This window comes from Mobula birostris, chromosome 26, assembly GCF_030028105.1.
Source record: "Mobula birostris isolate sMobBir1 chromosome 26, sMobBir1.hap1, whole genome shotgun sequence".
Lineage (NCBI taxonomy): Eukaryota > Metazoa > Chordata > Chondrichthyes > Myliobatiformes > Myliobatidae > Mobula > Mobula birostris.
Window position 1 is genome coordinate 33,628,007 of NC_092395.1, and position 57,255 is coordinate 33,685,261.

Sequence of the window (57,255 nt, forward strand, 5' to 3'; positions counted from 1 at the left end):
TTCGTATCCACAGCAGAATTTGCTTTTCCACACAAATTAGTGCAATCAGCAAACTGAGATTACCAGTGCTCTCTTCCAAATTGCTAAGTATATTGTGAAGAGCTGCAGGCTGAACACTGACCCTGTGGCACTCTGCTCATCACTGACTGCCAGCCAAAGAAACATCCATTTAGCCCAACAATAATAGCTCCTCTCAGTTAACCAATCCTCTATTAATGGAAGTACATTGCTCTCAACTCCTGAATCCGTATCTTAAGGATAAGTCTTTTATTCAGCACCTTATTAAATGCCTTCTGGAAACCCAGCATCCACTTGTACCCTTCCTTCCGCTGTGCTCATTATGTCCTCAAAGAACTCCAGTCAAAATTGGTTGTCCAGCAGGGCTTACCCTTCATGCTGTGTCTGAATGAGAACCACTTCGATCCAGATGTCTCACTATTTCTTCCTTAATGATAGCTTCAAGCATTGTCCCGACAACAGATGTTAAGCTAATTGTCCTATGGTTACCTACATCCTTTTTTAAACAGTGGCACAATATTCACCATCTTCCAACCCACCCATGCCTGCCCTGTGTCCAAAGAACTTTGCTAAATTGTCACAAACGCGCCATTTCTTTCAGTACTCTGGGACGCATCCCATCAGGACCAGGACACTTGTCTACCTTCAGGCCCACTAACCTGCTGCTGCTGATCACTGCTTCTTTTCAATGATTGTATCAAGATAATAACATCTCCTGAAAGAGAGGCGTTAATGTTTCAGGTTGAAGATCCTTGATCAGAACTCAGAGAAAGAGAAGCAGTTAGTTAGCAGAGGAGGCAAAGGGGAATGAATGGATCTCACAGGTGCCAGATGGGCAACTTTATGTTGCAGTTCTCTGTTAGCCAGGAAGATGCAGGAAATATGCACCTTCTGAAAGAAGCAGGTCTAGTTGTGACTGAGGTACAATTGCAATTCTAAAGAATTGTCTCACAATTTTACCTTCCTAACAAGTGATGAATTACTCGGCAGTTTTCATCACACTCAGCCCTGTGTGAACAGGCAGTGATGCAAGTCATTGGTAGCAATGCAAATTATGATGCAGCCTGTCCGTTCAGATTAAATAATCATAACCACAAGGTGGTGCTATAACCAAAGATTGTGTGTGCCTTGAATCCCCTAAAACTAAATTGTGTCAGTGATTACATAGCCTGTTATTGGAAACAACTTTAAAACAAAAACTTCTTTACACGATATATTGATTGCTGTCCATCTTAGTTATCAGCTGTGTCTCTGTGGATAAGATTATTGTCTGTCAGCCAATGGTTTGTAAATTTATGATACTCAGTGATCTTCAGACTCACAGATTAAGCACAAAATCCAGACTCTGTGACTGCTGCACTGACAGAGCTACGGTCTGCAAGATAAAATGTTAAACTAGACTTAGTTTTTCTCTCTTTGGGGTACACATGGCCTTGTATGAAAAGAGAATGACTTGACTTCAGAAGAGGAATCCTGAACAATAATGTAGGAATTTCATTAAAATTCCTACAAATGTATCATTAAATGACTTAGACCATTGCTGTTTCTAACACATCATCATGCACAAATTAGCTGAAGACTTTCTACAATTACAGCAGTAGCATTACTTCAGAATTACTGAGTTGGTTACAAAGCACAGAGATTGCAAAAGATGCTGTACAATGCTATTTTCCTTTCTTTATCTGTGCAATTACAGTGGCGCGGCTAATGTAGTTGAACTGACACACTGATGAGGGAGAGGGAGAAGTGGAGAGTCCGTCGTCGTGCCCAACACCGGCCCCCTAGGCCTGAGTTGACGTAGTGGTCGTAGTAGTAGTAGTATCTGTGCAATTCGTCGATGTGAATTATCCAAGACAACATGCATCTGATGGTAATGGGGGCCTCCTTTTGGAGGTTCCAATCCTGGTATAGCTCTAACATGATCTAAATGGGATTGAGTGGCACTGAGCAACTTTCAATGTGCTGCTAAATTGAAGTCATTATAGGATGCACATAGAATAATCTCCTTTTCACTTAGATCACCACCAACTTCGACAAAAGAGACAACATAACCTTGGAGCTCTGTAGTGTGGTGTGTGCCAAGTCACCACGGTGATTTGCCACATTTGGTGCAGGCCTAGTGTTGTCTTTTATTTTACAACCAAATAACTTTACTTGTATAGAAGTGTCAATGAAGTTAAACTTCTGAAGGGCTATGAGAAATGCAATTAAAACAAATAGACACATCAAAGGAGATACCAAAATAACACATAATATGAAACTAGTTCATAAACATGGGTCTAGGGTACACCTTAAAGGAGGAGAAAGAGGGAGGAAGCTATAAAATGTTAGAGTTGAGATAGATGAAGACATAGATGTGAAATGGGGTAAGTAGCTATACAAATGGAAGCTATTTTATTCTGTTCCTAAACCTAGAAGCTCCTGTCTCCCACAATGACCCTAAGCTTGAGAGCCTTTGTCTCCCACACTGCAACAGAACATCCATAACTAAAGAGGACAATATGGCTTTCTGGGGAGACTGAAAATGGCAGCCTCCACTTCGGGTGAGCTGGAACCAAGTGCTTTTGATGCATCACTCTTCATGCACATGAGTAATGGAGCCTGGGAGTAAAATGGAAAACGAACTTTGTGGAACCAACTGAGCTGGAACTGAAGATCAGTCTGGGAAGATCACAGCTTTCCTCTGTGGATTCAGCTGCTCCCTATTTCACTGCCCAGTTTTGGAGAAACTTTAACTGTGCCCAAATGTTACATCTACCTCACCTTTACATTAAAATTGTCTACTCAAATGTCTTTTCAAATTACAGTGTCTGTTGTGTGGCTGTTTCTATTTCTAGGAGAGAGAAAGTACATAATACCATTCGAATATTGTTGGTTAAAACTTCCCACTCAGGCCACATGGTGCCAGATTGCAACAATATCCTTCAAGTTTAAGTTCTCCCCTCCTCCCCACCTGGAGTCCAGTGATTTAGGCAACAACTTCAGGTGCATGAGTGAAGGAGCCTGTTGAATAGACTGGAGTTTTCCATGCCCTGCTCTTTAATAAGCTAATGCTTGATTGCACTCTCCTCACAAACTAACCAGGCCATCTCCAACCTCGTGACAATTTTCCAAGCCCTTGCATGTGTTGCTTTTTCCCAAATGCACGCTTGTCTTTTCCGGAACGCCTTTCAATCCCTTCACTTAGACTGCCACTCACATCATAGCACAGATCGCTTTAACCGAAAGTATTAATACAAGAATGTCATGTTTACCTGCTCTGGCCCATATTTGACAGCAGACCCATAAAACTGTAGTTGGCTCATATAGCTGGCTTACCAATCAGTTTGTTTGTATAATAATCTCTGCATCACAGAAAGGGAAATAATTAGTTGGACAATTCACCATAGACTTGATGTGTTGCAGCTCCTTCTACATTGTTTTGAAATATGAGATAGATTCAGGAACCCAGTGAATCCAAAACATCCACATCTGTCCACAGTGTTGTCAGTCAGCAGCCTGACATATTCATAACGTATACTGTACTTTGTAGACCACACATCAGACTTGATTATCATAAACATTAGGTGCATCCTTCCCAATTGTGGAAGGGTAGGCAGGTCACTGGTATCCAAGTGAATGAGAGTAGCCTTGGGAGTGTGGAGCATAGATTCTGGACCTGCCAGCATCATATCAAACACTAACAAGGAAGCCTCCTGATCATCACCTACTGCCTTTTCTCAGCTGAAGAATCAGTGTTCTTCCATGTTGAATAATATCAAGACTACATCACGTATTCTAGATAGGAGACCTTTAATATCCACCACCCGGCTTGGCCTGGTGACACCACCACCGACTGAGCAGTTTAAATATTGTGACAGTGTGTTGGTAGGTTCAAGTTGGAATATCCTGCTTCTCTAATCTTGAGATTTCACCTTGTGTGGGATCGACTAATGAACTGATAATTTTCCTTCCTATTATTGAGACATTTGTGGTATGTTCCCTACAGAATAATGTATAATACACAATAATGTATTATATCCATGAAGCTAAGCAATCAAGTCTGCCCCTGCTACATCTAATATTTAGGGTAGAACAACAAGATACCATGTCAATTCAGGAATTTGGAAAGACCATTAAGGAACACAAATAAGGAAGTCAGTTCTTTTTTTGGTAAAGAAGAAATGCTGAAGTGGCAAAACTGTTATCTTTATAACTCTGAAGGCAAGGAACAAAAGAGATTCGATCAAATTGTTCATCATGGTAACACACACAAAATGCAGGGGAATTCAACAGGTTGGACTGTTTATTCCTCTCCATAGATGCTGCCTGACCTGTTGAATTTCCCCAGCACCTTTTGTGTGTGTTGTTCTGGATTTCCAGCATCCACAGAATCTCTTGTCTTCACCATGGTGATAGTTTCGCATCAGGAAAACACAAGTCAAAAATGAGGAAATTGAATGTGCTCATCCATGCAGTTATGAAGGAACTATCAGTGGAAATTACCCTGTTGAGAGAGTCAAAAATGTACAAAATGAACTGAAGGTACCAGAGAGGCCAAAGCTGATGATGTGGTCTGCGCTGTTATCGGATTCTGTTACTTCTGTGAATCAGTTCACATTCTGTTGTGTCCTCTGTCTTGAGTCACTTCATTATTGGAGAGGTTTGAGGCAGAGCTGAACACTAAAAGCATTAGCAAATAATGCATTGTGTTTGTGTGGGACTCCTGTAGCAATATAGGGCTGAGATCCCTGGCCAACTTCATTTATGCTTCTGCCACTTCAGCTAAGTTCTCCTCGACTCCTCTAAGTTTTCCTTTGGCCGCTCCTGATTTTAATTGGAGTGGCTGAGGCTGTCAGAAGGCCATCATGTCCCGCTCACATCACTGCTGTCTGTCAGGGAAGGGCTGGCAATGTGTAGCTTCATCAGTGATGTGCCCTCTGTCACAAAGTCAAACCTGAGGATGTTCAGATTGTCCAGTGTTCAGTTCCAATTGGAGCTCCTCAAATACTGAAGCAGAATATGGCTGTGTATCCTGGACAACATAAAGGCATGAACTGACATGGGGCGAGTTACTGAGTCCCAGACAATAACCATCTCCAACCTTCTTTTAGCATAAACTGGCATTAGCACGAGTGATTTTCTCTTTCAACCCTGAGAGTCTCTTTGATTAGAGACCTAACTGAAGTTCTCATGTAAATACTGTGCTCTGAGGGTTGGTCAGATAATGAAGCCGGATGTCCTGTGACATGCAGCCCATCTGACTCCCCAAAGCCTTTCCACCATTCAGAAGACAGAAGTTTAAGGACATACTGTACCTGAGAACTATAGTATAGCCAGTTTGAGCTTGGTTTGTTTTTTTTCTCGAAGCAATAATTAAGAAAATAAGAATAGACACCTGGGAAATTTGAGCTGATAAAGGAAGGCTACGAAAGACTTGTTAAAGGTAAACCATGTTTGACCACCATGGACTATGGACTCGTCCCTCTGATTGTGTTTCTTCTTGCACAACTGTCTTGTTTGGCACAGTCTTTTTTCTCTCTCTCTCTTTACAATCACGCACAGTTCATGTTTAGTGTGTTGTCTGAACCTGCATGCCTGTGATATTGCTGCAAGCAAGTTTTTTCATTGTACCTGCACCACACCTTAATTATACACATGACAACTAAACTCAACTTGACTTGATTTTTATAACATAAAATTGTAGAAAGTGTGAACACAAGAACATAAAAAATAGGAGCAGGAGTCGGCCATCTGGCCTGTCGAACCTGCTCCACCATTCAATAAGATCATGGCAGATCTGGCCACGGACTCATCTCCACCTACCTGCCTTTTACCCATAACCCTTAATTCCCCTACTATGCAAAAATCTATCCAAGGCGGGGAATGTGCTGGATAGTATCTTCATGGGTTTTCAGAAGGTATTTGGTCAAATTGAGACCCATGAAGATAAAGGTCGCTGGCAGCATGAATAGGAAATTTGTTTGAAGATATTTTGTAGATTGGTGGTAACTGAATGCTTTTCAGTGTAGAGGATGGTGAAAGTTATGTTTCCCAGGGTTTATTGATAGTATTAACACAATTTTAACATTTATTTGGGCATGGATCTATAGGGTAAAATTTCCATATCTGAGTATGACATAAAACTTGAAAATGTTGTTAACAGTGACAGGGGATACAACAGACCACATGAAGGCAGGAACCGACAGATTTAATGCACTGACAACAGCAGGTGAAAACTTGCACGCTGAAATGTGAAGTGACAGAAAGAGCAGAGACAAAGTAGGCTAAAGATGAAAGATTTTTGCACCAGTGTTTAGCACAGTCTTTTCCTTCTCTCTTTGCTCTCCTGTATAATTTATGTTTTGTATGTTGTCTGAACTTGCATGCCTGTGATTTTTAAATTTATTTTATTGAGATACAGCACAGAACAGGCCCTTCCGGCCCTTTGAGCTGCACCACCAACAATGTGGTTGCAAGCAAGTTTTCCATTGTACTTCACCCTTGTGCACATGACAATCTACCTCATTAGGGCCTTTCACCTTATCATCTACCTGCTTTGGACTTTCTCTGTAACCGTAACCATAACAATATATCTGTGTTCTGTTACTGCACTGCTCTTGTACCACTTTTAAGTATTTATGTTTTGAAATGATCTGGGTGGATGGCTTGAAAGTTTATCACTGCATCTTGATACTTGTGACAATAACAAGCCAATATATATTTTATATATATTTAATAAATGGCAATTGTAAGGCTGTGTTGACACACCTGCATATGCTTATCAATCCCTGAACGGGGAAGCCTTTGTTCAAATAATGTAAATGGGATTTTGGGATTCATGAGCTGAAACGGCACATAGAAGAAGAAAATAAAATCAGAAAATGCAGGAAGCACTCAACAAGTCGGGCAGCCTCTGTGGAAGGAGAAACAGGATTGATGTTTCAGGTCTTTGCCCTTTCATCAGCAGTAGGAAAGAGAGGAAACAAGTTAGTTTTAATTTGAACTGTAGATGGGCATTTAGGTTAAAGGGAATATCTCTGATAGGAAAGGTGGTGAAGAAAAAACGTTTTTTGATTCAAATTATGAGTGAGCTGGTGCTGCTGTAGGGGGTAGTTTTTGTCACTTCTGAACTGAAATTCAGATTCTTGGTCAGATTAGCTTTGTCTGCTTTCTGAACTGGACCAACACGCTCAGCTAGAGGGACTGAAATGGCTCCCTACAAGCTGCAGTCAGCCTGGCTGCCTTTCAGTTTCGGAGATCTTACCCTGTATCTTCATATCCAAAATCATTAATACATATAAAAAGTGCGGTGAGGCCAGCATGGGCCCATGGAGAGCATTAATTTTGACATCACAGTCCACTTACAGTGTCCCCTGTAAAATGACCTGATATTAGCTCCAGATTGTCACTGCTTAACCCAAGGCACTAAGCCAATATTGCACTCACTAGCCACTTAAATTATAATCTTGCGTTCTTACCAATGTAACAAAGTCTGGAAATAACATTAAGTGAAGGTTGCTGTCATGAATCAGACTTTCTGTTTCTTGCTGATTTGTCTATCCCTCCCACACAAAACACAGGTTCTTGTGGAGAACGGTTCTGCAACCAGCAAATGATCACTCTCCATGGGTAAACGCTGATAAAAGACCCAACAGAATCTGCAGCAGGCCTGCGTATGTTCTATTGGACACATAGAGGGGGCAGTATAGGGATATTCAGGTGAGAGGGGGAGGTCCTGTTAATCCTCAACATTTATTCCAGACTCCAAGGTCAAACATAGACAAGGAAACCTCCTCTTGATTACTGTCCTCTCTCAGGCTATGCACGTTTTTCCTCCATTGGAGGGAGAACCGAACATATCAAAGGCCCTTTGGATGGGTATCTTCAACGTCCATTACCAATAGGTCGTACCTGCATAAACGTGGGCATCCATGAGGCACCGTAAATGATTAGCAACAAAACTGGTTTCCACCAAAATCTGTAATCTCAAAGCCTGGCACACCACCCCTCTACCAACGCTATCAAATCAGGGATTGACTCAGGTTCGGTGGAGAGGGTAGAAGAGCGGCAGGGCCAGCTCAAGATTCGGGGAGTAGACTTGGGATGGAGATGAGGAGAAACTTCTTTTTCCAGAGAAGGATGAGTCTGTGGAATTCTCTGCCCAATGAAACCATGGAGGCTACCTCAGTATATGTTTAAGACAAGGGTGGATATATTTTTGCATAGTAGGGAAATTAAGGGTTATGGGGAAAAGGCAAGTAGGTGGTGATGATGGCCAAATCAGCCATGATCTTATTGAATGGCAGAGCAGGCTCGACAGGCCAGATAGCCGACTCCTGCTCCTATTCCTTATGTTCTTAAGTATTCACAACCATGTTTATGAAACATGAAGATGATGATCCATCACAGCTTCCCTCTGAAAACAGTCTTCCCACATATCAAGAAATAGCAACCATCACTGGATACGCTTGTAGGCATGGGAGAGACAACATCCCAAATGTGGCCTTGAAACCCCATGCTTTAACCAAGATTCTCCAGTACAGTTATACCACTGGAATTTATCCATCAGTGTAGAAAATTACTGATCTGTGTCCTGACCATGGAAGCAAACAAATCCAAATAATAATTAAAATTCAAAGTAAATTTATTATCAAAGTACAGATATGTCACCATATACTACCCTGAGAATCATTTTTTTTAGGCGTTCACAGTAGAACAGAGAAATACAACAGAACCAATGAAGAAAACACACACACACACACACACACACACACACACAAAGACTGACAAAAGAACAATGTGAAAAAGAAGCCAAACTGTGCAATCAATCAATCAATAAATAACTGCGAACGTGGGTTGTAGAGTCCTTGAAAGTCAGCCTGTACATTGTGGAATCTGTTCATGGTTGAAGTGAGTGAAGCTATCCATGCTGGTTCAGGAATTTGATAGTTGTAGGGTCATAACCTGTCCCCGGTGGTGTGGGTCCTAAGGCTCCTGTACCTCCTCCCTGATGGCAGCAGCGAAAGGAGAGCATGGTCTGGATGGTGAAGGTCCTAGATGATGGTCTAGTTTCAATGATTAGCTCAATGATGGAAGGTATCAACTACAGTAGTGCCAAGGGGCAGTTAAACTGCTCACTAATGCCCATTTTGGACTTTGCCAGGATACCTGGCTCCAGACCCTGTGGAAAGCCTATCTGAGGATATTGCAGCAGGAGTAGCTCAAAGGAGTGGCCTTGGTTCAACCACCTTCACTTGCTTCATCAATAACTTCCCATAAGGACGGAAGTAGGGATTGTCCAATGTTTCATTCAGACCTCTACTGTAGATGCTCATGGCTGCATAGCCAAGACTGTGACACCAATGTCACGTGACTCCTAATTGACAAGTGACATTCATAATGCCCAATGCCAAACAGTGACCATCATCATCAAGGAAGGTTCTGCCCACCTATTCCTACCATTGAATGGTACCACTGTGGCTGAATCCTTCCCTGGGTCTCACCAGTCACTGGAAACTCAACACATGACAACAGCTGAAAGAGCAGGTCAGAGGCTGGCCGTCTTATGTTAGCCAAACAGAGACAAATTACCTCCTGAAACCATGGCACAAGTCCAGAATGGGATGAAACATCATCCATTTGCCTGATCAGTGCAATTGGAATGAACATCTGAGAACTTCAGCAGAATCCAGGACAAAGCAGCTCACTTCATTGGTGCTTTTTCAAACCCCTGAACATTCACACCCTTCACTAATGATGCACCATGACTGTGTATGACTTACAGATGCAACAGCACCTCCCAAACCTTCTTCAGACTCTGGCTTATCTGTGAGCAATGCACAATGGGAGCAGGCCATTCAGGCCTTCAATACAATTGTGGCTGATCATCTACCTCTAAACCCATACTCCTTGATGCCTTTTGCACATAGATATCTACTAATATTTTAAAATATATGGCATCCGGTCTCCTGTGGTCCTAAATTCCTTAAGTTTACTGCTCCTTGAATAAAGAAATTTCTCATTTCAATCCTAAATGCTTCAGCCTGTATTCTCAAACTGACTGTTTGTTCCTGACATCCTCCCTACGTCCAGTCTGCTTAGCTGTCTTAGAACTTTACATTTCAATTAAATCTCCTCTCATTCTCTCCTAAACTCTTGTAAATACAGGTCAAATTGATCCAGTTTCTCCTCAAATGACAGTACTGTCATCCCAGGAATTGGTGTGGTAAACCTTTGCTTCATTTCCGTATGACGTCCTTCTCAGGCAAGGAGAACAAACCACTCCAGTTGTAGACTCAGCAAAACTCAATATAAATGTAGTATAACATCCTTGTTCCTATATTCAAAACCTTTTGCAATGTATGTCAACATGCCATGTGTTTTCTTAACCACATTCTGCAACTCTTTGCTGCACAATGTAAATCAACATTTCACAACCTCGTTCTCTCTTTAAATAAGTTACTCTTAAAGTCATAGTTATAGAATACTACTGCACTGAATCAGGCCATTCTGCCATCTAGTCTGTGCTAGAACCATTATTCTGTCTAGTCCCATTCACCTGTGCCCAGTCCATGGTCCTCCAGACCCCTCCCATCCATGTACCTACCCAAGTTTCTCTTAAGTGTTGAAATCAACCCCGCCTTCACCTCTTGCGCTGGCAGCTGATTCCTCACTCTCACCACCCACTGAGTGATGAAGTTCTCCCTCATGTTCCCCTTTAACATTTCACCTTTCACCCTTAATCCATGACCTCCAGTTGTAGTCTCACCCAACCTCAGAGGAAAAAGCCTGCTTGCATTTACCCTTATCAATATCCCTCATAATTTTGCACATCACTATCAATTCTCCGCTCAATCTTCTACGTTCTAGGGAATGAAGTTGTAATCGATCCAACCTTTTCCTGTAACTCAAGTCCTGGCACCATCCTTGTAAATTTTCTCCACATTCCTTCATTCCTATTTACATCTTTCCTATAGGCAGTTGACCAGAATTGGGCACAATACTCCAAATTAGGCCTCACCAATTTCACCATAATATCTCAACTCCTGTACTCAATACTTTGCTCTATGAAGGCCAATGTGTCAAAAGCTTTCTTTATGACGCTACCTATGATGCTGCCTTTAAGGAATTATGGATATGTATTCCCAGATCCGTCTGTTCTACCAGGCTCCTCAGTGCTATGCTGCTCACCGTGTAAGACCCACCCTGCTGGTCCTCCAAAATTTATCCAAGTACTTACATATCCAGTCCCTAGAACACCTTCCCACTACTGATGTCAGACTCACCTGCCTATAATTTCCTAGCTTATTCTTAGAGACTTTATTGAACAACAGAACAACATTAGCTATCCCACAATCCTCTGGCACCTCACCTCTGGCTAGGGATGTTTTAAATATCTCTGCTATGACCCCTGCAATTTCTGCACTAGCATCCCACAGGGTCTGAGGGAACTCATTGTCAGACCCTGAGGATTTATCCACCCTAATTTACCTCAAACACAAACACCTCCTCTCCTGTAATCTGTACATGGTGCCTGGCCTCACTGCTGCATAGCCTGATACCTATAGCCTCTGGGTCCATCTCTTGAGTAAATACAGTTGCAAAAATCCATATAAGATCTCCCCCATCTCTTTCATCTCACACATAGGTTACCACTTCAGTCGTCCAGGGGACCAGTTTTGTCCCTTGCTGCCAATCCCCATTCCCCCTCCTGACAGTCACCCAGTTTACAGTCTGCTACACCTTGAGTGTAACTACCTCACTGTACGTCCTGAATATAAACCCGTCAGCCTCCTGAATAATCCGCAGTTCATCAATTTCTAACTCCATCTCCTGAACCTGGTCTGTTAGAAGCTGCAGCTGGATACACTTCTTGCACATGTAGTCATCAGGGACACTAGAGATCTCCCGCCCTTCCCACATCCCGCAAAAGGAGAATAAATAACAAGAAAAAAATTACCTGTGGCCTAATGTCTCTTCGCTAAATCCTCGATGAGCCAACGCCTCAGTTCCCCACTCCAACATTAGCCCACTCACACATTCGCTGCTCCCATTAAACCTAACTTTTTTTAAGGGCAAGAGAAAATAGGCAGATGCTGGAAATCAACATTATGCACACAAAATGCTGGAGGAACTCAACGGGCCAGACAGCATCTATGGCCCGAAACGTCGACTGTTTACTCTTTACCATAGATGCTGCTTGGCCTGCTGAGTTCCTCCAGCATTGTGTGTGTATTACTCTTTTTGTTGGACCTTGCCAGGTGCCTAATTATGTGCAATCTAATGTCTCCTCGGGACTGTGGAGTGCAAAATGTGCCAACTGCACAAACTTGCTTCTTTTAAACCCTCTCCCTCCAGTTAATCCGGTGTCTCCTCAGAATAGTGGCAGGTAAAAGTGTGCCAAGTGCCCCCACTCACTTCTTTTAAACTCTCTCCCCCTCCAAGCAGTCTGGCATAGCTTCAGCTTTTCCTACCTGTCATTAACTTTGCATTAGTCCACTTGATACTACAATCTCTCATTTGTTCGCCAGTCACTTTGCTAAATTTCTGGTGCAGGGTTTTGACCTGAAGTGCTGGCAATTCCTTCCCCCCCACCACCCCACCCCACCCCAACAGAAGGTGCTTGACCTTCTGGGCTCAACTAGCAAATTGTATGTTGCTTCAAATTTCAACATCTGCAGTCTCTTACATCTCGAACATATTACAACCTGTTCCCTCATTATAATCATTGCTATACATCGTGAATGAGAATCCCTGTGCAACTAGTTGTTGACTACTGCCCTGAAAAAGACCAATTTATTCCTAATCTGTTTCCTGTCAATCAACTCCAGCCCATAACCATATCTTACCGAAAATCCCACGTGGTTTGGAAATCCAAGCACACCATTTCCATTGGTTTATCTTATCTATCCTACCAGTGGTGTTGCACCAACAACTTTGTTATCAACATCAGTAAGACCAACGAATTGATTGTGGACTTCAGGAAAGGGGAAGTTGAGGGAACGCATACCAGTCCTCCTCGAGGGATGAACAGTGGAGAGAGTAAGCAGTTTCAAGTCCCTGGGTGTCAACATCACTGATGATTTTGCAAAGGCACGACATTGGCTATATTTCATTAAGAGTTTGAGGAGACTTCAATAGAAACACAGAAAACCTACAACACAATACAGGCCCTTCGGGCCACAAAGCTGTGCCAAACATGTCTTTACCTTAGAGATTACCTAGGGTTACCAATAGCCCTCTATTTTTCTGAGCTCCATGTACCTGTCCAGGAGTCTCTTAAAAGACCCTATCGTATCTGCCTCCACCACCGTCACTGGCGGCCCATTCCACGCACTCACCACTCTCTGCATAAAAAAAACTTACCCCTGACATCTCCTCTGTACTTACTTCCAAGCACCTTAAAACTGTGCCCTCTTGTGCCAGCCATTTTAGTCCTGGGAAAAAAACCTCTGACTATCCACATGACCAATACCTCTCATCATGTCACCAAACACTCATAAATTTCTACAGATATACTGTAGAGAGCATTCCAACTGGTTGCATCTCTGTCTGGTATGGAGGGGCTTTTGCACTGGGTCAGAAAAAGCTACAGAAAGTTGTAAACCTAGCCAACTCCATCATGGGCAGTAGCCTCCCCAGCACCAACGACACTAGACCGATGACTCAACACCACAGTATCCATCATTAAGGACCCCCATCACCTAGGGCATGTTCTCTTCTCATTGCTACCATCAAGGAAGAGGTAGAGGAGCCTGAAGACGCACATTCAATGCTTCAGGAATAGCTTCTTCCCCACCACCATCAGATCTCTGAATTGTCAATGAACCCATGTACACTAGTCCCGTTTGGTGGCGTAATAGTATCAGCGCCAGACTCTGGAGCGAAGGTTCCCCAGTTCGAATCCAAGTCCGGTTGAGCATCGAGCTAGCAACTCGGCCTCGTAAAAACAAGAACGGCTTGCTACGGAAACACCGTCATGATGGTGCCCCGATTACTCCGCTGCCGAGTTAAGGGCTATTCTTCTTCTTCCATGTACGTTACCTCACTATTTTATTTTTGCACTAGCTATTTAATTTATATATATATTTCTTATTGTAAGATTTTTTTATTGTTATGTACTGCAATGCACTGCTGCTGCAAAACTACAAATTTCATGACATACATCAGGATATTAAACCTGATTGTTACAATTCTGTGCAAAAATCTTATATATATAGAAAGGGGGGGGGGAGAAGGATAGAAAGAGAGAACGAAAATGAGAGAACACGAACGCTAGGGTGCCTAAGACTTTTGTGCAGTACTGTAATTGTCAATGTGGAGTGGAGAGCTAGTTTGTAAATCACGTGTGAGCAAAGGATGTTGGGAATGGCAAGGGTGGAGTGCTGCGGGAGGGGCATGAGACAGGAGTGCCAGGGTGGAGGGTGGCATGGGTGCAGACACACCCAGCCCTGAGATACCAAACAAGGTCATTTAATTCCAAACAATTGGTTTATTAATCATCACAGAATGTCTCTCTGGTGCTTCCCACTCCCCACTGGTGGGGGTGTTCAAAGACATTTTTGGTCTCCCGTTGCTACAGTGGGAAGCTCCCACCTGCTTTGAAAGGACAACAATCGTACCCGTGCCCAAGAAGAGCAGAGTGAGCTGCCTTAATGACTGTCGTCCAGTAGCTCTCACATCTACGGTGATGAACGCCTCTGAGAGGTTGGTTATGGATTGAATCAACTCCCGTCTCAGCAAGGACCTGGACCCACTGCAATTTGCCTATTGCCACAATAGTTCTCCGGTTGATGCGATCTCATTGACTCTTCACGCAGCCTTGGATCCCCTGTCCGATACAAATGCCTATGTCAGGATGCTGTTTATTGACTACAGCTCAGCGTTTAACACAACCATTCCTACAGTTCCGATCAAAAAGCTCCAGAACCTGGGCCCCTGTATGTCCCATTGCAAATGGATCCTCGTCTTGCAACCGGAAAACCACAATCTGCACAGACTGGAAATAATTCCTCCACCTCGGTGTCAGCCAACACTGGCGCACCTCAGGGATATGTGCTTAGGCCATTGCTCTGCTCTCTCTACACCCATGACTGTGAGGCTAGGCACAGTTCAAATGCCATCGATAAATTTGCTGATGATGCAGCCGTTGTTGGCAGAATTTCAGATGGTGACAAAAGGGGGGTACAGGAGTGAGATATACCAGCTAGTTGAGCAGTGTCGCAGTGACAACCCGGCACTCAACGTCAGTAAGACCAAAGAGCCAACTGTGGACTTCAGTAGGGTTAGACCAGGGAACACATACCAGTCCTCAGAAGGATCAGAAGTGGAAAAAGTGAGCATTTTCAAGTTCCTGGGTGTCAATATCTCTGAGGACCTATCCTGATTGCAACATATCAATGCAGCTACTAAGAAGGCACAACAGAGGCTATATTTTATTCGGAGTTTGAGGAGATTTGGTATGTAACCAAAACACTCTCAGATTTCCACAGATGTACCGTGGAGAGCATTCTAACTGGCTGCATCACCATCTGGTATCGGCTTGGGGGGGGGGGGGGCTACTGGCACAAGATCAAAATAAGCTGCAGAGAGTTGTACACACACACACACACACACGTTTTTTTACCTCTGTTATTATGTATTGCATTGTATTGCTGCTACAAAGATAACAAATTTCATGGCATATGCCGGTGATGTTAAACCCACTTCTGATTCTGATTCCCAACCACGATTCTCCTCTCCTGCCCCCTTCCCACTCTCAGTCCACAATAGAGACCCAGAGCAGAGTCAGCTTTATCATCACTCACATATGTCATCATCTTTTTTTCCAGCAGCAGTACAATGCATTGCACAAAATTACTACGGTACTGTTCAAGAGTCTTAGACAAACGATCTACTGTGTGTATCTGTACTTCAGACTTTTGCACAGTACTATATATTCTCAAAAAGCCCTAGTCAATAAATATAATTTTTCTTTCGTAAATCTATATTTAATCCTGTTCATGTTTTCCAAGTATACAATAATAAACTCCTGCTTTTCCCCTACTATTGAAGTTCAGCCAATTGATCTATTGTTTTTTTTCTCTTCCTCCTTTTTGAATACATCTGTTACCCTCCATCCTGAAGGATCCATTCCATAATGTGCAGAACACTAGAAGGTGAGGACCATTGCATCTACTACCTCACTTAGTACTGTGGTGTAAATTAATAAGGCCCAGGGATTTACCACCCTTCAGTGCTGTAATTTCACCAGTACTTCTGTTTTTTTAAATAATGCTAAATTCCTCCCCAATCCCTCTTCATTGGCTGCTTGGCTCCCTAGCATTACTGGGTAGCTGTTTGTGTTGCAACAGGGAATCAGATCCTTCAGCCCATTAAGTCTGTACTAATCATCAACTACCTACTCTACACTAATTCCCCCATTTTTAAAAATTCCCCCGCGTTCACATTAACTCCCACAGATCCTGCTGCTCACCTACTCATTACAGGCAGTTCATGGTACAGTTAATCAATCAGCCCACACATCTTTAGGAGGTGGGAGGAAAACTTAGGTCAATGAAGAGAAACAAGATGAGCATGCAAACACCACGCAGACAGCACCAAGGTCAGGACTGAACCCGGGTCGCTGGCTCTAAGGCACTGGATACGCAAGCTGCCCTCTGCTGTGAATACAGACAGATTATTTTGCCATGACTTTGTTCTCCATTATAATCACTAATCTGTACCACCCCCACATTGTGGAAGCTTTTACAGTCAAATGAGACCCATTAGAATTATTAAAAGTTATGAAGCGGAATATAATTCAAAAAATACACACTACAAAATACAAAAACATTTAATAATTGGATTAAAAGAGAACTGCATACACTGTATAGAGAGGACTCCCATTTGTGACAAGTGCTCTACAGTATAGTCCAAAGGCATAATAGCAGTAAATGCTGGAAATACCAAGGCAAAGATTTTGTAAAACTTTGGTATAATTTATATGGGGTTTTTTGTGAATGCTGCTTATATAACGCTATGTGACTGTTCTGCTGCTGGCAGTAAGGTTTTCATTGTATGATAAACTTTACTTTGATATCCAAAATGTCAGGCAGCATCTGCAGAGTGAGACAAGTCAATGTTAACTCTGTTTTGCTCTCTGTAGAAACTGCCTAACGAGCTGAATATTTCCAGCATTTTCCATTTCACACTTTTGGCATCTGCCGTTTCACACTATTAAATTTTTGTAGTACCAGTTTAAACTTGCATTTTCAAAGAAAATACACTATTTTCCTAGCCTTGGAGCCTTCAGGAATCAGAACTCAGATACATCATTGAGTGCTGAATAACATTAAAACTGTGTGACAGCCTAAAGCATATAGCTTCTCTGCACTTGTTTATTCAAACACGATTTAAAAAAAAAGAATCACGTAATTTGCTGCGCTAACTTGCTGGTCATCCTTTTCCTTTTTATAATCTCCAATGATCTGGATTACCAAGATTTCAGCATTGGTGGATGCAGTATTTTTCACTCTACTTTTGAAATAGAAACAAGCCAGTAGCATTTTGAACTCCAAGCTTTTGGCGTTCAGCTTTTAAGCTGGAAAATGACTGGAGGGAGGTGATGGTAGATGGAGGGTGGTTTGAACGGAATGCACAAGAAGCATGTCACATGTCGTAGAGTACTGAGGCTCAGCAGGTTCAGCATAGCCAAATTCCAGTTTATTTTGTAAAAAGCTGTTTGTCAAAGCACTAAATCAGACTTTGGGAGAAAAAGATCAGCTTGCAGTCTTGATAAAGTCTGCAAGATCTCCTGCAAGCTGTGATCCTATGTCTTATAGGAGACTTGGTCCCAAAGTTTTATTCTGCCACATTCTCCTGATCACTAACCCTTTGGAATGTTAGTCAGGCTTGAAAAGAATCCAGTTTGTTTTGAGAAGCAACAAAGAAAATTGTAAACACAGCGACCTTGGAATGTTATTGAAATTGGCAGGCTGGAAAAATTAGAAACAGGTGGCTACATTTTCCCAGCTAGCCTTCTCTCTCAGACAACTGGGATTTGCAAACATTAGATTCCCAATTTCTTTTTGTTAAAAGGGAAATATGTATTAATTTCAAACAGTAAAGCCTTAAAATCAATCTGCTCTAACCTCAAAATGAAATGTATAGGGAGTTGAGGCAATTACTGGAGAATCTAACAATCATCATTAAGTGCTTTTACCAGCTACTTCACTACTGAATCAACAATTTTCACCCCTCCCTCACCCAACTGTCAGCTGCTTCATACTGACTCCAGTAAAAGCCTTGCCTTAAATTTCAAGAACATACTTTCAAAATGAAACAAATACCTTCCCTTCCCAGTTACCACAGGATTGTAATGCAAGTTAAACAAACAAAGGGATTTAGAAAGTAAATTATTATCAGCTTCTGCTCATAATTGCTAAAGTAAACATATTTGGAATGTAGACATTCAACAGAGAAGAGGGAATGTTGCTGTGTGAGAAATGACCACATAAAACTGGAGCTGTTCCTTCAGTGTCCACACTGCAATAATGGATTCATTGGTATTGCCCAGGGTAATCAGCTGGGTGCTCCGGGACGTACTCTGCATTGTAATCTGAATTACTTCCATTCTGTCCTTGCTCAGCCTTTGGACAATACTTGGGATCGTAGATCTGGCGGCCAAGTCCAAAGTTGGTGCCGCTCTGGTTGGCTCCTTGGTTGCTCCCCATCTGCAGAGATGCCGTACTGTTGTCGCACTGCTCAGTGCCCATCTTCTTGTCATAAATGGGTCTTCGGGTGCCTGGTGCGGTCATACCAGCCTGAACAGGGGTGGCAAAAGGTTAGTGTTCAAGTTGCAATCAAGCAAGGCTACAGTGTTACAGCATGCAGCATCCTTGACCACAGGACAACCCATCAGAGTCCAAGATATTCTTTAACGAAAGAGGAAAAATAAAAGTACAATGACAAAAATAATTGAAGAAAAATGAAATCACTTGGGACTAGGAAAATAGTTCATGGAAAACTCATGGAAGGAATCAAAGGACACAACTAGAAGACAGGCAGTAAAGCAGAAATTCGGTATATTAAGAGGCACATTCAATGGGAATTTATTTTAAAGCAACATTCCTCTTCAACAAAAAGTTCAACAATTCCGGTGAACGGAACAGTAATTTCTTCATTTCTACGGCTGTGTATCTTTCTTATTCTCCACTTCAGTCATTAGATGGATCTCTGACCAAAATGAAGGATGTCGGAGCAGAATGGGAACACAAGTTGCTGTAGAAGGTTAACCATCATGTTCTAATCAAGTGGAGAAGGCCTGAAGTTCTATGACCTCCTGCTCTTACTTTTTGTATTGGGAGAATTTACTGAATATCATATTAATAAATAAATTCAATCAAACTTAAAATGGTTTTAACTTTGATATTAAAGGCTACAGCACTTCAGAAAGGATGATGTACTTTTCACTAAAACATTTATGAACAGAAAGAACATTGAAGAATAAATAGAGCATTCACTTCTTTTGCATTTTTATAACTTCATGATGCCCAGAAGTAATTTATTTTCCTCATGCTTTAGGAAGTCCAGCAGTCAATTTGCCTTTGAGGGCCTTTTCAACAGCAATGTGACCATGGGGATAATCTGTTTTAGATGCAGATGGAGGGGCAAGGTCCAAAACACCTGGCAAGCTCATTTTTTTGAAAATTATTGACAGCACAGCTTTATCTTTCATTGAAAGAAGATGGGGCTTCAATTTTAACATCTTATTCAAAAGATGGCACCTCTGACAGTTCCCACCCCACTCAATAACCTAGACTTTTCGCTCAGATCTCTCAGGTAGGCCATGAACCCCCAAGGTTGGAGTGCTTTGTAGTATGGAACAGACCTGCGCTCATATTCACAGATGGCTTGTGGACCTTAGCTCATCTATTATCAAAATTAGCCAGTGGTGTTAACGGTCAAAACAGGCAAGTAATACAAACCTGACTTGCTCCCTTGTTGGTTCCCATCTGTAAACTGATAGTAGACTGGTCCACTGCAGCAGGGATTTGAGCTCTTGGATCGTAGAGATGTCGTCTGGTACCATAAGCACTCATCCCAGTCTGGCTGGCACATTTATTGGTTCCCATCTATGTAGCAGAAAGGTGCACAGAACCATCAACAAAATGAACTAATGCAGAACAGGCGGAAGCTAACAAGACACACGCGGTCCTCTTGACTTTTCCCTTCATTTTCCCCTATTCTTAAAAGTACCAACTCAGGCCGAATTAAATTTTCCCCCACACACCAGAGACCGTCCAGTTCTTTGACTTGAACCCAATGTCAACAAGCAGACCTTGGGGTAATTCAAATGGTTCCATTTTAATATCAGAGAATGTATACAGTGTACAACCTGAACTTACTCTTCGCAGACATCCATGAAAACAGAAGAGAACCCCAAAGTACGAATGACAGAAAAATGTTAAAACCCCAAGGCACGCTCTCCCCCTTCCCATGTACAATAGTCAGAGTCATACTTTATTGATCCCGAGGGAAATTGGTTTTTGTTACAGTTGCACCAACCAAGAATAGAGTATAAATATAGCAATATAAAACCATAAATAATTAAATCGTAATATGTAAATTATGCCAGGAAATAAGTCCAGGACCAGCCTATTGGCTCAGGGTGTCTGACTCTCCAAGGGAGGAGTTGTAAAGTTTGATGGCCACAGGCAGGAATGACTTCCTATGATGCTCTGTGTTGCATCTCGGTGGAATGAGTCCCTGGCTGAATGTACTCCTGTGCCCAACAAGTACATTATGTAGTGGATGGGAGACATTCTCCAAGATGGCATGCAACTTGGACAGCATCCTCTTTTCAGACACCACCGTCAGAAAGTCCAGCTCCATCCCCACAACATCACTGGCCTTACGAATGAGTTTGTTGATTCTGTTGGTGTCTGCTACCCTCAGCCTGCTGCCCCAGCACACAACAGCAAACATGATAGCACTGGCCACCACAGACTCGTAGAACATCCTCAGCATCGTCCGACAGATGTTAAAGGACCTCAGTCTCCTCAGGAAGTAGCGACAGCGAAAGCAGGAAAGCATCAACCTCCTGCCCCCCCCCAACATTTCAGCAGAAAACATGAGAGCCCACTACCCACCAAGCAACAGCAAAGCTCCCAAAGACAGACCATGATCTGCAGTCGACAAAAACTATTGTTTACCTGACAGTTCGACATGCCACAGGCTCTCCCTCTCTCACTAACAAGGGACAGAGAGGTGTCACCCATTCCACAGTGAAAGGGGAGACACGTACACAGTCAAACTATTCAACTAAATATCAGAACCAAATACAATCCCACCATCACACACTGTCCCATAGGAGGAGCTTCCAGCATAGGTCACTACCCAGTCTAAGATATGCTGACCTATACTGGAAGCTCCTCCTATGGGTCAGTGTGTGATGATGGGATTGCATTTGGTTCTGATGATTAGTTGAATAATTTGACTGTTATCTCTAAGGATATAATGAGCGCAGTGGATAGAGGGGAACAGATGGACATTAGTACTTGGATTTCCAGAAGGCATTTGATAAGGTGCCACATAAAAGATGTATCCATAAGATAAGGATACATAAAGTTGGGGGTGATGTACCAGCATGGATAGAGGATTGGTTAACTAATAGAAAGCAGAGAGTTGGGATACATGGGTGTTACTCTGGTTGGTAATCAGTGGTAACCGGTGTGCTGCAGGAGTTGGTGCTGGGCCCACAACTGTTCATGATATACATTAATCCTCTGGAAGAAGGGACCGAATGTAGTGTATCTACGTTTGCTGATGATGCTAAATTGAGTGGAAAAGCAAATTGTGCAGAAGATACAGAGAGCCTGCAGAGAGATATAGATAGGTTAAGTGAGTGGGCAAGGGTCTGGCAGATGGAGTACAATGTTGGTAGATGCGAAGTCATCCACTTTGGAAGGAAAAATGAAAGAGCACGTTATTACTTTAATGGTAAAACACTGCAGCATGCTGCTGTGCTGAGGGACGGGAGTGCTTGTTCATGAATCACAAAAGGTTGGTTTGCAGGTGCAGCAGGCTGTGAAGAAGGCAAATGGAACATTGCCCTTCATTGCTAGAGGGATTGCATGCAGGGAGGTTATGCTGCAACTGTACAGGGTACTGGTGAAGCTCAACCTGGAGTACTGCATGCAGTTCTGGTCTCCTTACTTGAGGAAGGCTATACTGGCTTTGCAGGTGGTTCAGAGGAGGTTCACCAGGGTGATTCTAGAGATGAGGGGATTAGACTATGAGGAGAGATTGAGTCGCCTGGGACTGTACTCGCTGGAATTCAGAAGAATGAGAGGAGATTTTATAGAAACATATAAAATTATGAAAGGGATAGATAAGATAGAGGTAGGAAAGTTGTTTCCACCGGTAGGTGAGACTAGAACTAGGGGACATAGCTTGAAGATTCAGGGGAGTAGGTTTAGGACAGAAATGAGCAGGAACTGCTTTTCCCAGAGAATGGTGAATCTGTGGAATTCTCTGTCCAATGAAACAGTGGAGGCTACCTCAGTAAATATATTTAAGACAAAGTTGGATAGATTTTTGCATAGTAGGGGAATTAAGGGTTATGGGGAAAAGGCAGATAGGTGGAGATGAGTCCATGGCCAGATCAGCCACGATCTTAGAGAATGGTGGAACAGGATCGATGGGCCAGATGGCCTACTCCTGCTCCTATTTCTTATGTTCTTATGTTCTGAAAATGCTCCTCTCCCCCTCCATGGAAAAGAAGCTCTTTGGTTGCATGGCTGGGGTCAGCTCTTAGAACAAGGGAGCCTACAGTTTTGCAGTGATGAATAGATCCGTTCTCAGGAGACCAAAATATGAATACCTGAAGTCCGATGACACATTGTCCTGCATTTAAGACCTCTTGATCAAACGATCTCTCCTGTTTGTCTGCATATTTGACACCAATGTCAACTCCAGCCTGCACCCCTTTGGTTTTAGCCTAGAAGAGGAAATTGATTAGTGTTTAAAAACACAAAGCACATGGAACAGCTATTTTCCCCATTTCACAATTATCTATAATCGCACACTCACATGCAGTACAGCCCCGCTAGTACGCAATACAGCCAATTTCCTCCATTATCTACTAAACAGCGGAACTTCCATTGCTACCCACATTCTTTCCCAAAATAATTAAATTTACAATCTATCCTTATCGAAAGAAGAAATCTTAATAATCAACAGTCGCCTCTAGTTCACTGAGATTTAGATTTTTTTTACATCTGATTCACTTGTGCTTCAACAAATAGAGGCACTGCCCAGTTTAGAATGCCTAAAGGCACAAACTTTGGGTGGTTCAGATAGCAGAGCTGCTGCCCTACGGATCCAGTGGTCCAGGTTCAAGACCGTGTGCTGTCTGTGTGGAGGAGACACTTCCACTCTGACTGTGTATGCTCCTGTTACCTTCCATGTACATTCTGGTAGGTTAATTCACCACCATAAATTGCAGGGCTGATGCTCCACTACAGTGACCTTTCCTTATAATCTCAGGCAAAGAACAGATACCTGGGGAAGTTTAAGTGGACTGAACACCCATGGAACCCCATCAAATACCCGCCAACAGCGGAGGAAAGCAAAAATAGATTTAACAAAATGAAGCAAAATATGGGGCAGACGTGCAGAATCAGAATAGTACTTGTCACTTCTCTGCTACAAGCCTCTTGTAATTACTTCAACCACAATCATAGTTGGTGCTTGAGCACTGGAGAATAGTCAATACTTGATCTTGTGAACCATTCGCTCCTCAGTCAGTAATTGAAAGTGAACTTGGCCTCAATTTGCACCTCAAGTCAGTGTCCTACTTTGGTCTATTCTCTCATTTTGCAATAACTGGGTCGCTGTTTGAAGTAGGGGAATGGAACTAACTTCAATATCTTGCCAAACGCATTAACCTCATCTGTTGCACTTGGATGGGATTTCTTGGAAGGGCACCAGGCCAAGAAATCCTGGATAAATTAATCTCCCCTACCCCAGTGAAGTTGGGGATGAAAAAATAAAGGTGCTTTATAATCCGAGCCCATTTTTATTCATCTTTCATGCACATTCTGGGTTTGGTGGCTAGACCATTGCTCAGAGCTGATTTTTCGGTCTCAGAGTTTGGATAGTGTCAGTCAAAGGTCACTCCAGATCCGAAGCTACAGCAGGCTCACCGAGTTCCAGTTTGGGTAGTGGAAGAGGCTGCTCCATATTAAACATAGTGATCGACGCTCATCTCCAAGTATAAGCAAGAGAAGTAATGAAGTGCCAAGTCACAGTTAGTGAAGTATGGAATGCACTTGCATGTTGAATGTAATATAGATGTGAGAACAGTGACTCAGGTCATCTGGACAACTGTTTTGAGCTAATGCTATTCTGGTACTTACCATACTTGCTAAGGCCAGTAGTGCTGTTTGTACCTGGGTCAAATTCCCATTCTCAAACAGGTCATTTGCTTCAAAAGTGTCATGTGGTTTGATGCCATAATTCTGCATTGCTTTGATAAAATTCGACAGATTCTCCAGCTGTTTGAGACAAAAACCATTATTTTACATTATTTCAGTCTTGACTTAATGATCTTAAGTTATTTTATTTATGTTTATCGACAGGTCTTGCAATCACCTCATTAGACTGTACGATAAGGTCTCTCTCCAGAATTATAATTACAACTACAATTTCCTTAACTAAATGTTTAAGATACTAGAAAATTCCAGAAAATACACTAAAGAACATACTAATCTTCTTTTCTGATTTTTAAAACATTTTTCATAGCTTTGTTAACAGAAGAAGGCAATGGCAATCCACTTCTGTAGAAAAATTTGCCAAGAGCAATCATGGTCATGGAGCCCATGATCGTCCACGTCATACGACATGGTGCATAATGATGATGTCATATGACACGACACATAATGATGATGATGATGATAAATATAACACAGTACCTGATGCCAGTTTAAAGCAGACCTGTTGATTTTCTTCACAGAGTTGGGTTTGATTTTGTTCATGAGCCTGTTAAATAGAATAAACTTATTTTAGTGTAAATGAGTGCCTGATGCCTGGTGCAGGCTTGGTGAGCCAAAGGGCTAATTTCTATCCTGTACAAATCTACAAAATAAAGCAAGCGAGTTCAGCAGGGAAGGATGTGGCTACAATTTGTACACTGACCTTTATATTCAATTGGCAACCTGGAATATAGCACCATCAGAGCCACTAGTTACCTAATGGCTAAAACACATGTTATTTTACGGGGTATTCCTTGGTTATGTAGGAACACACCAAGCTGGAAAATTACAGGTCAAACCTCACAGGTTAATTTTTCCAACTGAGTCCCTTTATCTGGACTGGAAAAGAAGGGGCCAGTAGCCAGAATAAGATTTGGGGTGGGGAAGGTGTACAAGCTGGTAGATGACAGATGAGACCAAATGAGAGGAAACAGGGGTGGGTGGGAGCCACAACCTATACATACATAACTTAATTCAATAACACCAAAATGCCAACCATTTTACAGCAACTCGAACAAATATACAGTACAGGTGTATATTTCAAAAAAAGTCAAAAAAAAAAACCACCAGTACATACACCCACTCCCAAGATCAGTGTAGAAAGGTTTGTGTGTGTAGGATTTTTGTTCACAGGTTGCCTATTTCCACTCAGGTCAAAACTACATCTAAAAATACTTAGGAGTGAAAAGTTTCAGAATGAATACATGTAGCTGCTTGGTATTTAGCAGCGGGTATCAAATAGCATGATGTCATTGCATCTCTAAGCTTGGAAATTCCTGCAAAATATAATGTCACTTACAACTATTATTGATCCACTGACAGATAGGCTTCACTGATGATTGCAAGTCACTCACCAATCATCTCACTCATTGGTCTCAGGTCTAATTAAGGCAGGAAGAGGGGCAGGAATGAAAAATGTCTACAAGTTCCAAATTACTCTCGCCATTTCTCCCAGATTGAAAGTTCCAGATCATCCTCGTAATCAAATTAAGATTAGGTTTATATGTCAGATGTACATAGACATACTGTGAAGCACACTGTTTGCGTCAATGTCCAACACAGTCCGAGGATTGGCTGGTACGCAAGTGTTGCCACTCTTCCAGTGCTAGCATAGCATAGCATGCCCAGGCCTCACCAATCATAACCGTACATCTTTGGAATGGGGGAAGGATCCTGAGACCTGGAGGAAACCCACACGGTCATGGGGGGGGGGGGGGCGGGGGGGAACGTACAGACTCCTGACAGGCAGTGGCAGGAACTGAACCCTGATTGGTGATCGCGGACGCTGTAGTGATGCTCTGACTGCTACACTGCTGTGCTACCTCAGTTGAGAACCTGTCAGATTCAGCTGAAGATCGTGCCGGGTTCACACGGAGAAACGTCAGCTGAGCAGTGCAGCAGGGAACGGAAAGGATTTGCCGTTTCCTCACACAGTGCCTTCTTTAGATAAACTATCAGGCCTTAAGGAGAGTTTGTGGATGTGACGTTGGGTTTATATTTGTAGCCAGGGACTTTAGAAATCAGGTGCTAACCATCCCCTCCCCTAAATTAGCTGAAAATATCGGGCTAATTGGTCTGCAATAGAGGGATGATCATCACCAAAAATTATCCGTACTTGACCCAACAAATGCCCGAAAGCACACCGCAGCCAAGTAATACTTTTGAAATGCAAACGTAGACAGAAGGACCGGCCTGCTGTACTTTCTTCTTCAACTACCTAAATTCCACTCACAGCAGCACTAGTAAAACCACCAGCTTACACTCTAAACTGGAATGAGAGGTCCCTAATGCAGGGGCTTTACGACAATCTTCAATAACCTCCAGTGGAGTCTTGCCTGGCCCTTTAGACCACTAACTACGATAAGTGATCTGTTAAGACTAAAAAAGGCCTTTGCCCAAAATTAGGTCTCTGCTTTCACCTTGTTGATATCATGAAAACTCTGTTTGAAATCATGATTTGCAATAAAATAAATTAAATCTAGTGGAAGTTGACACTACAGGTCAAAGTGCAAGTTCAGGATAGCTATACGCTAGTCTCACAATATTCCAGCTAAACATGATTGCTCTTTACACAAGGCTTGCAAGCACATTGCTGGAGGCTAGCCACACAAACCTGGCAACAATAGCTACGTTACGCTGCTGCTTATTGTTTACAACTTAGCGTTCAACACCATTATACTCTCAGTACTAATCAACAAGCTCCAAAACCTGGGCCTCCGTACCTCCCTCTGCAACTAGATTCTTGACTTCCTCATTTCATTGTGAGACGCAGTCAGGTGTGGGTTGGAAATAACATCTCCTTCTTGCTGACAATCAACGTCGGTGCACCTCAAGGATGTGTGTTTAGACCACTGCTCTACTCTCTCTACCCCCATGACTGTGTGGTTAGGCACAGCTCAAACACCACCTGCAGGTTTGCCAATGACACGACTGTTGCTGGCAGAATTTTAGATGATGACAAGAAAGCGTACAGGAGTGAGATAGGTCAGCTGATTCAGTGGAGTCGCAACAACAATCTTGCACTCTATATCAGCATGGCCAAGGAACTGATTGTGGTCTTCAGGAAGGGGAAGTCAAGGGAACACACACCAGTCCTCATCGAGGAATCAGAGGTGGAAAGGGTGAGTAGTTTCAATTTCTTGGGAGTCAATATCTCTGAAGATCTATCCTGGGCCCAATATATTGATACAACTACAAAGAAGGCACTACAGTGGCTATATTTCATTAGTTGAGGAAACTAGGTATGTTACCAAAAACTCTTGAAAATTTCTACAAATGTGCTGTGGAGAGCATTCTAACTGGTTGCATCACTGTCTGGTGCGGAGGGGCCCTGCACAGGATCGGAAAAAGCTGCAGAAAGTTGCAATCTCAGCCAGCTCCATCACGACACTAACCTCCTCAGCACTGACAAGGCAGGTCCATCATTAAGGACCCCCACCACCCAGTACATGCCCCTTTTCATCGCTACGTCAAGGAGATGGTACAAAAGCCTGAAAGCACACACTCAATGTTTTTCCAACAGTTTTGTCCCCTGCGCCATCATTTTTCTGAATGGCCAATGAACCCCTGTAAGCTACCTCACTATTTTTTGTCTTTTTTGCACTACTTACTTCACCTAATTTCGTAACAAATTACCACAGGAAATAAATGCATTTCTTATTGTGATTTATATATATATATAATGAGCTAATGATTCCGGGTGTCCGAAATGGAGAGTATCTCTGCATTCCATATTTGACATATAGATGCTTCCTTTCACTCTTAATTCTGTGTTTTTGTACTGTCATCCAATACTAATACAAAGCCAACTAAAGTGCAATGGCATGTACATACAGGTAGGAACCCGGATTCAAACAGGGGAAAACATCAGTGGTTTCAGATAGAGAGGTGGCAAGACAGAGGACAATGTCAAAAATAAATTGATGGAAATCTATGATTCTAAGTAACCTTAGGGCCCAATTACAAACTTGTTACGACTCTCAGCCCCCATGTTTCAGAACACCACAATCACAACTGCTGCCCAATGGATATGGAATTAACAGTATCCTCAAGAACTGTATTCTTCGGAAACAGCAAAGCAGAGCAAATATTAGTGGTTTTGTAATTTACTATCTTGCAAAATTGCCATTGTTGACACACAAAAGGTGAAACAGTACTCACTCGCAGAGGATGACTCCGTCCTTCAGACCTTTTTGAAAGTTCTCCCCAATCTGCTTCCCAGTGATCCCCTCGATCCAGATTCGCAGTTCCTCCTCCTTCTGAATGTCATATTTCTGGGCAATCTGCAGGGAAACAGTTCTGGATCAGGGGATTGCTGGCTGAACGGCAGTGGATAGTGCGAAGAAGACAAGAAGGAAGAATGCAAGGGAGTATGTGCCTTTCAAGAATTGAGTTTGTGTGGCTAGAAGTTCATTTTGAGCAAAAGGAATTCCCCCTTCTGCTTCTGAGAGAAACATTTATTAAAGCAAACACAAACCCTGAAACAATAACTAAGTCAATGGCTCAGTGGGTATTTCTATGTCACTGTGACACCCAGGTGTGAGCCATTCTCTAATCCATCAGCACAGTAAATACGATCAAACGACAGTCCCACCACCAGATTCAGTTCCTGTATGGATCTGAATTGGTTCTGAGGTAAACCTTGTATCCAATAAGCTGTTATTCTGGGCATAGATACTAAGGATTGCATATAATTTTGCTTCTCCCCAACCGACCCTGAAGGCAGAACAAAGCCTCATTGTAGAAACAGGAGTCATTTCACCAGATAACCTTAAGCTTCCTTTACATTTCTGAAACGAGTACACAGTTTGCACATTGCTTCAAATTCAGGTCTACTGCAGATTCTTCATTATGTCCACACAAAGTCAACGGGTCTGCAAACCTTTGTGTTATTCCAAGATATCAATGCCTAACATCATTGTCCAAATTACATACTTTGAGAGTTTCCTTTACTGGGAAAACTATTTCTATCCAGCATATTAACCACTCTGCTGCTGTCTTTGTGGAAGTGGTCAAAAGAAATGTGGAATTCAGAATGCACACTGATTCCATTCACTAACCACATGGACCTAACTTTACAGATTCCTATTCTTGGTCAATTGCAAGAATAAGCTTATTTCCTTATGAACAGAAGGACTGATTCTTTACCCATCAAGTTCATGCCGATTCTAGGAGCAATTAATATTCCCAGTAACATATTCCTCCCGCATTCCCTGTAACCTATTCTTCCCTCACTCCCCATTAAATTCCCCAAATTCTGCCACTTACCTTCAGGCTATAGTGGTCAATTAACCTAACAACCCATCTGTCTCTGTGTTAAGCAAGTGAAATGGAACTCCCAAGTGAACAAGCGCACGGTCACAGGGAAGCTTGCCAACGTTAACAGCTCTGTAATTTTCTACCCTGGTGGGTGACGGAAGCTGGATGGGAAGCATTTAAAGTGGAGGAAGATAAATATTTGATTGATTGAGTAATTGCGGGGTTGGAAAAACCTGACAGAAGAGGAGTTGAGGCCAGTATAGATCAGCCATGATCAGAGTATGTAGGTAGGCTTGAAAGGCCTGTGGTCTTCTCCTGTTCCTTTTCTCTTATGATCTGAATTATCAGTTTAAATTCTAGACTTGTCTTTCAGCTTAGGGCAAGAAGAAACACAAGGATAAGCTGGCACATTCACAACATTCACAAACTACCAATACTGGAATTCGCTGGAATTCAGAAGGATTGGGCGGGGGGGGGGGGGGGGAATCTTATTGAAACCTTTCGAATGTTGAAAGGCCGAGACAGAGTAGATGTGGGAAGGATGTTTCCCATGCTGGGAGAGTCTAGGACAGGGGTAGGCAAACTTAAGCACAAATGATTTTCTAGCATGCGTTATTCATTAATTTGAGGCAAAACATAACTAGATGTATTTAAATGGATAACTCACATATTTCAAGTTTTCTATGCATTTACCTGGCCCACCATCCGCTCATTAATACGTGATCCGGGCCACAGAGGCAAATAGGTTGCCGATCCCTGGTCTAGGACAAGAGGGCACAGCCTCAATTACCACAGGCAGCTGTGGAGGCCAGGTCGTTGGGTGTATTTAAGACAGAGATTGATAGGTTCTTGATTGGACATGGCATCAAAGGTTACGGGGAGAAGGCCGGGAACTGGGGTCGAGGAAGAGGAGAAAAATAAAGGATCAGCCATGATTGAATGCAGGGCAGACTTGATGGGCCAGATGACCTAATTCTGCTCCTATGTCTTATGGTCTAATACGGGTGGCCCCCATGTTATGGGAAGGTTGCATTCTTAGAAGACACTTGCTGGTGCAATTTTCCATAAAGCAAGGTCAAGGTTACCAGTGAGTGCTTACCTACAAGCTGAAAAAAGGATTGTATTTGTTTATTTCTATTACCATCTAAATTCAGTGAGAGCGAGTTTTATTTCGTGTCTCAGGTTTGTAAATTCTGCATGAGCATATTTCTGTTACCTGAAGAGCCGTAACGTGTGGTTCACCTTTACGGTTACAAAGCGCAGCGCAACTCTGATAATCTGGTACGCCACGATTTTGGTGCTGACAAGCAGGCAGACTTTCCAAATGATCAGATCTTAGTTTATTAATGCTCCAACAGACCTCTCATTTGCAATGAGATCTCAGAGTACCAACGTGGGGACAGAAGCCACAGCGAGTGTGCAACGTGAGCAGCATGTATCACCTAGCAAGCCAGGTGACTGGAGGGCAAATAGTTTTACTGAGCTATATGAAATACAACTAAACAACTTCCGCTCTATTTCCCGTAGTTCAATGATGTGATGCACTGCCTGCTGTGGAACTGGAGGATTCCACATCTATTCTGACTTGTTGATATGCTGGTCATCACTAGTGGGTCATTACAGCTGACCTTCCCCACACTGAGAGGTGCTTGCTTCTGATGTATGGAGAAAATCAGGGCTCCATTCTCTAGTAACGGGGTGGGGGGAAACTGCTCACAGAAAGAAAGAGAAGATGCTACTGATCTTTATCCCTCATTTTAGTTGGTAAATTTTGGGCAAAATGCCACTGATCTGATAGTTTTTTTTTAAAACACCGTAAAATAGCAATAGAGAATGCTGGATTATTGAGTAGCATTGTGTGAAATGTAAACAGTTAAATTGATCTAAAACTGATTAAGAAAATTTACTGGCAAATTGAGACATCATACTCATTTGGTGCAAAACAACTGATAAATTCTACTTTTGGAACAGCTTTTTTATATTACACGGAGATTGTTGGAGTGAGTCCTGTGGAATTTGGCCAAGTGCAAGATTAGATTCGGCAACAGTGAAGGTCAGTCAGTCTACCAACACCCCGCGCTCAGCTCACAGCTGGGCAGTGGCTTTTTGGTAGAGACACTACAGAACACCGCAGGTTCCTTTTAATTCATTCATTGGTGACTTGTGCTACTGTTAAACTTAATTGTCAACACATGACAGGATATGAATGTCACTTGTTATTTACTTTCTGGTTGTCTTTTTCCCAGACCCTTGCTTGTTTCCCACCACAGCTCTACTTAACGTTATCAGTTAACATTGACAATGTCCGTTCTCTTGTCAGTCATTAACCTTCATTAAGAGATGTTGTTGAAAATAACATGGATTGTTTTCAGCTTGAATGTGAATTTTATGGAAGGTTCTTAGTGTTATTGAAGTGCCCTTGTTATACTAAATGAATTCTCATCTGATGTCTTCTACCTCCACTGTCTGGATCAACAGGCATGTAGTTAGTACAACAATCAGCTCATTTTATTCACCATAGGGAGCTCTGAGTGCTTTATCTAAACAGATAAAGTTTCACACACAAAATGCTGGAGGAACCCAGCAAGTCTGGCAGCATCTATGGAGGAGAATTAACAATTGACGATTCAGGCTGAGATCCTTCAACAGGCCTAGAAAGGAAGGGGACAGAAACCAGATTAAGTGGGGGGGGGGGGGGGGAGGGGAAGGAGTACAAGTGGCAGGTTCTAGCTGAAACCAGGTGAGGGGGAAAGTGGAATCGAGTAAAAGGCAGGAGGAGATAGGTGGAAGAGGTAAGGGGCTGAAGAAAGACTATAATAAGCAGAGTCATCACTCGGGTCGAGTATAATGGGTTGTCTATCGGTGGGGTCCTCAGAGGACTGTAGAAGTCTTTCTGGGATCCACATATTCATTCCTTCAATGGAGAATGCATGGGTGTGACTTTGTTTAACATGGAGAGACCCATACACAGGCGGCCACCACACGATCCTTGACAGGTCAGGGTCAGAGTCCACTGGCATGGAGTGTAAGGTGGCTGGGGACCTTTCACTGCTGCAGCCTTCAGCTGTTGTGATGGCTCATCATCTTCTACCAGCTCCACCACTGAGGTCTTGGTTGGATTGCTCTTTGTCTAATCTTTCTGCTCGTGGGTGACCCTACCAGAGACTAAGCACCTGATGGCTAAACTCCAAACAGCGTCACTCTCAGGGTCTCAGAAATACCCAAGCCTCTCCACAACCAAGTCATGATCCTGGGAAAAGAAAATGGTAGAGGTCAGTGGGCCATGAAAGAAATGAAAGGAGGAAGGGAACCAGAGGGAGGTGATGGGCAGCTGAGGAGAAAAAGGGGTGAGAGGGGAACCACAATGGAAAAAGGAAAAAGAGAAGGAGGAATAACTAGTGGATGTTTGAGAAGTTGTGGCACGTGCCATCCTGTTGTGGAGTCAACTCGAGTGGAATATGAGATGTTGCTCTTGCAACTCACAGCAGCAGTACAGGAGCACATGGACAGGCATGTCAGAAAGGGAATGGGAGAAACCAGTACACACAATTAGTACAGTTACCAATTATACAATCATTTAGCTAATTATTTTCCACGCCTGGGGTAGGCTTCACACCAGGAGCAATACCTTGGGAGATTGACCTGAATTTAAGGTTGCAAATGCAAAACAGTATAATTTGCTGCAGTGTTTCCTACAAAACTAGAAAGAAACTAGGAAGATGTGTGGAGATGACCTTCTATCGGATACGGAATGGAAGGATAAAGACCAAATATGTGCAGATGAATTACTTTAAATTGGTACCATGCTCGGCACAAAAATTGTTAGCTGAAGGGCCTGTTACTGTGTTCTATGACAGCTCTCGGCCCTGGATGCAACAGATGTGAGCACTGAGACGGATGTCATGTCAAAAAAATTCCAACCAGGGGATTCTTTTGCATGTCCATGCCACTTCCCAAATCCAACGAGGATATCCGCAAGGACAAAAGCAAGTACATGGAAACACCATTGCCTGCAGACCACACCCAAAGTCGCAGAACACTTTCCTCTGTGATATTGTAGGAATCTTTTCACCATCCAAGCTGCATTGTTCAATATGATTATTCAGTATCACCTTTGTAGAATGAAGAAACAGCTAACAAGTTTGACTGACTAATGATACCCATTTCCCAAAGGTAAATTTAAGGGGCCGTCCCTCTTTAGAGTGAGAAGATATGTGGTATTGATTAGATAAAAATAAATTACTTGTTCTGTATTTGTGAAGGACCTGAAATCCCTGTTGGTTGACTCTTTCTATACCAGATATTGAGCTGGCTGTCAAGGTCTGAGGGGCCACATGAAGACAGGTGCTTGCGTTAGATTCTGAGGGGCCTGTGACTCAAGCCTCAAGCAGGAACACAAGTTCTTAGAGGGGAAATTTTAAAGTAATTGAATGGATGTTGATGCTGAATGCCGCATTCTGGAGAGATTTAGACAAAGCAAAACTTGGCAGCTGTTGAAAGCTTGTTCTGCAAAACAAAGCAGAAGGAAATGAAAAAACGGAGGGAAATAATCCAAATGCAAGTGAAATGAGCAATTCTCCCAGCCTTCACCAAACCCCTTATAGATACTGTGGATCTTACACTTGCAAGGGAAAGAATATGCACCTATTACACGTGGATGGAGATTATTAAAAGCTGCAGTGCTTTCTCAAATGGGTAAGATATCAATCTCACCGAGAGGTGGGCAAGGGTTTGAAATCCTCTGGCCTACACATTGTGCTGTCCCTATGCTTCGTGTAAATTCAACACAAAAAAAAATTCATTTGAATTTGAAATGAACCACCCTTCAGTTTAAGTGCAATCTGATTTTTATCAGTCAAGAGACAGATTATTTCATATGCAAATTTCCCTAGTGTAAAGTGAAACGCCTGGAGGGAGATTCTGTATCTTAAAAATTACATTTTAAAAATCAAATGCAGGATGCTGCTGACTCTTGTAAATCAAGATCATAGAACATAGAAAACCTACAGCACAATACAGGCCCTTCGGCCCACAATGCTGTGCTGAACATGTTCTTACCTTAGAAATTACCTAGGGTTATCCATAGCCCACTATTTTTCTAAGCTCCATGTACCTATCCAGGAGTCTCTTAAAAGACCCTATTGTATCTGCCTCCACCACCGTTGCTGACGGTCTATTCCACACACTCACCACTCTCTGCGTAAAAAACTTACCCGACATATCCTCTGTACCTACTTCCAAGCACCTTAAAACTGTGCCCTCTTGTGTTAGCCATTTCCACACTGGGAAAAAACCTCTGACCATCCACGCGATCAATGCCTCTCATCATCTTATGGTTGGTCGGTTTGGTTGTTCATCCATCGTTGTCAATGAAGACCTCGACACCATTATGATGATGGTCTCAACATCTTATACACCTTTATCGGATCACCTCTCATCCTCCATCACTCCGAGGAGAAAAGGCCAAGTTCACTCAACCTATTCTCATAAGGCATGCTCCCCAATCCAGGCAACATCCTTGTAAATCTCCTCGGCACCTTTTATACAGTTACCACATCCTTCTTGTAGTGAGGCGACCAGAATTGAGCACAGTACTCCAAGTGGGGTCTGACCAGGGTCCTATATAGCTGTATCATGCTGAAGAGTAAACAGAAGCTTGGGTTAAGAGCCTGTCGATTTCAAAAGGTAGAGAAAAAAGGGTCAAGGAATTACAGATAAGAAGGAATGAATTGAGAGTGGGAAAAAAAAACATGTGACAAACTTCAACTTCGAAACTGTGAGGTGGGTGGGTTTGGAGGCTGTGGTAGGAGTGCGTTGACATTTGGCAGGAAATTGTAGTTGGACAGGGTCTGGAACATGGTGCCTGTAACTTAGCAAAGTCAGATATGATGATGAATGTTGCCACAAAACTGAGGGCACGTCCATGTAATATGAGAGTAGCATTACCTCACCCATCTATCACACACAGCTCGCGTTGAATAGATCACCTGACATATTCTCCCTCCCTCCAGAAAGCATCTAGAAAACTCCTGTGTTTGACAATGAATAACTTTCACCATAGATAATTGTTTGGAGATTCACCAAAGAGCTTAAACTGCAAACACTACCCCATACTTGACAGTGATCCACACTGAACTAAAAACAGAACTTTGCTTAACATTATTCAAGCAGAAGCAAGAATTTCCCTGTGTTAAAGGAAATTTAGCACAGCTTTTGAAAAATGGAGAATGTCATGAATGTTTCCATTTTGTGATTAAGGCACCAGATATGATGAGCCAAGAGGGCCTGGGGTTAGCCATCAAATAACATGTTCAGCCACATTTACACCTAACAGAAGAATTCCCTAACACTGGGAAAGTACTGCTCCATCCCTAGAGTACAGAAAAAAGCCGAGGGAGATTTGAGAAAGAAATTCCCGGGGAACAAGACCCAAACATCTGAAGAAACTGCATCTAATGGTAGAACAATGGAAAATGGGGAAGATGTAGATTCCTGATTGTAGAAAGAACAAATTCTATCAGATTCCTGATCTTTACACCTTATTCAAGCAACAATTCCAGGTTTCAGGTGAAGGCACACTGGTGGCCAGAGAACTCAGACTGAGGCACATTACTCCAGTACAAAATCAACAACCTTTACTTCTCGGCTGACTGAAGACAGCTCCTCGGGAAAAGCTGCCTGAGCAAAAGAAAGGTGTTGAACCTCCACTGATCCATTCCACTACCTCTTTCATTCTTCAGCCCTTGTACCGTTTCCAAGTTTAAGTAATTCATTACTGCATTGAACATGCTGGGATCCTGGCCGGAACATATAGTTGAAAGGGAATTTACACTATGCAGTGACAACCAAAGCCCCTGGATCTCAAACCAATCTGAACGTTAGCCTCCACTGCACAATGAACAAGAGAATTTCCCTCCCTCCCTTCCTTCAGTACATTGTAGGTCTGAGCCATATGGAGCTGAGAAGCATAAAATATACCCAGTGTACTTTATTAGGTACCTCCTCTACCTTATAAAGTGGTCACTAAGTGTATATTCATGGCCCATCCACTTCAAGGTTTGACGTGTTGTGTGATCAGAGATGCTCTTCTGCACTCTGCTGTGGGAATACATGGTTATTTGAGTTACTGTCACCTTCCTGTCAGCTTGAACCAGTCTGGCCATTCTCCTCTAACCTCTCTCATTAACAAGGCTCACTGGATTTTTTTTGTAAACTGCAGAAACTGTTATGCAAGAAATCTCCAGAGACCAGCAGTTTCTGAAATATCAGACACACTGAATGGCACCATGAATTGTTCCACAGTCAAAGTCACTTGGATGATATTTCTTCTCCATTCAGATACTTGCTCTGAACTTCCAAACCACATCTGCATGCTTTTGTGCATTGAGTTGCACATGATTGGCTGATTAGATAGATGCATTAGTGAGGTGTACGGGTTTACCTAATAAATTGGCCACCGAGTGGAAAACGCTGCTATCAACCACAGGCTATGGTGGTAAAGTGGGTGTTTTTTTTTTAAAAAAAAAGGGCTTCTGATTCTAATCTAGGTTTAGTGGTTCCTAAAGGACCTATGTGAAGAAAATGGAAGGACAGGAGCAGGCTTGGTCATGTTCACTCCCAGTCTCTCTTCAAGTCAGTGATCCAGCTCTTACTGCCTGAGCTTATACAACCAATGTCTGCATAACCGCTGATTACTCACCCTGGAACTCTACCCACAGTGAGAATGAAAGAACACCCAAAAACAGACTACAAAGAATAGAACTGCTGATGCTGGAGATCCTAAAAAAAAAAGAAATTGCTAGAAACACTCAACAAATCTGTCAACATCTGTAGAGAAAGGACAGGTCAAAAATCCTTCGTCAATTCTCATTTCATATTTCCCAAAGAGAAGAAACCATTCAGATAATCAAATCTGTCAGAGCAATCCCATTTCCTACTTATTTCCCAGTCCCCCTCTCCCTCTCTCTTGCCCAACAACTCCACACCAATTTTCCTTTAATCTGTCTACACTAGGAACAATTTATAAAGTTGAGCCTGCACATCTTTGAGAAGGGGAAGGCAACTGGAAAATCTGAGGGGAAAGCCACGCTGTCACTGGAGAATTTGAAAAATTCCACATCCAGGGTACCCAAGACCAGGACTGAACTACATTCCCAGCTGCCAAGGTGTCAATGAAGGGCCTTCAGTTTGAAATGTTGACTTCTTTCCTTTCCATTGATGTTGCCTAATTTATTTTGAGATACAGCAGGTAACAGGCCCTTTGGCCCGAGAAGCCACACTGGCCTCCAACCCATCTGCCATAAACTATGACTTTCCCCCAGTTCCTAACAAATCCCTGTTCGCAGTCACACTCAATATTTGCTACTAGGCATGGAATATCGTTTATAAACCAAAATTTGTGATTCTTTTTACCAAAATATACTTTATTCAAAAATAAAATTATGTACAATAAACCATTCAATGTCTGTCAATCCTTTACAGATGTTTCCATTATGGTCTATACATTTCCCCACTTTTAGCCACCCATGTGGCACTCTGTTGTTTCACCTTTCCACAACATTGTTGAGGGGTATACTCCCCACCACCCGCCCCCTTCCACTCCCGCGGGAGAAGAACCCTAAACTGTGGTCCTTCCCCACCAGGCCTTTGCGGTGGCTGCACCAAGTTTGAATGCGTCCCTCAGCAGGTACTCCTGCAGCCGAGAATGTGCCAGTCGGCAGCATTCTCCCACGGACATCTCCATGTGCTGGTAGATCATCGTTTCGGGCCGACCAAAGAGCGTCTTTCACCGAGTTGATGATCTGCCAGCAGCACACGATGTTGGTCTCTGTGTCTGTCCCCGGGAGCAGCCCGTAGATCAGAGAGTCCTCTGTTACACAGCTGCTGGGGATGAAACGTGACACTAGCCCGTCCATCCTCCTCCACACCCTCTTTGCGAACTGACACTGTGCAAAGAGGTGGGTCACAGACTCCTCCTCACTGCAGTCCTCCCGTGGACAGTGGGGTGTGGAGATGACGTCCCGGGCGTACAGGAGGGACCTGACTGGGAGAGCCCCTCTCACCGCCAGCCAGGCAAGGTCTTGGTGCCTGTTGGTGAGATCTGGTGATGAGGCATTTTGCCAGATGAACTGGACGGTCTGCTCGGGGAACCACCCCGCTGTGTCCACCACGTCCTTCTCCTGTAGTGCCTGCAGGACATTACGTGCTGACCACTGCCTGATGGCCCTGTGGTCAAAGCCGTTGTCCTGGAAGAACTTGTCTACGAAGGACAGGTATGGCGGCAACGACCAGCTGACTGGGGCGTTGCGCGGTAGTGGGGCCAGACTCATCTTTCGTAGCCAGGGTGACAGGTAGAACCTGGGCACATAGTGGTACTTGGTGCCCACATATCTGGGTTCTACACTCAACCTGATGCAGCCACACACGAAGCTGGCCATCAGGGTGAGGGCGACTTTGGGGACATTCTTGACCCCATTGTCCAGGGACTTGTGCATGACGGTCTGTCTGACCCGCTCCATCTTGGATCCCCAGACGAATCTGAAGACAGCTCGGGTGATTTCCGAGCTGTAGGAGTGGGGGGACGGGCCACACCTGCGCCAAGTACAGCAGCCCTGAGAGCACCTCACACCTGATGACCAGGTTCTTGCCCATTATCGATATGGAGCGCCCTCCCCACAGTCCCAGTTTCTGTTTCACCTTGGCAGTCCGCTCCCGCCAGTTCTTGTTGCACGCCTCGGCCCCTCCGAACCAGATCCCCAACACCTTCACGTGGTCAGACCTGATGGTGAAGGGGACACTGGATCGGTCGGGCCAGTTGCCGAAGAGCATGGCTTCACTCTTCGTGCGGTTGACCCTGGCCCCCGACGCTGGCTCAAACTGTTCACAGATGCTAATCAGCCTGTGAACTGACCTCGGATCAGAGCAGAAGATGGTGAAATCGTTGATGTACAGGGAGGTTTTCACTTGGGTCCCTCTGCTGCCTGGCAGCGTCACCCCTCTTATGCCCTCATCCCTCCTGATGGCTTCCGCAAAGGGTTCAATGCAGCAGACAAACAAGACAGGGGAGAGGGGGCAGCCCTGCCTGACTCCCAGACCTGATGGGGAAGCTGTCTGTTTCCCACCCATTGACTTGGACTGCACTACGGATGTCTGTGTAGAGCAGTCTGATCCAATTCCAAATTCCCTCCCCAAATCCCATTTTGGAGAGCACGTCCACCATGTACGTATGCAATATCCTGTCGAAGGCTTTCTCCTGGTCCAAGCTGACCAGGCAGGTGTTCACCCCCCTGCCCTGCACGTTGGCGATGGTGTCCCTCAGCAGCGCGAGGCTGTCTGAGATCTTCCTCCCCGATACAGCACAGGCCTGGTCCGGGTGGATCACCTGTCCCAGAGCAGACTTGACTCTGTTGGCGATAGCCTTGGACAGGACCATGTAGTCCACATTCAGGAGAGAGATGGGCCTCCAATTCCTAATGTCCTCCCTTTCCCCCTTCTGCTTGTAGATGAGGGTGATGATGCCCTTCCTCATGGATTCTGACATGCTGCTGGCCAGAAGCATAGCGTTGTACACTTCCAGCAGGTCAGGGCCCATCCAGTTCCACAGAGCCGAGTACAACTCAGCCAGTAAGCCGTCACCTCCGGGAGTCGGATGGAACCTGTCAGCTTGTCCAGGGTCAGTGGCTGATCCAGACTCTCCCACTTGCCGTCGTCTAAGACCTGCGTGATAGGCGACAGGAAGTTGCAGGAGGCTGTGGATTCTGTAGCCTTTTCATCGTACAGACCGGCACAGAAGGACCTGCAGATCCTCAGTATGTCTGTCTGCGAGGACACGACTGAGCTGTCCTCTTCCTTAAGGTTGTGGATCACAGAGCTCCTCCTGTGCACCTTCTGGAAGGAGAAGCGTGAGCATGTCTCGTCCTGCTCCACGGTTTGGACCCTTGATCTTGGAGGATTCGGCGGCGAGTTTCTGGGCTTACCGGCGCTTCACCTCCCGCAATTCCTCCCTGACATCCACCCCCTTCGACTGCAGAAGGAGAAGCTGCGGCCACCCTGTCTGGAGTTTACGCAGTTCCCTCTGCTCCTGCCTTGCTTTCTGGATACCCTTGCAAATGAAGAACCTCTTGATGTTCTCCTTGGTGGCTTCCCACCAGTGAACAGGGGAATCAAAGAAGGCTTTCAAGGTTCTCCAACCTGCGTACTCCCTTTCTAATTCCTCAATGTTCTCTGGGGTCAGCAGCTTTACATTAAGCTTCCACATCCCCCACCTGCCTTCCGGTCCTCCCGTAAGTGACAGGTGGCTCGCAGAAGGCAGTGGTCAGAGAAGAACACCAGCGTGACGTCGGTGGAGCTGACCGTGAGGGACTCTGAGAGGAAGAGGAAGTCGATCTGGGAGCAGGCTGAGCCATCCCATCATGTCCAGGTGGCTTGTGGCTGTGCTCCACCTGTGGGGGTGCCAAAGGCATCGCGCAGCTTGGCTGCCTTCACCGTTTCCATCAGGAGTCTGGAGGTACCGTCAGCCTGCAGTCGGCACCGCCGGATCGTCCAGCCGCGTCAATGGTGCAGTTGAAGTCTCCGGGATAATGCTGGTACATACACACCCAGCACCAAACCATTGGAAAAGTTATATTCATTGTCATTAGGACCACTCACCATAGCTCACTTCTCGAATACAATAGCTAAGCAAGTTTTTCATTGCACCTGTGCATACGATGATCAATACAACTTTAATTTTGAGCTTGTTGTCCTGGGGAGGGAACATCCTAGGGGATGCAATATGTTTGAATTTTATTTCCTACAATGTAAACTAATGCTTTTTTGCATGTTATTAAAAGCTGGCTTTTGTCTCTGAGGGGAGGATTTGCTACTTGGGAGCCAACATGGACCACCGCCTGTGTTGTAGTTAGCCCAGGCAACACAATTGTGTGGCGTAGCAGAGGAAATAAAAGATCAAAATTACTCACGTCTCATTACAACTTAGAGGGTATCCCAAGGCACCACATAATCAATTGAGTACCTTTGAAGTTTAGTCACTAAAGTAGAAAATGCAGCATCCATCACATGCACAGGAGTTACACAATGCGCTATGAGATAACGATCAGATGTTTATTTAACAAGGTTGGCTGAGGATAACTATCAGCCAGAGTACAGGGTGGGGGGGGCAGACCCACCCATTAGGACAGGCTGGGCCTTGCCTATTGTCTCCTTATAATGTAACATTCCTTCAGTGAACTGGAATGCAACTCAAACCTACAGTCTTCTGACTGGAGGAAGTATGTGTTGTGACAGGCTGATGTCAGTTAGGAACACCTACCTACACAATGCAGGCTGAGGAAACTACACAGCAAGACAAAAGCAGGAAATGCTCCCTTCATAGCCAATATGTCTGCTCTCTACGGACTTGGCTGCAGGTCTGCTGGTACAGAGTGTGCTGGTAGAGGTAGCAAAGGGGCAGAGAGGGGGCTGTAGGTGCTAAAATTAACCTCGGTGTCACAGAAATGAGAAATCACGAAAGGAAAAACGGCCTTTTGTAGTAGAGTTTAAAAACGCAAACACGAGGAAATCTGCAGATGCTGGAAATTCAAGCAACACACACAAAATGCTGGTGGAACGCAGCAGGCCAGGCAGCATCCATAGGAAAATGCACAGTTGACGTTTTGGGCCGAGACCCTTCGTCAGGACTAACTGAAAGAAGAGATAGTAAGAGATTTGAGAGGGGAAGGGGGAGGGGGAAGATCTGAAATGACTTTCAAATCTCTTACTATCTTTTCTTTCAGTTAGTCCTGACGAAGGATCTCGGCCCGAAACCTCTTCCTATAGATGCTGCCTGGTTTGCTGCGTTCCACCAGCATTTTGTGTGTGTTGTTTTGTAGTAGAGTGCCCATTCAAGAGCATTATTCAAGAAGTCTTTCTGGAAGGATATTGCAATTGGGGTGATGGCGATGTGGTGGAATTACCGGTCACAATTCATTGCTGGAATCATGATGTCCTTTACCTGATAATACCTATTGGTCAGATACTTTCAGAAAGCTGCTGTAAGGTGAAGAGTTAGTCTACTTGCCAGTTGAAAGCCGTTCCCACCATGCCAGTTATTGATCGGCCCATTTGTGGGATGCAGCAGATCTTTCTCATTGGCTGCTTTGCACGCCATGGCAAGGTGTTCAGTTCCGGGCCATTCAGGGGTATAAGAATAACATGTGCAAGAGACTTCCTCCTTTTCCTTTGTCTCCTGGGGTCACAACCAGTGCTGAAGAACCGTTGGGGAAGTGCTGCAGATAAAGGAGGGCCCACGTGAACACTTAGCTAAGTATCTGTGGAATAGTTAATTTTGTAGTTGTGCAAATTGGGGAGACTTAATGAAGTACCTGTTGAGTTCGAAGTGTCGCTGAAAGTTTAGTGTCATCGATGTTGTGACTTAGGGTGTCATAGGTGAGTTCTTGACTTAGATGTTTGGTTGAATGTTTTACTGTTTGTCTGTAAATAAGTGGTTAATGAGCTTACTCATAATCAGTGTCTTCTGTCCCACTTACCAAACCCGTGAACCTGCTTCCCCTTAACAGCTACTAAACACCAAATCATTTCCAGTAAGAAGTCAGCACTCAGGAAGCTTGCATTTCCTATTAGTGTCAACTCCAGAGACTATCTGTAAGGTATGATGACAAAATGGAGGATGCGCAGCAGCACTGACTAGATCAGATGCAGACACTTGCATGCAGCCTCGAACAGTGCAGACTCACATCGTGTGAGAAGCAAGTCAAACTTGGCCAACTGGTCAAGCTAACATACAAGGAAGTTTCGGTAAAAGAAAATATTCAAATGAGACATAGGTTATTGCTCTCAAAATGAAAAGAAGGGTAAAAATCACCTCTGCTCAAGTGTCAGACACTAAAAACACAAATTTGAACTGAACTTGCTGTAAATCTGATATAAAAACAAAATGCAAGAAACATTCTGTAGGTCAGGCATCTGTGCAAGCAGGAACAGTTAACTTTTCAGAACAAAAAGACCTGACAGAGTCTTTGAACTGACATTGATCCTGTTTCACTTTCCAGCATTTTCTATTTTTGTTTCAGAATTTCTAACAGTTCCTGGGTGATTTTTTAAAAAAAGTCCCCACAATTTACAGGCAATGCGGACAACCATTTCTGCAGAGAGATCAGGAACAAAGTGCACTCCTTCAAAAATTCATTTGGCAGTATAGTGAAAATGAATCTCCCTGCATATGCTTCAAATCCCACCAACTTTTTGTCCTGTAGTCTCCTGAAGGATGTACCTCTTGAAGGGTTTAAAAGTTCAACTAGCAGGGGTTGAACTCTGCAAAAGGGCAGAAAGGTCAGTGTGGGGGGGGTGGTTATCAATGGAAATGCGTCTGGCTATCATGAGATCTCCTCTCTCGTCTTCCAGCCCAGAAGGAGGGCCTCAGCCCAAATGACTGACTGCCCATGTCCCTCCACTAATGCTGCCTGACCCACTGGGTTTCACCTGCAGCTCATTTTTCAGCAGTTGTAGTCCCCACTTCTGCAGTACTGCAATGCGCATTTGCTGTCAGGGTCCGGAGGGAAATGTACATGTAAACACACAGTTTACTAACGAAGGATAAAAATAATGAATGGCTATTTCGTTGCAAGCCCGGATCAGCAGAGGAAAGGCTGAGAAGACCTGCTCTCGAGTCACTGGAGAAATCAGTTAAAGCAGGAGTAGCCCATTCACTCCTTGGCTGTCTTTACCCACAACTTAACCCCGTGCCCAAAAGTCACAGTAATTAAAAATTATTGATCTCCTTTCAGAATATACTGAATGATTAGACCATCACAACCCCCCCGACAAGCTTCTGAGTGAGGAAGTTAGCTCTCATCTCTGTCCCCAACAGTAAGCTTTTAATTTTGAGACAGGGACCCTTGATTCTAGATACCCTAGCCATAGGAAGGGTGTGGTAGCAATAGAAAGAGTGCAGAAGAGATTCACCGGGATGTTGGAACGAAGGCCTGTCATTATGAAGGGATATTGGACAGACTGGGTTTATTCTCATTGGAACATGAGAAGTACAGGAGTGACCTTATAGAGCTTTTTAACATTATGAGGGGCATCAATACGATAAATATTGTCTTCTGCCCCGGGGCAGGGAAGTCAAGAGCAAGGGGCTTAAGCTGAGAGAGGAGACATTTAAAGGACTTCTGAGGGTGCAGTTTCTCTCCTCCCCACCCAAACCCCGACACACAGGGTGGTACATATCTTTGGAAATTTTTCCCAGATGGGAGTGGACGCTCAGTCACTGAACACGTTCAAGGCTGTTTTTGATAGATTTCTGAGCAGTGAGGAGTTTAGTAATAGGTGGGAGAAGTACTTGTCGAGGATCAGCTGTAATACTGAAGCCACAACAAGCTTGAGTGAGTTTCTACTTCCACTTCATGCAAGTAGCATCAGGTTGTAAGCTGAATGGCTATTATCCTTCTTCATGGAAGAACTGGGCTTGATTTTAATTCAGGATTACTGAGTAATTTGAGATCAGTTAACAGTTTAGAGCAGAAGATGGCACTGGTGGAGCACAGCGATGGCAGCAATCACAACTATGAACTATGTTACTACTCACACTTTTTCTAGAAAATGATCACTGCAATCAATAGCCTGTAACTTCTTTTTTGGAGTGGAGCTTTTGAACTGCCTGCATGATGTGGCATTTTTGCAGCGTGAACTGAGGTTTTGAAGGGATGGCGTGTATGGTCCGAATCGAGGTGGCGGGATACGAGAGCAGGGAAATGAGCCAACGTTAGGGCATTGCAGGAGTGGACTTGGAGATGATTCAAGATGGCAGAAGTGAGGCAAAACATAGTTGAGCCAGCAAGGCCTGCGCCCAAGAGTGAGGAACAGCCTGCTGTTTGACCGATTTAAGCCCCAGGCCTGATCCGAAGGGTTGGGTTCGGGCCAAATTGAGCTGGCGAGGCCCAGGCCCGAGAGTGCATCGAAGTGCCGGGCTCGGGTCCGAGAGCGAAGAATGAACTGAGGTTTCCAAGTTAAGCACTGGGCCAGATTGAAAAGGTCAGAGTGTTGGGGCAGGACGCAAAGAACGAGCTGGTGTTCAGCTCGCTGCTCCGCAAGGTTAACACATCTCTGTGCTGATCTGAGGCAACTAACAGGCTCCTGGATCAACTGTGACTACCTTCCTAGCTGTGGACACACTTCTGTGAATTCCAGTTCTGAATGTTATTTGCCCACTTTTATTGTTTGCATGATTCGTTTCTCCCTGCCCATTGGGCGTCTGACGGACTTCCTTTGTCTTAAGTGGGTGCTATGGGGTTTCTTTGTTTTGCGGCTGCTAGTAAGGAGACAAATCTGAAGGTTGTATATAGTATATACATGGATAATAAACGTACTTTGAGCTTTTGGAACATGACTTCTGAATTCACCAAAACAAGATATTGAGGGAAGTTAGCACAAGCATAGATGGGCATTGTTGAGCCTACTGATTGAAGCATGGTGCCAGAGGGGAACACGACAAACAGGCCCCACAACATGCACCTTGGTGATCCTGGGCAGATGTGTCACTGAGCAATAATATTAAAGCACCAATGTAAATTCACGCTCTCTGCACCTTTCACCATTAGTAGTTTACACAAGCCTGTTGTAGATATAACATAGAGGTGTGGCAGTCAGAGTTTGTGGTAATGTTTCTAGTTTCTGAACTCCCAATCACCTAGGGCTATGCCAGTTTCCTGAAGACTGATGCAAACAACTCTGGGGAAAATTCACAAGGAGTTTAAAAATTTTATTCATTTTTGATTGGTAGTTTAGTCTATTAGCTATATAGAAAACAAATGGAAAATCAAATTGTCAGGTAAAAATAAGATTGAGATTGGATTGTTTTTGTGACAAAATCTCCAGAAATATTTGAAACCAAAACTGGCAATTTCAGCCGACCACAAAGCCAGATGAATTTAGAAGTCAGAGTCTATGGGATTTCAACGGAAAAGCATCTGCATTATATAGCTGGGTCATTCGAGTCAAATTTCCTGCACATTCTCGAATTTCATCATAAACCCTTGTCACTGCTGGGATCTGCAAGTTATTTCCTGTTTATGAAATGATAGCAATGAATTATATTAATTTATAAAAGGGGAAGTTTTCAGAACTTATTCTTTTCAAGTGCACAAACTTCTTGAAGCAATGAAACAAAATAAAGTAGAATTCACCTCTACAGTAAGAGTTTGAGAAGTCATGATTAACTTCTGTATTTTTAAGACTATAATTTAAGAATTATGTACAATAATTTAGAAGCTCAAGTGATTGTGCAAAATTTCGCAAGGATGGTAACAGGATATAATCATCACTAAAGTGTACTCAAATTCTTCTCTAAAAAGAAAAAAAAAGTTATGTGTATTAGTTCAAGAAAGAGTAGATTATCTGCTTGGTGATGTTAACTGAGGGATAAGTATTACACACATGCCCAGCATTGACCCAGTACAGGTATTTCTTCCCAATCTAAAACATAAACAATTCCTTTCCCCACACAGATGAGGCTGGGTCCACTGAATATCTCCAGCAGATTGTCTGTTGCTTCAGATATGTGCTGAAAGGAAAACTGCAGCTTTAAAAATGGATTACTGCCGGACTGGGTTTAGAATGAGACATGGGCAGGGCCATAAAAAAGGGGGGCCTATGTTTGCCATACATTGCACAATGCATTTCAACATCCTGCCCATTAAGGAAAATGGTCTGCTAATTCAGCTCCATGGTTTTTCCAGCAGTAAAACTCCACTGACGTAATTTCAAATGGCCTTTCAAAATAAACAATGTTAGCTCTAAAAGGTAGTTAGTTCCCTCATGTAATGCTACTGTTTTAGGTGTGGAATTTCCTGCATTAATAAGACCTCTCTTCTCAGCTCCAACTTCAGGAAGTAACTTTTGCAAAGTCCCACAATAGAACCATTACTCCTTCAGCCGTTGGAGACTGTTAGGCAAGGAATGAGTGTATGCTGTAATGATGGGAAGAGGATGGCAGAGGAACTTGTCCAAGCTTCCGAAGAACCTTCCCACTCAAAAGTACACCCTGCCAGGAAGGTGTCAGTAAAGAAATGAGAGGTCTCTCTATTAAAAATAGAACCCTGGGAAGCTCCACTGCAGCTGGATCCAGATGCAAACACAAAAGCTGCACTAATCAAAAATAGGTTCCCCCTTTTGCAAACAGAGCTTATCTTGACTTCTATGGTGCAGCAGAGTGCAGGAAACTATCACACATGGCATGTGTTAGCAGAGACAGACCACAGGGATACCATGAAAAGGTTTCTGAAAGAGAGGGTGATCGCAGCTTCCACAAAAAAGAACTAGAGAGCAAAAAAACACACTAGTAGCTACACACTGCTGAGGAGCAGATTTTATCAGATGCCTCCGCAGTTTTTTTTTCTGTTAGATACTTATTTCTAATCTGACAAATGTAGACCTATTTCTTTTTCTGTGGGAATTCTTCCGATGTTTCTGACTGCAATTTCAGGGGAAGCAGCTGAAAACTCCTGGGGATCTGGTGGCTGGAATGCTAGTGTGGATCAGTCTCACTTGACTTTGTTTGTCAGAGTTTTGGAGCAGCCTGAAGCAGCTGACAGTCCGACTCATCAGACAGAATTCAGTTTGATCCTTCTGCATTGTGAAAAATGCCATTCTGTCAGAACACAGGTCTGACTCAGACCAAAGTGTTGAAAATCTCACCAGAGACGAGCTGTGGACACCTGCTGATATCATATGAGCAAACTGGAAGCTGGATTAACAGCACTCAGATGCACAATCTTTTTCAACCCAATCACCCCAGAAAAAATCTATTCTGATAAACAAATATTAATAGAATTATGCTCAGGATCGGTTAATATCCATGAACTTTACTCTGTGCAATAAATTTCTGGGGGGAGCAAAGTATTTAAATAGCAGACAGAACCTAATAATGCAACATGGACATTATGTACTATATTTTTTGTTGATACCTCTCTCCATGTCCTTACCATCTGGCAGTTCAATCACTTACACAGTGCTCCCTTAGCCCAAACACCAAAATCACATTCAGATCTAATGTGACTTTTCTCCCCTACAACTACTTTTTCTACAGGTTCACAACAGAAAATCTGTACATGGAATCAGAAACGATGCATCAAAAATTGACCTACAAACAATTGCTTTAGGCACTAAGGAAGGCAGATCTAAAGGCTGCTGTTCATCATACCAGTAGAATATTACTAAATCCGTTCTGCATGTACAAGAATAGAATAAATTTAAAGTTGAGAATTTGCACCTCAGAACTGACTGCTGGATGTCAAGTGACCTAGTAGTGGAAGTTTTATAAGCAGGTCTAAAAACTAAATGCATTGATTGGTGACTATCACATTTGCACAATGTGGTAATATCTGTAGAACCTGCTATGTCAGTTCAGAGAAACTTGTGAAGTAGGGTAAAGAATCAAGATCACATCAAGTTCCTGCAGGTATAATGCTGAAAGCACCAATTATTTCTAGATTGCCAAGAATAAAATAAAGGTGAATGAAGGATATCTGAAGTAGAAACAGAACACCATGTTATCTCTAAAAGCCAGCACTAATTCTCTCCCTCCCAGGGTTGCCTTTGGACCTTGATTGAAAGAATTAGCAAGGCTGTAAACTGAGTGTTTGATCTGGGGGGGGGGGGGAAGAGTTGGCTATTTACAAAGCAGTTTGGTTCAGTCTTTGACATTTTCCCATCTTCCAGGTTTCCCGCCTTCACAAGTGAATTCAGAGGGCAAAATTCAGCATTGAACACACTGCAATAAGTCCAAACCTACTTTGGATTCGAGTCCTGGTCTAGTCTTCATCTCCTGTTGAAACAATGCTCAGAGAGTGCCTTTGGATGAAACACTTAACTGTGTTCCTGCCTGCCCCTCAAGTGATACCATCTCAGAGAGCACGGAAGTCTTTATGCCGGTGACCTTACACCTCAACCAGTACTATATGTGGTAAAATCAGAAATTAACCAAAAATAACAGACTAATTCTTGAACTTCCACAGTGCTACCAATTAATTCAGCACAAGGAGATAAAACTGCTTATATCAGAAAGTTTTTCCATGCAACAGCCACAGATAAAAACAAACACATTCACCCTATTATTCTCAGTTCCTCAAAAAAAACTTCAAAGAATTACTGAACTCCAGTGATGTATCGCTTCTAACAAAAGTTAATTTTTTTGAAGTCACCGCCCACCACACGTGGGAGAAGGATTCCCAACTGTTGGAGCGGGAGATACACTGACTCGGGAGTTAACTGCGGGTTTTGAGAACGATTTTTATAGAAGCAGAAGACAGACAGAATGACTTCAACTAATCTAGTCTCGCAGCAAGAAGCAAAGGCAACGCCTAGACCTGCTGGAAAAAAATGTCAGATGAACAGCTCATAAAAATAAAGCCACTTTATCAGTAAACCGAAACTTTGCTGAAACTCACACACACAAAGTTACTCAAGGTCAGAGTACAAAGCAGCAGCAACATGCTGAATAAAAAATTAAACTTACTCTGTTCTTGACTTCTGCTGTTAATCCGTACGAGGGTCCACTATTGAACTGTTTGCTGGAATGTGACATGTTGTGGCACTGTATTTACTGCACTGTACGCTGTATTCCGTGCAGAAGGAGATGAAATTTATAGGCTCCTTTTGATCAACTCCAGCCAAACCCCTTGCCCCGCCCGCCCAGTGCGCTCCTGCCTATATAAGGAGAGAACTTGACAAATTCCAGACTGCGCGCTCTCCCCTCCTCCAATTCGCAATCTCACCGAGAAAGCGGCAGGAAACTGACGTCAGGCACCCGCATCACCTTTTTGTTAAAAAAAAGCAAAATACGCAACGCTGGATCATTCAGGAAAGGAAGCGAAGTGTTGTCCGACCAACAGGGCAGGACAACTGCAGTAAAAATGTTGAAAAGCTATGCAACAAGTCTGTTTGATTCTTGCAGGGAAAGAAACTCTTAACCACAACAGATTCGTGGTTTAGGAACCCTGACAATTTACAACGGAATCAGAATTTGTGTTTAAGATTTAGAGGGTAGTGTTAGAATGGGTAGTGGCTGCTGAAAGATCATTTACGGATTCAAAGGCTGCTTTCTGCGCTGGATATTTTGAGATTCTGTGTTTTTATTAATGATATCAAACTTATTTTTTTTCAACAGATAAAATTTGTTTGAATGTAGACGTACTTATAAAAGCGTTTTCCACCGCACTTTTCTCGTGATCTATTCTGTTGAAAGGCCAGGTGTATCCCTTGGATCTTCGTGAAGTCCGGTGTGCTCAAGCACACCCTACAAGTCAAGTTTATTGTAAATTTAACTATAGACACGTACATAACGTATATACCCTATAATGTATATAGAAACAAGACTACGTTTCTCCGAACCAGCACAGTAGTACACATAACACACGATAGCTTATGAGGGCAAGGATAAACTCTACGGATGAATCACACATAAATAGCAAACTAAAGTGCATTAATATTAAATATTGTAAGGTACGGAACAGATTAACCGGTGACGCTTCGAATACGATGCGGCAGGGGGTTCAGAAGTCTAATGGCCTGGGGGGAGAAACTGTTTCTCATCCTGACCGTACTTGTTTTTATGCATCGTAGTCTCCAGCCTGATGGTAAAAAGTCGAAGAAGGTGCTGGACGGTTGGGTGGGATCCTCAGTAGTACAAAGGGCCCTGCGTATGCCTGTGATGCTCTCCGCTGTTCTCACTGTTCTTTGTAGGGACTTTCAGTCCAATGCTCGACTGCTCCCATACCAGATCGAGATGCAACTTGTCAGGACGCTGTCAATGATGCTCCTGTAAAAGGGGGTAAAGATGGGTATGTGTGTGTGGGGGGGGGGGGGAAGGTGCCTTGCTTGCCTCAATCTTCCTGGGAAGTGGATGCGTTGCCGTGCCTTCTTGTTCGGGGAGGTGATAGTAAGGGAGCAGGTGAGGTCATGCGTGACGTGAACGCCCAGGAACTTAGTGCACCTAATTCTCTCTACGGAGGAGCCATGTATTCGCAGAAGAGGATGGTTCGTCTGCACCTTCCTGAGGTCCACAGTGATTCCCTTTGTCTTCTCCACTTTCAGGCTTAGGTTGTTCTCACACCAATCCACTAGTCGCTCCACTTCCTTGCCGAGGCACAGCGACAACTCGCGGATACCTCCTTTTATTTACCCCTCGATCGTGACCCCACTAAGGAGCACCAGGCCATTGTCTCCCACACCATCACCAACTCTATCCGCTTAGGGGATCTCCCATCCACTGCTACCAACCTTATAGTTCCCACACCCGACACTTCCCGTTTCTACCTTCTACCCAAGATCCACAAACCTGCCTGTCCAGGTAGACCTATTGTCTCAGCTTGCTCCTGCCCCACCGAACTCACTTCTGCATACCTCGACACTGTTTTATACCCCCTTGTTCAATCCCTTCCGACCTATGTTCGTGACACTTCTCACGCACTGAATTTTTCCGATGATTTTAAGTTCCCTGGCCCCCACCGCTTTATTTTCACCATGGATGTCCAGTCCCTATAACTTCCATCCCCCACCAGGAAGCTCTCAAAGCTCTTCGCTTTTTGGATTCCAGACCAAACCAGTTCCCCTCTACCACCACTCTGCTCCGTCTAGCGGAATTAGTCCTCACTCTTAATAAATTCGCCTTTGGCTCCTCCCACTTCCTCCAAACTAAAGGTGTAGCTATGGGCACCCGGATGGGTCCGAGCTATGCCTGCCTTTTTGCTGGCTTTGTGGAACAATCCATGTTCCAAGCCTATTCTGGTATCTGTCCCCCACTTTTCCTTCGCTACATCGATGACTGCATTGGCACTGCTTCCTGCACGCATGCAGAGCTCGTTGACTTCATTAACTTTGCCTCCAACTTTCACCCTGCCCTCAAGTTTACCTGGTCCATTTCCAACACTTCCTCCCCTTTCTTGATCTTTCTGTCTCTATCTCTGGAGACAGATTATCTACTGATGTCTACTATAAGCCTACGGACTCTCGCAGCTACCTGGACTATTCCTCTTCTCACCCGGTCTCTTGCAAAAATGCCATCCCCTTCTCGCAATTCCTCCGTCTCCGCCGCATCTGCTCTCAGGATGAGGCTTTTCATTCCAGGACCAAGGAGATGTCCTCCTTTTTTAAAGAAAGGGGCTTCCCTTCATCGACCATCAACTCTGCTGTCAAACGCATCTTCCCCCATTTCACGCACATCTGCTCTCACTCCATCCTCCCGCCACCCCACTAGGAATAGGGTTCCCCTTGTCCTCACCTACCACCCCACCAGCCTCCAGGTCCAACATATAATTCTCCATAACTTCCGCCACCTCCAACGGGATCCCACCACTAAGCACATCTTCCCCACCCCACCCCCCCGGCTTTCCGCAGGGATCGCTCCCTACGCGACTCCCTTGTCCATTCGTCCCCCCCATCCCTCCCCACCGATCTCCCTCCCAGCACTTATCCTTGTAAGCGGAACGAGTGCTACACATGCCCTTACACTTCCTCCCTCAGCACCACTCAGGGCCCCAGACAGTCCTTCCAGGTGAGGCGACACTTCACCTGTGAGTCGGCTGGGGTGATATACTGCGTCCGGTGCTCCCGATGCGGCCTTCTATATATTGGTGAGACCCGACGCAGGCTGGGAGACCGTTTCGCTGAACACCTATGCTCTGTCCGCCAGAGAAAGCAAGATCTCCCAGTGGCCGCACATTTTAATTCCACGTCATATTCCCATTCTGATATCTCTATCCACGGCCTCCTCTACTGTCGAGATGAAGCCACACTCAGGTTGGAGGAATAACGTCTTATATTCCGTCTGGGTAGCCTCCAACCTGATGGCGTGAGCATTGGCTTCTCTAGCTTCCGTTGGTGCCCCGCCTCCACTTCATACCCCATCCGTTATTTATTTATTTATTTCTCTCCCTCTCCCTCTCCCTCTCCCTCTCCCTCTCCCTCTCCCTCTCCCTCTCCCTCTCTCCTTTTTCTCCCTCCGTCCCTCTCACTATACTCCTTGCTCATCCTCTGGGCTTTCCCCCTCCCTGTCATAAGGGAGTGGCTGGGAACGGACCCATGTGCAAGACACAGACACTAAAGTACTAGGGACAGGACTAGGATACAGAGTGAGGGCTAGGACATGGACACGAAAACCGGGAACCCGGAACAGGACTGGACAGGAGAGCTAGGAGCCAGGACTTGGACTCCAAGCCAGAGACTGGACAAGGACCCAGAACCTGGGTCTTGCCTCTGGCTCGGACCCCAGAACTAGGCAAGGATGTGACTTGGCTGGCAGGCAGGACAAGGCAGGAGACCAGGGACTCGAGGCGAGGCTTGGCTACAGACTTGGGGTCTTGAAACTCGTCCTGGGCAGGGTGCGGATCTGCATCCGACAGAGACAAGGGACAGGAAGGGACAGGACCCACCACGGGGTAATGGCAATCTGGTCTGACTTACCTAATGGAGGCAAGGGACAAGACCCACTGCAGGGTAACCGCAATCTGGCCTGACTTACCCAATGGAGGCAAGGGACAGGATCCACTGCAGGGTAACGGCAATCTGGCCTGGCTTACCCGACGGAGGCAAGGGACAGAAAGGGACAGGACCCACTGCAGGGTAACTGCAATCTGGTCTGGCTTACCCGGCGGAGGCAAGGGACAGAAAGGGACAGGACCCACTGCAGGGTAACTGCAATCTGGTCTGGCTTACCCGACGGAAGCAAGGGACAGGAAGGGACAGAACCAACCGCAGGGTAATGGCAGTCTGGCCTGACTTACCTGACGGAGGCAAGGGACAGAAAGGGACAGGATCCACCGCAGGGTAACGGCAATCTGGTCTGGCTTACCCGACGGAAGCAAGGGACAGGAAGGGACAGAACCAACCGCAGGGTAACGGCAATCTGGCCTGGTTTACCCGACAGAGGCAAGGGACAGGAAGGGACCGAACCCACTGCAGGGTAACGGCAATCTGGCCTGGTTTACCTGCCAGAGGCAAGGGACAGGAAGGGACAGAACCAACCGCGGGGTAATGGCAGTCTGGCCTGACTTACCTGACGGAGGCAAGGGACAGAAAGGGACAGGACCCACCGCAGGGTAACGGCAATCTGGCCTGGTTTACCCGACAGAGGCAAGGGACAGGAAGGGACCGAACCCACTGCAGGGTAATGGCAATCTGGCCTGGCTTACCTGCCAGAGGCAAGGGACAGGAAGAGACAGAACCAACCGCGGGGTAATGGCAGTCTGGCCTGACTTACCTGACGGAGGCAAGGGACAGAAAGGGACAGGACCCACCGCAGGGTAACGGCAATCTGGTCTGGCTTACCCGACGGAAGCAAGGGACAGGAAGGGACAGAACCAACTGCAGGGTAACGGCAATCTGGCCTGGTTTACCCGACAGAGGCAAGGGACAGGAAGGGACCGAACCCACCGCAGGGTAACGGCAATCTGGCCTGACTTACCCAATGGAGGCAAGGGACAGGACCCACTGCAGGGTAACGGCAATCTGGCCTGGCTTACCCGACGGAGGCAAGGGACAGAAAGGGACAGGACCCACCGCAGGGTAACTGCAATCTGGTCTGGTTTACCCGACGGAAGCAAGGGACAGGAAGGGACAGAACCAACCGCAGGGTAACGGCAATCTGGCCTGGCTTACCCAACAGAGGCAAGGGACAGGAAGGGAGCTAGGTTCAGGGTGACTCCAAGACAAGACTTCAGGCGAGACGAGGCAGAGTTACCAGCAAGACAAGGCAAGGCTTCAGGCAATGCAAGGCAAAACGAGAACTTCAGCCAAGGCGAGAGCTACTGGCAAGACAAAGCAAGGCTTCAGGCGAGAAAACGGAAGGCAGGGGAAGGGATACAAGGAGTAAGGACAAGAACAATCTAGCAGCCACGCCCTGGACTCTGGAGGTATTTATGCAGCCAGCCCCAATGAGAATCAGCTGCCTCAATTAGTGCTAACCAGGAACAGAAACAGGGTAGACAGGAAAACCCGGAGCAAGGGTCGATGGACTGACCGTGAACCGGAACGCGGACTAAACAGACCGGACCATGACACTCTCGCTTTCTTTCTCCCTCGGCCTCCTGTCCCATGATCCTTTCATATCCCTTTTGCCAATCAACTTTCCAGCTCTTAGCTCCATCCCTCGCTGCCTGTCTTCTCCCCCTCCCCCTCCCACTTTCGAATCTCTTACTATCTCTTCTGTCAGTTAGTCCTGATGAAGGGTCTCGGCCCGAAACGTCGACTGTTCCTCTTCCTACAGATGCTGCCTGGTCTGCTGCGTTCACCAGCAACTTTTATGTGTGTTGCTTGAAATTTCAGCATCTGCAGATTTCCTCGTGTTTCCACTTCCTCTCTGTTAGCCTGTCTCATCATTGTTCTCGATCAGGCCAACGACTGTCGTGTCATCCGCAAACTTGATAACACTGTTTGATCTGGATCCTGAGACACAGTCATGCGTCATCAGTGTGAGCAGCAGCGGGCTGAGTGCACAGCCTTGTGGAGAGCCTGTGCTTGGCGTACTGGAACGAAAGATGTTGCTACCCACACGGACTGACTGTGGTCTTACTGTCAAGAAGTCCAGTATCTAGGTTGCAGAGGGAGGTGTTGAGACCCTGCGAGGACAGTTTCCCCACTAGTTTCTGGGATATGATGGTGTTGAATGGTGAACTAACATCTATAAACAGCAGCCTGGCATATGAGACACCATCTTCCTGGTGGGACAGAACAGAGGGCAGAGGCTGTTGCATTGTGAGTGGATCGGTTTGAGGGATTTGTAGCTGGGAGAAAGACTTGTTCCATGACCAGCAGCTCAAAGCATTTCATAATAGTTGATGTTATCTAGGCCGGTTCACGTCACCTTCTTTGGCACTGGAATGATGGTTGACGCCTTGAAAACCGAGGTGACAATGGATACAGTAGGAATAACAAAAACAACATACTTCCACAGCACTCTTAAGGTAGCAAGACACCTTAAAGTACTAAAGTGGAGTGTTACAGTTTCATATGGATCCATCTAAGGAGAACCTGAAGCTTGGTTTCAAGACTAAGAGCCATAGTCGAATGGTGATGTTGGAGCTGTGGAATCAGGGAATGGAATTTATCTTCCCAACAAGGGACAGAAGAGTCAAATTTCAATGAGGTTACCTAATCTGCTGAAATTAATGTGAGTTAGAACATACATTTCTAAACCATTAAAAAAAAACACATCTTTATGATCACTTACATGGGTTGCTATGTTTCTCTTGGGGTTTGGGGGAGGGATTAAGAAGGGAGATTGTGTCTTCTTGCGAGCTCTGAGGTAATGTGAACAAGTTGGGAGTTGGTTAAAAATTAATGATCAAGTACAGTCATTGTAGGTTGTTTGTAATGCTGAATGAGGCCTGGCTACCACAGCACAAACTTTCTGGGGTCCTTCACTACATTATCGTTCACATGAAATTTTGCCTACTCCAGATGACCAGATTATCCTCCCAGATCCACATCT

The 57,255-nt window shown here is 44.4% G+C and overlaps 1 protein-coding gene across 1 annotated transcript; it reads right to left on the reverse strand.

Annotated features, from left to right (window-relative positions):
• Nucleotides 1–16,820: 16,820 nt before the first annotated feature.
• Nucleotides 16,821–50,450, reverse strand: cnn2 (calponin 2). The gene is made up of 7 exons (XM_072244029.1): nucleotides 50,287–50,450; nucleotides 28,677–28,798; nucleotides 24,957–25,023; nucleotides 24,402–24,539; nucleotides 22,865–22,981; nucleotides 19,968–20,114; nucleotides 16,821–18,803 (listed from the first exon to the last, which is right to left on the reverse strand). The coding sequence occupies exons 1-7, from the start codon at nucleotides 50,353–50,355 to the stop codon at nucleotides 18,540–18,542; spliced, it is 924 nt and encodes a 307-aa protein (XP_072100130.1). The 5' UTR covers nucleotides 50,356–50,450; the 3' UTR covers nucleotides 16,821–18,539.
• Between the last annotated feature and the right edge of the window lie 6,805 nt (nucleotides 50,451–57,255).

Bases quoted from the DNA above. Each gene is read 5' to 3' on its own strand.
- cnn2 (XM_072244029.1), bottom strand. From the start codon at position 50,355: ATGTCACATTCCAGCAAACAGTTCAATAGTGGACCCTCGTACGGATTA. The intron at 25,024-28,676 runs GTGAGTACTGTT...TCTATTTAACAG, and splicing joins GACGGAGTCATCCTCTGCGA to GCTCATGAACAAAATCAAAC. The intron at 24,540-24,956 runs GTACTGTGTTAT...TGTCTCAAACAG, and splicing joins CTGCTTTAAACTGGCATCAG to CTGGAGAATCTGTCGAATTT.